The sequence below is a fragment of the Rhinolophus hipposideros genome (assembly GCF_964194185.1).
Source record: "Rhinolophus hipposideros genome assembly, chromosome: 3".
In the NCBI taxonomy this organism is placed as follows: Eukaryota; Metazoa; Chordata; class Mammalia; order Chiroptera; family Rhinolophidae; genus Rhinolophus; species Rhinolophus hipposideros.
Window position 1 is genome coordinate 47,900,362 of NC_138049.1, and position 60,948 is coordinate 47,961,309.

Here is a 60,948-nt window from a genome sequence, read left to right on the forward strand (position 1 = left end):
ATATTGAGAAATTTGGGGATAGTTAAGTATCATTTTGAGTGATATAAACTTTTAGGAAAATGTGCTACCTTGTTACCCTTCCTTTATTCTTCAAACCCTACTCAACAAGAACAGTTTTGTGAGCGAGTGTCTCAGTTAGCAGAGTCTCTCAATTCACTAGTGAAGGAATGCAGCAATTGACCCTTCAAGTGGACTCTCATTTCCAGGAGAGAAAAGAGATTCAATGCCTTTGCTGATTTTGGGTTTTCTCTTGTTGACTTTTTATCTTTATGTTAGTAGATACATTGCTGATCTCCTTCCTAGTGGCAAAATAGGAAGGTGGAGAAGCATGCCCACAACTAGGAAAAATTCCTGTTTGTAAAGTTTATAAAGATAAACTAATAATGAAGAAGGAGAAACTTGATCACAATAATTCAAAATGGGACTCAGACCAAGTTTCACATAATAAAAATCTTATCGGACACATTTTGGTGGTTCGTCAGTGTTTTTTGGATGCCTCCATTTTTGAAAATGATTCTTTTGGATATTTGTTGGCATCATGGAGCGCAGACATTAAATCTAGAAATAGAATGATGTTCCTTGTTTACATGTTGATGGGTTTATCTTCATCGATCATAATTCCTTGACTCTAAGATGTCTTTGATTATATTGTGTGTCATTATTGTCATTATTTCCTGTATGACTAAGACAGAAAAAATGCTCCCTATGGGATTCTGATGGGCTTACAGTGCTTTAGGGTGCACCCTAATTCCAGAGATGTTAATGTGTGAACAACATGTCTGATCTTAGAATCAATGAGATAGGGTATTTTTCTTAAACTGACAAAGATAGGGAAAATTGATATCCTGAAGAGCTTGTCCATCTATCTAAACCATTTAACAATGTAGTCAATAAATATATAAATTTATGCTTTAAAATTCTATTCACTAGGTATACTATTTTCAAGAACAATCAAGATTATTGATAGAATACTGTTAAAATTCAGAGAATTAACAAAGTGAACTTACATCTAAAAGGATGCTCCAAATTTCTCCTGTCATGTTTTTAAGAATTTCTACTATTTGACATTTTCTTCCCCGAGCAAAACAATCTGGTCCCTGCAGTGCTGCCCAGACCAGGGCATAGGTCTGGGCAGCACTGTCATCTTTTCCATCTCTTTCTGCAGCCTTTTGAGCAATGGCCTCTCGTTGCCACTGCTAGGTACCACTAATTTTCAGAAATGAACTTTATCACCTAATATCACCCCTGAGTTAAAGTCAAAAGTTCTGTCTCATTTGTCACATTCCTGAATATCCCAGGAAATCTGAGCTCATGGTTCTGCGATGATCTCTGGGTTGGGGTTGATCAACTACCTCTTGCTGCAGGATTTAGCCAACTTTACTTGAGAAGCTTATTAGTAGTATTTTTTAATGCTAAGAATATTCTGGTATGTGAGGTATCTGCTTGGAAGAAAGGACTTGTATATGGTGAGCAATTATCCAGAGTCCCGTCGTTTTTCCCATTGGTAATATTTTAGCATGTTTCCTTCTACTTTCTCACCATGTAAATTTTCACATAATTGAGATCATTTTTTTATGTGCAATTTGTGTGATGCTTGTTCCCTCGACCTCACGCTCTTAAGGGTATTTTTAAAGGCTTTTGTTTAGTTGATTGTTTTCTTCTGTAGGTAAATCCAGTATTCTTCTATTGCTTGTTATTTGGGCTATATCCATCTTATTTTTGCAATTCTAAATCATGTTAAAATGAACATTTCTGTGTGTAAGTCTCTGTCCACAATTTGATTGAGGGACATAACCACCTTTAATACAATTGATTTGTACTGTTAAATTTCTTGGGAAAAAAATTCATAACAATTTATAACCCAACGAAAGGGATAATAGTGAATATGAGAGAATGGCTGTGTTTATATAATACTATTATTACATAAGTTCAAAGTTGAACTGAGGAAACTGAGGCACAGATAAAGTTGTCTTGTTGCTGGTGACACTATGAACTGTGTTTGGAGCTGGGAATCTATTGTCCTCTCCACCTAGCCAGTATCTTCCCTACTTCACTATAGTCCCATGAAAATTCACTATCCTTGAAATTATATCAGGAGCCCAACAGCATCATAAAAGCTCCTAGTGGCGCCTGGCTCTCTCGTTTTTGGTCTTCTCCTCCAGGAAGGGTGGTATGGCCAAAATCACTAAACCAGATCCATGTTTGCTTTGCAAACCAAACAAACACTTGTGTTTTTGTTTTGCTTTGTGTCTGGACTAATTCTTAGCACCTCTTCTGCCTGTGAGCGATTTGTTACTTCCTTCTGTAAGACTGGCACCAGCAGAAATGCAGTCTCAGAGGATCCCCGGGAGAAAGCGAGGCCGACCCCCACTTCACTCAACACCTATGAAGATGGCAGTTCATAATCTTTATTCTGCTTCAGCTGGTTCTTTACCAGCGGTGAAGATCCCAAAGAAAAGAGGGCGGAAACCCGGGTACAAGGTATGGCTCCATCATCTCCTTTCTCCAAAGTGGTATTGGGCTGGGGCACGGGTGCTTGGGCAGCGCTCCACTGCACAACGTGACGAAAGCTTGGGTTGGGAGCTGGGTAAAGACAGAATCAATAAGTTTCTGTCAATGGAGCATGTGATGGACGAGGCCATCATTGTTACCACGTGGCCACACAAAGCCTGCTATCGCTGTCATGAGCATTTTTACAAGTGGAGAAAGCCAATTACACCAGATGGGGAAAGTTGTAAGGCAAGCAGATTTGAGGGTCAGAGCTAAACACACATGATTCAGTCTTGCATCTAAATTAATGTTTCAGACACTGAGCTCTCCCCTGACTATGCCTACTGGGTGGCTCTCGCAACCACTTTCCAGAACTCGTTCGTCACTTATTTTGGTAGAAGCAAATGATGTTCTCGAAACATTTGAATTAATAATGTGAGCAAGCTAGTGTCAGTGGACATAGAAGAGTTTTCGCAAATACAGCCTCAACAAGGGAGACTCATGGTGAAAATGCAGGGTGTTCATTCATAGTTTCCTGTTTATAAAAGGTGCTAATGTCAAGTTTGCTTATCAGGAGGTGTATCAGGCCAAATTTAAATCCTGTGACCCTTTTAAGGATCAATGATTTGGAGCGGCTGGGGGTGGAGAATAAATTCTCTGATGTAACTGCAATCACATAAAACAACCCAGGCCCAAGGATTAGCTTCCCGTCTAAGATGTTTTTGAAGACACTACTGGACTGAGCTTGTTCTCCACAAGCCTTTCGGGCATTAGCTAATGAGCTTCCGAAGTTTTCTTTCATTTACTTAGCTTGAAATAAAGAGCTTATGTTTCCACCTTGAGATCTGAATACTCAAACCAAAATGCAAATTGGCAATTAACTCCCATAGATTTAGGAAAATGTATGGAAATTATTTCAGGTCAGCAGAAAGACAAAGCTTCCGGAAGAGCTAGTAATAAATTCAGCCATTAGCTCTTTGGTTCTCCACAGTCCTTCCGACTGCTTGAAAATAAAAACAGTAGGTGGGGAAAAAGTGACTCAAAGTTATTTGGGAGGGGGGGTCATTGGTTTTTGTAAAAGAAACTTTTATTCAGCTATCTCCTGGGGTAATTTCTGTCACTGGTTGTTTTTCTAACAAAAAGAGCCTCCTTCTTCTTAAGGGCACACCAGCTTCAGAATTATGTTTGAAGCTGGCCCAGGGCAGGTCTCCCTACCCAGCTACCTGCACAGTTACTGGGATCTGGGAATTGCATCTGGAAGGTTGGAGCTGGGCAGACTTTCTGTTTATAGAGCCAGGGATCAAGTCCAGGATCTGAAGAAACACACTGAAAACTTTCCTCTTCTGTTTGGCCTTTCTCCTACTCCCCTGGGATCTGTGACCCAAGAATGAAAATTACTGACAGACACAGCATTTCTGAGGCCAGGAAAAATGGAAATTCACTCCACGGAATGAACCCAACTTTGCAATTTTCCTGTCTTCTAAAAAGGGCAGTTTTCAGTGCTCCTAATGCTCAGAGACACCTCAGGGCAGGAAGAAAGCTTTTGGGATGGTTAACTGAGGATCCAGGCCTTTCCCAAAGGAGGCAGGTCTCAGGCCTATGCCTCACAGGGGTCAACTGGTCACAGCAATCCCTTGAGTCTATCTCCCACATATTTGGGGAAATGTGTGGGAAGGATATCAGATGAGCAGCTCCCTGGACAACTCTCCAAGCCATGGGCTTAGTGTTGAAGACGAATAGCTTCAAACCAGGTGCTAGTCTGCATGAAGTTTCAGCCCACTCATGATAACATGCAAAAAATGAGAACCGTTTGAAAGTCTTCATAAAGCTAAAATGATTCCGCTTAAAGAATTATCCTTCATTCGAAATACCTGCTTCCTACTATTTTGGTGTTAAAGTGTAGTTTATTTCACTTTATTAAATGTTGTATATTGTCAGGGTTTGGCAAAATAAAATTAACAACCTATTAAGTTTCCCCAGTTTTGCTTTGACAATTTCTTTAACCCTGAAGCCCCACTTACCATTAACAAAACGGTTTTCATTGTGGAGAATTTAGCAAGAAAACTGTACAGTTTTATTCCATTTACCAAATGGCTACTAATTTGGCAATTCTAACAATCTGGGACACAGTTGGGGAGCTAGAAGTTGTTTAAAAAAAAAACAACAACAACCAAAAAAACCCCTGAATAAGCAAAGTAAGATATTTCTTGGTCTACCATTAAAGATCTTGTTTTTATTACTAAGAAAATGCTTTTGATACCTCCCTCAGAGTCTGTTTGCTTTTACTATAAACATATTTCTTACAAGCTCAATTATAGCAGTTTATTAACAGCCTTAGATTTGAAGGGGAGGATATTTGAGGGAAGGAGACTTCAAACAGAGCTGGACACCAAAAGGATAATAATAATCATTGTTATAATTCTATGATAATATATTGATAAATATAGAATAAAATATACAATAGTATCAATATTATTAAATAATAAATAACTATAATTTTGTCATATCAATAACATTATGATATACAGAGGGTGCCAAAAAAACGTTTTAAGAAAGAAAAAACTGTATTAAAATTACACCGATGGTAACCACTTTGAGCACCTCTTGTAATTGCAGAAGTCAAACGTGACTTGTATTCGTCTTTTGTTACTGGTATATATTGAGTATTACAATTTTAATAGTTTTTTTATCCTTCCTTAAAATATGTATACTTTTTTTTGGCACCCTCTGTATTTCTAGTAACAATATTATCCTAATAAAACGATAAGTGTTTGAGCCTTTGGCAGGCTCGACACCAGGAGATTCTGAGGACATCCGGTTACACTGACTATTTCACAGGTCTATGCTATTTGATGTTTGTCACCTCTAGCCTGGTGTTGTTCCAAGCTGCTTGGTCGATCACTGTGCCCGTGCACATGTGCAAACTCCGGTCTAAGGAGGGCACAAGCCTCTCCCTTAAGACCCGTTTATAGCTAACACAGGTGTGACATTTAACCCCTTCTCTGAGTCTTGAGAATAACATGAGTGAATTATAGGCAGAAAAGGAAGAGTTCATCTGGCAGTCAGACTTCAGTGCTCCGGAGTTCATAGGTCATGCCTCCTCCCTGGGCCCATCTGGCAATCCCTTTTTTCACCCCTGCTGGCAGCCACATTGCTGGGACATGCTCACTGCTGTGAGGGCATCATTTTATGGTTTACTGCCCCTTTCTCACCCGACTCCAAGGAAGCAAACACCTTTTAACATCATATTTTCTCTGAAGAGCTGTATTCTGACTGCCGTGAAAGAGCCTTCTTCATTATCAAACAGAATATTTACATCTCAGTTTGAAGCATCTGCTATTAGTTTAGGTCCTTCATTCAGAGTCTCTGCAAGGTCAACAGGTAGATTCCATGGCTAAAAAGACCATCAAAGTGTTTTTAAAGAGATTAAGAGAGAGGGTCTGCACCAAGGAGAAAACCTAGCTTCCATTCTGTAGACGCAGATGATTCAATGTCTCCACAGTATGGGATTTCCAGTTTCTGTGTCTTTATAATTGGGATTGTGATATAAGCAGGAAAAAAAAAAGTACTGTGTTTTTAAAATAGCCATTTGTTCCCAATATGTAATAGTAATAATTAATAATAGTAGCAATATTAGTCATATGTAACATTTATCGAGCATGTCTATGTTTCAGGATGTAGGCCAAAGCACTTTATGTGCTTGATAGTAAGTTTGATAGTAAGGGGAGTCAGAAAAACTTCAGGAATTACCCATTAATCAACCAAGCCCCACAGCCTGAGGTCACTTATCTCAGGCTAACACTCCTCTAGACGTTGCAATCTATTTGTATTCTTGTTCAGAATAGTAATAATGCTTCTCAATTCAAAAAAGAGTAAATTCTGTTGTGTCTGCTCTGTTTAAAGAATTAAGAAAAGTGTAACGTGTTCTAGAAAGAATATCACCCCTGAAATATTAAGAACAAATTGTTAAAATGTTCTAAACTGTTGGTAATTGTATTATTCAAGATACAAAGTCACCTGCTATAACAAAATCGAAATAACAGTGGCTTAAAGTAGACACTAATTTCTCTCTCCTGTTAAAGTCTGAGAGGGCTATCTGTGGCTGATACAGAAGTGATCCCCTGGTAAGTCCAGCACCCATCTGGCACTGCATGTAGTTTTTTTACAACATCATTGACTCTATTCCCCGTACTGAACTTTACATCCTGTGACTATTTTGTAACTACCAATCTGTACTTCATAATCCCTTCCCCTTTTCCACCCCAACCCCCCTCCCATCTAGTAATTTATTTTCATAGGGCACTTTTAATGCAAAGATCTTTCAACTAGGATCTCAGAATTAACTGAAGCACGTGTGGCTGAAGCAGACCTCAAGGCCAGAGGGTACCAGCCCCTCCTTCCTTTGGTGTTTAATCTCTTCCACAAATGTAGGGAGCAAAAGGTATGAGTAGACCCAGAAACAGGCTGATTCCTAGGAATGGAATTAGGTCATTGGCTACAAACTTGTTGTTGGAGCTGATTTGCAATTCCAACAAGCAGGTTTTGAGACTAAAGTCTGAGGCTGAGCACTGTGAGGTATTGAGTTTTCCCTGACGGTGCCCCTACAGCATCTCCTCAGAACCCCGAGGGAGTTTTGTATGAAGAATGAGTATGAGTCTAAAGGAGGAATGTGCCCTCAAGGAAAGCTATGAATAGTGACATGGACAAAGCAGTCCTTCTTAAAAAGGCCTGGGAAAGGAAAGGAAGGGAGGGAGAACATGATTTTTTAAAAAATCTGGTATGTTAGGTTCCTAGAGCTGCTGTAACAAAAAAGGACAAACTGGGTGGCTTAAACGATAGACATTTACTGTGTTACTGTGTTCTGGAGGCTAGAAATCCGAGATCAAAGTGTTGGCTGTGTTGATACCTTCTGAGAGTTGTGAGGGAAAACTCTGTCTCAGGCTTCTCGCCTCGCTTCTGGTTACCTCAGGCATTGCTTTGCTCTTAGATGGCACTCTCCCTGTGTGTTCACATGGTCTTTCCTTTGTATGGGTCTGTCCCATACCCTTTGTATGGGTCTATAAATTTCCATTTTTTATAAGGAGACCAGTCATATGGGATTAGGGCCCGCTCTAATGACTTCAGCTTAACTTGGTCATCTGCAAACACCTTATTTCCAAGTAAGATCACCCTCACAGGTACTGGGATTAAGACTTTAATAACTTTTGGGGGGACACATTTCAACCCATGCCATCCAGTATAGTAGTCCTTTTCTTTTGTCATTTAGGCCATTTGTGTTTAAAGAAATTATTGGTAAGTTTGGGTTTAAATCCATACCTTATATTGTGTATTCCATTTGTCCCATTAATTCTTTGTTTCTTTTACCTGTCTTTCCTGCCCTCTTTTGAAATGTTTTAATTTAATTGTTTTTCTACTCCTTGAAAGTTAAGCACTCTGTTTTCTATTATATCACTGATTGCTCGAGAAAGTGTAGCATGCTTACTTACTAGAGTTTTCTAAAGTTAACCTTGCTGTTATTTCTTCCCCAATAACACAAGGACCTTGGGACACTTTAACTCCATTCATCTCCCCATTTGTATATTATTCTTGTCACACATTTTAATTCTTTTTTATTTTTTTAATCCCTCAAGACATAATTATTTTTATTTCATGCAGTCATTTTTATTTAGATTCACTTACATATTACAACTTGTAAAAAATTCTTTATTCCTTTTTGCATATCAGAACTTCCCCCTGGGATCACTTTCCATTTGCCTGAAATACATATTTTAGAAGTCCTTCTACTGATGAATTCCCTTGGTTTTTGTTGTCTGGAAATTTCTTTATTTCGTCTTCATTTTTGGAAACATAGATTTTTGCTGGGTGTAGAATGCGTGGTTGTTAGTTATTTCCTCCCTTGGAATAACGTTAAAGATGTTATTCCATTTGTCTTCTGATGTCCATTGTAGAGAACTCAGCTCCCTGTCTCACTTATTTGAGTGTTCCCTGGGAGGTTTTGTATTTTTAAGCTACTTTTAAAACTTTTTTCTTTGTCTTTCGTGTTCTACAATTTTATTTCGTTGTGTCTACCTGTGGATTTCTTTTTTATTTATTCTATTTAGGATTTGTTGGGTTTCCTGAATTGTTGGATTAGAATCTCTCATCAGCTCTGGAAAATTCTCAGCCATTATCTTTTCAAATATAACCTCTGTTCCATTCTCTGTATCCTTTCTTTAACCTTTATTCCATTCTCTATATCCTTTCCTTATGAACCTCTAATGTTAAAACTATTCATATTTGTCATGTTTTTAAAACTCTCCTCCATAGTTTCATGGATGTCTCTGTGCTCCTTCTTGGATAATTTCTTCTAACATATCTTTATCTCACTAATTCCCTTTTTATCTATGTTTAATATGCTCTTAAATCTGTCCATTTAGTTTTTAATTTCAGTTATCATATTTTCCATCTATAGAAGTTAAATTTAGTTCTTTTTCAAATTTGCTATGCTTTTTAAAATTAGTTTTCTGTTTTCCAGAGATATTTTATAGCTTGTCCTTTATACCTTTATCTATAGTATCACAATTGTTTCTTATAATTTAAGTCTGATAATTGAAATTTCCTAAGTATTTGTGGGGTTTTATTGTTCATTCTTGCTTTGGTTTCTTGTTTTTCTTGTGTGTTTGGGTATTTTGGACCATGTTATTCATTGACTTTGAAAAATTATTTTTGTAACTTCTTTGAGGCCTTTCTTCAGATATGATTTGCATTTACTTTTCCAGGTACCAGGGGGCACTGCCAGGTTGAGTAACTTTTTAAACTAAATTCACAGTCTGAAGTTCTTTTGATTACCCAAATTCTGTGAATTTGGGCTGCAAATCTGTGTGAGGTCTGACTTGTAGCAATATCTTTTCAGAGATTTTACAAACCCCCTCCCTCAGTGTCACTGCAATTTTCCTTATAATTAGGAATGGGTAGAGGTAAGGCAGAACGAGTTTACTGCTGGCTCACCCCTTACTCTGAGGTTGTAGCCCTTTGGGTGAACCCTGGGCTCTGTAGAAATTCCCAAAGCCTTGATTTTACCGATATTTTGGCGTGATTATTCTTTACCTATTGTCAGCTCCTCTATACTTTTATTAATCTTACATTTGATCCACTATTTGTAGTTGTTTTCAATAGATCTAAATAACCTAGTCTCCTGTATTTCCAGATACAGAACTCCAAAGACATTTAGGAGGCCATATTTCTTCTAGTCAACATTCAAAATATGGCACTGACACTGGTTTTGCCTCAAATTCTTTAATGTTTTCAAAAGTAGTCTAATGTAAGGTACATGTACAGCATTATTTGTTGAAAAAGAACGTAGCAACCAACAACTCTGCCCCTTTTAATGGCTTTGGAAGATGAAGTCCAGAGGTGCTGAGGTAGTTGTTCGGAGTGAGCCACGTGAGCTGGCAGCAGAACCACGATTAGAACCCAGCCCTGTCTCTGAGTCCTGTGCATTGGACAGTGTGTGGTTGGTGATTGGAATCATCAGTTCTCAGTGTCCATTTCCCAGATGAGGAAATGAGGATGCTTCCCTTCTCTTCATGTCCTCGCCAGAAGTTCCATATGGAACTTTTCCTGTCCTATCCTGAAGGCTGACTGCTTGAGTATTAGAGCAGGAATGTTTTGAAACTTAGAGGCAAGCCAGTATTACTGCTCTCCAAAGTTATCAGAATTAGCAACAAGTAATATGCTAATGGTTTAAAACGAATGTACTAAAATACACTACCAAAACAAAGGTTATGTGCATAAATCTAGAAGTTACCCTTGATTTTGTGCTTTGTCTCACCTACCAGATGAATTCCAACTCCCAAATACACTCTGAATCCCACTGATTCTGCCTCCTCTCCTTCTGCCCTAGATCACTCACCAATGTCTCTCCCCTGGTCCGTGTGATAACCTCCTTACTAGTGTTCTTTCTCCACGTTGCCTCCCCCCATCCATTCTCTCTACAGTAGCCACACTTAATCTTTATAAAACAAAACCTGAGTTTGTCTTTCTCTGCTTAAAATTGTCTGTCTCCAACTCTTAGACTAAAATCCAAACTCCTTAATCTGACTGTACACATTTACAAGAGTAACAAAGTACCATAAACTGACTGTCTGAAAACAACACCTCTAGAGGCTTGCAGTCAGAAGTGAAGGTGTCAGCAGGGCCATGCTTCCTCTGACGTCTCCAGGGGACGATCCTTCCTTGTCTCTTCCGAGCTTCTAGTGGTTGCCGACCTTGGCTGTAGACACTTCACTCCAGTCTCTGCCTCCGTTGTCACATGGCTCTCTCCCTGTGTGTCATGATTATTTCCCAATTCTCCTCTTCTTGTAAGCACACTAGTCATTGGCATTAGGATCCATTATAACCTCATCTTAACTTGATTACATCTGCAATGACCCTATTTCCAAATCAAGTCACATTCACAGGTACTGAGGGTTAGGACTTGAATGTCCCTTTTTTGGGGGGAACACAATTCAGTCTACAACACTGACTTAGAAAGCCCTCACAATCGGACTCTGACCACCTGGTAAACCTCACCTTGCGTCATTCTGTTTCTTGTACACAGTGCCATCCACCCAGCCCTCCTGGTTCCTTAAAGAAGCCATGCTTCAGGAGGTTTACATTGGCACTCTGTCTGCCTGGAAAGTTCTTTCTCCCGTCACTGCAGGTTCCCTTTTGCCATTCAGATACTGATGTAAATGTCACTCCTTATAGGCCTACTCCGAGCACATGGTCAGGAGGCCTTTTCATCACATCACCCACCATATTTTACTATTCCGAGTAGTACTTATCACAACTTGACATTTTTGTTGTGTGTTTGTTATTTGTCTCCTCCTACTATGATATTAACTCATTGAGAACTGGGACCTTATCTTCCCCATTCACAGCTGCATCCCCAGCACCTAGAACAGTTCCTGGCACACAGTAGGTGCTCAATGTTATTTGTTGAATAAATGACTGCTTCACGGAATGAATTATTTTTTCTCTGTTTTAAATTTAGCTTTAATGATGTGACTTGGAAAGGGCAGCTCCTGCTTAAGCAATGCTTAGGGACCATTGCAAGATGTATTGGAAGCATGTTTCTCAGAGGGCATCAGCTGTGAGGTATGAGGAAGTGGGGGTGGGTTTGCAAAGCTTTGTGAAGATGTAATCCCAAGTGGTAAGTGTAGAAAATGCAGATGTATCCTAGAAAAGATGAGTGATTTTCTCCTCCTGCCATGGCTTTTCCAACAAGAAACTTGGAACTCATTTGCATTTCTGAAATGTCAAGTAGCAATAATAATACTAACAGCAATAATGATAATATACATTTATTGAGTTCTCACTTTGCATCAACCCTATGTTTAATGTTTACAGTGAATTCTTGTCACCTCTCTGTGAGGAGGTATTATTATCCTTACCTTACAGATCAGGAAAAGCAGGCTCCGAAAGAAAGCCCACATAACGAGACTTAGGACAGGGTTAATTGAGCGCTGACCTGAACTTTAATCCAAATGGAAAAGCTAGGGTGCTATTGTACGTGTCCACCACCACCCCAGACTTACTTTTACACTTTGCTTTGTTGTTGGTTGATCCTCTGCTGATATGCAGGCAGACTTTACACATCTTCTTACTCCGCCAACCACAAGCTCTATCCTCTGATTACCAACCTTTCGCTGTCAGTCTCTCAAACACCGTTTAGTTAGTACTTCTATTTCTGTCACACTTGCATATATTTAGAAAAATGTTTGAATTTTACATCACTGACTCCTTCTCCTTTCATGTCCCCTGTCTACACATCTCAGTTTGCAAACAGATGCCCTCCCAACTCTTTCCAGTGATTCTCTAACAAATGTCTTAGAGAAGGTCCTCCCCTGAAAGACAGCTGGAGCAAGAAACTCTCTAGGCCTTTATTTTGGATTTATAAACAAAAAAGCAAGAGGCACTGATACCAGAATCCCCAGCCCCCTTTGCTGGAGACTCCAGCTGGCAGGGCCTGGCTCTTTACTCCTCTGCTTCTTCCCACCAACGCTAACCCCACCAAGCACAGCCCCTCCAGCCACTGGCAACCACGCCGTGGAAAAGGAGTCACCAAACCTGTTTGATGGAGATTTTGAACTTCAGGTAAAGCTTCCAACTTTGCCAGCATCTGTACAGGGTTGTTGGCTTTGCAGGCCAAGGATTATCTTCTTTATGTCAGAGCTAGGAGTACTGGGCAGTGAATCTTCCAGTCTTATGCCTTTCTTTCCTCCTTCCTTTCCAGTTTACCCAGTTTCTTCGGCCAGATCCTGTTTTTAATAGTTTTAAAATAAACTATATTTTAGAATAATTTTAGATTTACAAAAGAGTTACAAAGATGGAACTAGAATTCTCATATACCCACACCCAGTTTTCCCTATTGTTAACATATATACACTACTATGGTACATTTGTCACAACTAGCCACCCAATAATACGTTATTTTTAAGTAATGTGCATAGTTGGTTCAGATTCATTAGTTTTTTCCTTTTCCATTCCACCATCCATTCAGGATGCCACGTTGCATTTACTCATTGTGTCTCCTTAGGCTCCTCTGGGCTGTGAAAGTTTCTCACACTTTCCTTGGCTTTGATGATGTTGGCAGTTTTGAAGAGTATTGGTCAAGTATTTTGTAAAATGTTCTGCAGTTTGGGTTTGGCTGATGTTTTTCTCATGATTAGACTGGAGTTTTGGGTTTTGGGGAAGAAGATCTCACAGGTAAGATGTCGTTCCCATTATGTAATATCAACAGTATATACTATTGACAGGGCTTTTCACTGTGGGTGGTGACCTTGATCACCTGGCTGAGGTGGTGTGTGACAATTTTTCTACTGTAAAGTTGCATTTCCCACCCCCATTTCCACACTGTCCTCTTTGGAAGGAAGTCACTACGTGCAGCTCACATTTAAAGAATGGGGAGTTATGCTCCACAATGAGATTATTTGGAATTTTTATGCATAGGAGATTTTTCTATTCTGTCCCATGTATTTACTTAGTACATCATACATGTATGTTAGTGTGGAGTCATGGATATTTATTGTACATTGTGAATTATAGCCCATTACTACATTCTTTGTTTGTTGCTTGTCTTGCTCCAGATTTGGCCACTGGAAGCTCCTTCGATTGATTCCTGTGTCCCTATGACCTACCCTCATCATTGTGTGCTTGTGTTGCATTAGTTCAGTATTTTCTTACTTACTGGTACAACCAGATTCTCCAGGCTTATCTTACCTACTGTCTGCCCTAATCCTATAATCAGCCATTTCTCCAAAGAGACCTAGTTCTTGTTATTGAAGAATGCTATTAGAAAGCAAGACAGGAGCATTCCGTTTTATTTTGTCCATTTGAAAACAAATAAACAATTTTTGTTTTTGAAAACCAAACAATGACAAAGCCACACATCTTGCCAGAGAGCAGCTGGGACAGGTCAGGGCATTATCCCACACACACGGGGAGAGGCACTGACAGACTCGGCCCCACATCATACCAAAGGATGTTCCTAGCAGTGGGCTCCTATCTATTTTAGGATCTTCCTAAAATCATGGGTGACCACCTTTTCTAGGTTAGGTTATTTTTGATTAGTTATAATAAACGGTGAGATAGAAATTTTAGAATGCCAAGTCAAAGGGTATTCCTGCTGATTAGTTATTCTCTTACCTAGAGGGTATTTTTTAAAAGTCATATACCACCCATAGCTGCATGAGATTTTTTTCTTTGTTCAAATGTCCCAGCAGTTGTTTTAGAGGTCGGATGAATACAGACAGTTTTCCCTGCAACCAGCTGACTTATTCCAATACCTTTAATTGCTTCCTCTGGGCAGAAAAGATGGCCACAGGTAACAGCCAGTTTTAATTATATCGCTTCATTGGAGGTGAGTTCAATGGACAGATCTTGCTGTAATAAATGTTAAAATAGTGGGCAAGCATTAGATATTAGGGTCGGTATAAGGTTTACATGAAGAGTAAACAGTGTCTGGTTATCTAAGACTTAGCTGCCACCACCATCATCATCATCATCATCATCACTGTCATCTTTCTAGGGAAGGACTACAAGGATCTTGGTGTGATTTGCTTAAAGACTACAGAGGGTAAAACGACCACTTGCCAATCCTGTTCTTCCCCACCATCTCGTTCTCTGAATGTAGCGGATCGGAGAGCTTTAAGCCCTTCAAGGAGGATTTAGCCAAGGCTTTCCCAGCGCCTCTGCCCACGGTCTTCAGGGCTTGTCACCACTGGCCTCTCCATCACAAGCAGTGCAGAGCAGGACATCAGTCCTAGCAAGATTATCAGGGGGACTTTTGGAGCATGACCTGGGAGAACAGGCAGGGTAGCTGCAGCCCTCGTCACACTTGGCAGATGAGAAAACCACGCCAAAGTCATGGTGACTGGGTCACAGCAGGTTTCTGATTCACTCCTACCACTGAGGTTTCTTTTAAATTATTTTTATAATATTTAGCCGTGTAGTGCTACTTGATGGGCCCTTTAATTTTTCAAATTCTAATCAGAATAAGATAAAATCTCTGTTGTTAATGATAGCTTTTGATTAATACAGGGTCTCTAGAAAGAACCTCAGGGCACCTATAGAGCCCTGGGTGGCCACTGCGCTCACTTTTGACGGATCACATTTTAAATTCATTTCAATGAATTTAAATTCATTTCCATATATCCCACAGTGCCCTCAATGCTGCTCAGCCTCACTCCATTGCCCGACTTCTCCCACCCTCCTAGTTCATTAACATACTCTCCTCTCCCCCACACTCAGCTTCAGCCTCACTGAGAAAGTAGAGGCCATTGGAAGGGACCTTCTGTAAGCTCTCATCTCCACATCCACCTATCCCAGATCCAGACCCTTATAGTCTACCTTCCTTCTTATTGCAAAAGATGAAAGGTCCATGTTCCTCTTTCAGGCCACGCCTGCCTGGCCCCACAATTTATTCTCTAAATCTCATGCCCTCTCACCTACTCAAAGTCCTGATGCCAGCAGGGGTCCATGTTCTCCCCTGTACCACCAATTTTCCTCTATCTACTGGGTGATTTCCATCAGCATTCAAACATATTTCTCCCATCTCAAAAATAAAAACGAACAAAAAAAAAATCTTTAAAAATTTTGATAAAAAACACACGGCATAAAATGTACCATCATAACCATTTCTAAGCGTACAGTTCAGTAGCATTGAGCATATCCATGTTCTTGTGCATCCGATCTCCAGAACCGCTTCACCCGGCAAAACTGACTCTAAACCCATTAAACAACTCTTCATTCCCCCTTCCCTCCAGCCCCTGGCAACCACCATTCTATTTTCTGTTTTAATGAATTTGACTACTCTAGGTGTCCTATTAGTGAAATCATAGAGTACTTGTCTTCTTGTGACTGGCTTATTTTACTTAGCATAATGTGCTTAAGTTTCATCCATGTGGTAGCATGTGACAGGAATTTTATTCCTTTTTAAGGCTGAATGATATTTCCTTGTATGTATACCACAGTTTGTCCATTCATCTGTCAATGGATCTTTGCAGTTGCTTTCACAATGACCGTTGTGAATAATGATGCTATGAGTATGAATATGCACATATCTCTTGGAGATCTCACTTCCACTTCTTTTGGCTATATACCCAGAAGTGAAATTGCTCAGTAATTCCAATTGAAAATTTTTGAGGACCAGCCATACTGCACTATTTTACATCCCCACCAACAGTGCACAAGTGTTCCAATTTTTCCAAAGCCTCACTAACACTTGCTATTTTTATTTTTGATAGTAGCCATCCTAATGGGTGTAGTATGGGTGGGATCTCATTGTGGGGCAAAAATCTTTTGATTCTACCTTTCCCTCTTGTTATGGCTGATTCTCTGTGCTCCTTTAAGACAAGACTCCTTGAAAGACTTGGCTTTACTTCCTGGTCCCAATGCCTCTCTTCCCATTATTTCTCAGGTTTATTCCAATCAGGTTCTCATCCCACCCACAGCACCACAACCTCTCTTGTTGAAAAGTCGCTACACCTAATGGCCACTTCTAGTCTTCCTTGACTGACATGGAAGGCACTTGACATGGTTAATCATTCTCTGCTCCACGAAACACGTTTTTCATTTGGCTCCCACAGTGCCACACTTTCCCAGTTGTCTTTCTACCCCACTGGATGCCTTGCCTGGTTTCTTTTTCTGGTTCCTCCTCATCTCTCCAACCTTTTTATGTTGAAGTCTTGCAGAGCTCAATGCTTAGATCCTTCTCCATCTACACTCAATTCTCTGATGACCTCATCCATTATCATGGCGTTAAATATCAACTCTGTATTGGTGATTCTCAAATGAAATCTCCATTTACTCTTTCCACCAGAACTCCATACTCTAGTAGACGCACCTGCCTACTTAATATCTCTACTTAGATCTAGGCATCTTGAACTTGACATGTACCAAACTAATCCCTGGTCTCCCCTAGTCCTCTTCACTCTCATCCTCCTCCCCACTACCTCCCAAAAAGAACCCTTAGTTCACCTGCAGCCTTCCTGGCCCAAACCTTTGGAATCACTTTTAACTTCGTTCTCTCTCACACACCATGTCCAGTGTGTCAGTAAGCCCTGCTGGTTTCGCCTTCAAAATCTATCCCAAACCTGTCCACTTCTCATCACTTCCACTGCTATCACCCTGATCCAACCTATCATCATCTCCTGTCTACTCTAGATTACTGGTTCTCCAACTTTCGCCCATTTTATCTCTTCTCAACACAACAGTTAGAAAGATTGTTAACATGTCAGTTTAGATCCTGTTCACAAGAGCTCAGAGAACTTAAGTGTCCTATAAAGCCCTGCTGGCTTTGTCTACCTCTCCCGTCTCACTCCGGCCTCCCTGCAGAACACAAACCCTCCAGGCAAGCTTCTGCCTCAGATCCTTTGCACTTGATATTCTCATTCACTGGGGTGTTCTTCCCATAGACACTGGTACAATTTTCTCCCTCACCTCCTTCAAATCTTTGTGTAATGTCACCCAAGAAGGGCCTTAACCACCCTATTTTAAAATGTCAATGTACTTCTCAATTGTACTTCCTATGCCTCTTTTTTTTTTGAATTTGTTAAACCCAAATTTAATACAATTTTATAGCTAATTATATTAAAATCTGTAATTCAAAATGTTACAAATCATTAGATATTCTTCACATTCTCTTATTAATTTTTTTATATAGTTTTATTTTATTTTATTTTATTTTTACATCCCTCACACCGTGAACCCCCCTCCCCCCATCCACCACCACCCCGACCTCACACTGAGCCATCACATTATACACATAAAATTATAGTTGGCATTCATTAATGTCCAGCCTCTGGTGTACAATGCCATGACCAGGCATCCACAGCCTCCCTGAGGTGGTCTCCCAAACAAGACACATGTCCATTGGACACCCAACAAAATCCCCAAACACTATTGAATAAGTTCCCCAAAGTAATTCTCAAAAAACCCTGAGGCCATCCTGTGGTCACCAGCCGCCCCCCACTCCCTTCACCCTTCCCCCCATCCCTAACCCCCTCCCCCCCGCCCATCTAACAACCCTCTTCCTATGCCTCTTTGCTCTTTATTTTCACCCTCAGCTCTTATCACCCTCTAACACGCTATATCATTGACTTATTTATTTTGTTTATTGTCTGTCTCTCCAATGACATAGGATGTCACTTACACAAGGCAAAGATTTTTGTCTGCTTTTTTCCCCTTATTATATCTCCAGCAGCCAGAAGGGTGGCTGGCTTAAAATAGGGGCTCCATATATATTTGTTGAATGAATAAATGAATGAATGTACAATGGTTACATAACTAGCAGTAGGAATACTATTTCTCCATAACTATTATTATTATTATTCTATCCTAAAAATCCGGGAGGCAAGTTAAAATGTGAATGGGAACTCCATCTATCTTAACAATAAAACGTATACCCTTGCTACTCCAAGTGTGGCCCATGGACAAGCAGCATCAGTACTACCTGGGAGCTTGTTAGAAACACAGAATCTCCAGGTCCCACCCCAGACATCCTGAAGCAGAATCTGCATTTTTAATGAAACTCCAGGTGATTAATTGCAACTTTAAGTTGAAAAGCACTAGCGTTGAGCAATAGTCCTCTGTGCATTGGAATCATCTGAACATCTTTAAAAACTCTTGATACCTGGGCCCCACTCCCAGGGATGACTTAATTGGTCTGGAGTGGGGTCCATGGATAGGTCAGGTCAGTAGTAAAGAGGTGAAGTGACTGACTTATTATTTTTGGGTGGAGAGCTAAGATCAGAAACTCGCCTGTCAAACCTTGGTTTTGGAGAATGACTTGTTGGTGTTGACCTCACCAGTCAGCATCTCCTCCTTAATCCATGACAGCAAATTTCAGTTCCTCATTTGTGGCTTCAAATGAGACCTTCCAGGTGGCTGCTTCTTACCAGTTGAGAATGCACTCCTGTCCTGTCCACACTCAGGCTACCTTCCAGCCTCTAATGCAGGAAACAAACACAGAGCAGTATGTCAGTCCTTGGGCGAAACAGCTCCTGCTCTCTTTTCCAGCAGGATGCAGATGTGAGCAGAAAGCTCAGCAGAGAGTGACGAGAGCTTCAGGTTCAGCCTCTGGGTGGCTGTCGGGAAAGCCCTGTGCATAGGATTCTAGGGAGCACAGGGGCTCGGGCTGGGAATTGTCCCCCATTCTGCATCCTGCACTCAGAGACTTCAACTATTCACACTTCTATGTGCTGTCACACCCCTTGGCTGACACAGTCATTTTCTGGGTGGCTGCCCTGTAAGGATGGGGCAAAGAGCTGACCTCTGTGTGTGACCCTAAAACATAAATCTTGAACATGGACTTGAATCTGAAGTTCAGCTACCACAGCCCCACAGTAGAAAGGTGTGGAAGCATGACAGAGTTGCCATGGTTAGCTGCCATCCAGGAAAGATTCTGAGAAGGTGTAGAGAGCATGGCCAGATTTGTCATTGACCAAATGGGCTCTCTCTTGCAGCTCAAGTCTCGGGTTCTCATGACTCCTTTAGCCCTCTCACCTCCACGGAGTACACCGGAGCCCGACCTCAGTTCCATCCCTCAGGACGCAGCCACCATACCCAGCTTGGCAGCCCCACAGGCTCTCACAGGTAGGTCAGGCAAATGAACTCCAAGACTGTGATGGCCTGCCCATCATCTAACAGTTACTTTGTGAATTAGAAAGCTGCCACCAAGGTAGCTCAAAAGAAGGATTTAGTATGTTAGCCAGATAGTAGACATTACGACCACATTCTCTGAGAACATGAATTTAAGTGTCTCCCAGTTTGGATTATTTGAAACTTGGTTTTCAATGCATCTTGAGTTCAGCTGGTTGTCTTGGGGTGGGACTACAAAGAGCGGTTGATGGCCCAGGTTTTTCTTTTTAGAGTGAGGTTTACTTAGCATCCATAGTGCGCCTGATCACCTTGAAGTTTCCATCCCTGTGTTTGTACTTCCAGATCTTCTAAGGAGCCTAATCTCCCTTAATCCCACCTGGCATCCTCCAATTCAATCAGGTAGTGCCCAGGCCAGTCTGTGTTACGGGGCAGCCACCAACCAACAGTTCCTTTGTAAGAGAAACAGCAGTCGGATAGCCTCTCTCTCTCTCTCTCTCTCTCTCTCTCTCTTTCTCTTTCTCTTTCTGTTTCTCTACACACACACACACACACACACACACAGAGAGAGTCCCCCCTCACCACAACTCCACTCCCCACTCCGGTCCCACTTAAATCCCTTCATTCTCCTCCCATTGCTCTCAGGTAAAGACCAAACTTGTTAATATGACCACCAAGGCCCCGCAGGCTTTGTCCCTTTGTGATTCAGCCCTTTGCTCTCCTCAGTCTCTAGGGGCCACCATATGATCTTAGCATATTCTCTTCCCTCTATCTAGCATGACCTTCCCTCTGGTCACCCTATTCCTCCCTTGTATCCCAGCTCAGGCATACATACCTCCCTCCAGAAATCCTTCACTGGCTTCCTGCCACGGTCCCCAGATGGGCTCCCCTAGTGCCTCCCCATGTTTCTCACTGCCACAGGCCCACATCAGTTCCTGTGACTCTCTGAGTAGGTCAGCCTCCCCCCCCCGCCACCCCCTGGGCCCTAAGCTCTGTGAAGCTCTGTGAAGCTCTGAAAATGGTTTTGTTCACCATTTTCTCTGTAAGGCCTTACACAGCGTCTGGCATGAAAGGCTCTTTTTCATTATATTTCTTTAATCATCTGGGATGAGTAGAAAAGAAGGCAGCCTGGCAGAGTGAGAAGAGCACAGACCTTGACATTAGAAAGACTTGAGTTCAAATCCCCGCCACACCACTAATTACAAACTGTATGAGCAGCCATCTCACCACTGGAAACTTCAGTTTCTTCCTTAGTGAAGAAGTAATGACGCCTTATTCCCAGGCTTGTCTTTAGAATTAAATAAGATAAAATATCCAAAGTGCCTGGACCATAATAGGTGGTCAATAAAAACAAACGTTCTTCACCTTTGGTATTACCACTCTATACTTCCAAAGTCCTCCTGGGTTCCTCTTTAAGTCCCTCTTCAACACTCCTTTGCATTACTGGTCTGCAAGGCAAGACACTCACAGTCTGGGGTCAGGGGGTGGGGTGGGAAAAACAAGAGGAGAATCATTAATGTACAGAAGAAAAAATGATACCTACTATTAACATTTGTTTGTATCTCATCCTTTAACATTTCGATTTCTTGGTCATGTTTTTAAGTGTACACAATACATGAATACACAAATGTGTATAATGTATACATAAATAAACACATTTTTGGGCATGTGCTCAAAATTTTTTCTGATGGCATATGTTACTTTAAAAGTGTGGAGACCATTGATGGGGCTCACCAAAATGGGCGGCTGACTGTTTTTCTCTGAAATTGTAAAATAGCATGTTCTTTAGAAGTTGAATACATAGTTTTTAGAGCAATCAACATCATCTTGATTTTTTTTTTTTATTCATCAAAAGTTAACAAAAAATGTGGAAAACATTATGTGTAGCTTGATAGCATCCTTGGAGGAGGAGGGAAGATTTTGTATGTGTACATGCCCAGCATGGAAATGTGTTTATAGACGTGGTCCACATGGGCCTCCATAACTGTCTACAATTCAGATAGGAGTACATCAGATTTCACCCACCTGTCCATCTGTCCTCAACCAAGAGGCCCTCTTGAGAGCAAGCCCCGGCCATTGGGATGTTTGGCAACCTTGCTTCTTTTTTTTACTTAGGAAGTGGGAAGAATCAGTCTCACTTTGGCCCTTTTTCAGCTCTCTCAAGGCCAGGGCCAAAGGGGCATGGTTGAGGCATCGCTGAGCCCCCTGGCCCAATGTGCATCGATGCTGAGGGCTTTGTGGGTCTCTGTTTCCACAGTCTGCCTCTACATCAACAAGCAAGCGGACGCAGGGCCCTACCTGGAGAGGAGGAAAGTGCAGCAGCTCCCTGAGCACTTTGGGCCCGAACGGCCGTCGGCGGTCCTGCAGCAGGCCGTGCAAGCATGCATCGACTGTGCCCACCAGCAGAAGCTGGTCTTCTCTCTGGTCAAGCAGGGCTACGGTGGCGAGATGGTGTCAGGTAAGGCTCTGGTACGTGTTGTAGGAGGAAGGCCATGGGAGTCTCTGAAGAGGAAAGCAGCCATTCTCAGGCTTGGGGGACAGTGGTGTGGCCAGGGTCTATCAGCCACCTGTGGGGCGCCAGGGCTCTTTATGAGACTGTGGGCTGAAGGCTCAAGGAGAAGATGCTTCCAGACCTGGACAAGAAGACTGGATATCTGAAACCTCACCCTTGACTCTTTTCTTTCTACCACCCCCCCCCCCCCGACTTCCACCCTTTAAGTAAATCCTATTGCTCTCACTTCAAAATATATCCAGAATCCAGCCACCTTTCACTATGCATAACAACCACTCTAGTTTTTTAAGAATATAAGTCAGATCATGCCCCTTTTCTGCCCTAAACCCTCAGTGGCTCCCATGTCATTCTGAGAAAAAGCTTTAGAAGGGCTTAGAGTCTCTTGTGTGACCCGGCCCTGACCACTTCTTTGATCTCTTGGTCACTTCTCTAGAGTCCCCCACTCTGCTCTGGCCATGGCGGCCAACTTGCTATTCTCCCTTTGCCCTCCAGCCATGCTTCTTCCCCACGGTCTGTGCACCTGCTATTCTCTCTTTCTGGAATGCTCTTCTGCAGCTGTCTCTGTGACTTGCTCCTGGATTTCCTTCAGGCTTCTCCTCAAAGGCCCTTTCCTCACCATCTTGTTTAAAATACCCGCTCTTAAGCCCTGGAGCATCAAGCCTTTGCAAGGTGTCTTGACTCTAAGGGGAGAGCCCTGTGTTTTCTCTGGCCCAGCCTTGTGGACATGGCCTCCATACCACCAAGGAAAAGGGGCCGTGCAGGTGACTCTGCTGGCTGGTTAAGAAAGGGTCAGGGGAGAGAGGTCTATAATGTGGCTGCTTCCTGAAGAACCCAAGTAGGGGCATTTTATTTAACTCCAGATCCCCGGGGTCTGGGGCTGGGAAGCATGTCCAACATAGCTTCCCCAGCTCTGATTGATTCCTTGCTCCTCTGGAGTTCCCTCTGAGCAGGAAGCTGGGTCTGACTTGCTGGTAATTGATTAAAATAGAACTTGGCAAGGTCCGGTGCATGTGTCTGACCCAGGATGACTTTTAAGCGACTTTAGCAGACACGAACAGAGAGAGAAGGAAGAAAAACTGCACCAAGAGAGGCCAAGAGGAGACCCCTGCTGTCAGGCCCTGCAAGAGCCTCTGGGCTGTTCTTCTCCTGGTTCCTGTCTGAGAGCCAGGTTCTCCATCCTTGGCTGCAGTCTAAGATCAAAGACCTTGTCCTTTTCCTTGCTAACCAGCTGGGCTCAAGACATAGACCTGGTGCTAAAAGAAAGCTATACCCTCTTGAGTGAATCCCATCTGACTGACTCTTTATGGTCTCCGCCCCCAAAGCAGGGAGAGCTGACCCCATTTTCTCTACTTTCCTGCTCAGCCTTTTTGTGGCCTCAGAGCCCTTAGCGCTGGGGAGGAGCTCCTGCAGTACCTCGCACCAACGCGAGTGTGGGCAGAGCCTCGCCAAGTGTCCCTTGGCTGAAGGATTCCCATGAAGGCCAGAGCTGAGCACTTGGTCTTATGTCCCTGAGAATGCAGTAGCACTGAGGGGACTCCTCATGTCACCACACTGAGGTCACAAAGTGGCAAGATGGTCTTTCGTGTTACTGATAGTGATTGGAAGCTCAGCAGGGATAAGTGACAGTCCCAAGGAGGGTTAGGGAAGGACTCAGGAGAAACAGCTAGACTCTCCCACTCTCCATCTAGAAGCTGATCCTTGGGGCACTGCTTTCCACACATTTCCATACACAGAGAATGGGAACATTGGTGCTGGCACCATGGGCTAAAGGAACCAACTGCCATGGCTGGGCCGTGGGCCACCCCAAGGGCTGAGAAGAGCGTATCACAACCCATCCCCCGCAAGCTTGCTGGGGTGTTCCTCCTTAGCCACCCTCTCCCACAGGGGTAGACTTTACGATCTCACACATTCCAAGTCCTCCTCCAGAAGATAGAATTTTCCCACTTGTGTGATCTCCCAGGCACCACCAGGAATGTATATGCACATTGACTTATGGGACAGGCCTGATACCCCAGACCCTCCTGCTATGGGTTCAGGTTCCAACACACCCAGTTTTTTAAAGTAGTGGAGGCAAGCAGAAGTACCCATGCTAAGAGGGAATGTCTATAGCATCTGAATGGCCAGGATAACTCCCTTGGTGAGAGCATCTTGGGAGCTCTTTGGCTGGTTTTATCAATCAGTGTCACCTGGAGTATGAAAATGACAGGCAAATCTACTTAGAGGCCTCATGAGCTGGAAAAACCACTCCAGGCCCTCTCCACAGTTTACTCATCTATCACATAAGGTAAAAACCTTTTGCCCACTGTCCTCAGAGGAGTCAGGAAGTCTAAATGAGGTGATGGATAGGAAAGCACTTATCACACTATAAAGAGCTACACAAAAGAAATGGATTTTTTTGATCAATTATTCAAATGGGTTTTTTTTGTTTGTTTATCTGGGTGTTTTGTTTGTTTGTTTGCTTTTAGTTCTGAAATCAAAACTAGCTCTCATTGTCTTTGCCCTTGCTGTCTGCCTGCCTTTGGGAGATATAATGTAAAAAACCAGGCTGCCCTCCAGGTGTTGACACCCAGTGTCGGAGGCCTAAGTGGGAGCAGAATGTCTTGTTTGGGATCTCCTTGTGTGTTCTTCATGCTGGAGTTGGTGTGCAAGCTTCTTGGGGTGAGAGAGGGCTGTGAGGCGAATTACAGAAAGGAACATGCTCTGGGCTGGGAGAACTAGTGTTTCTTCCAAATTCTGAAAACCCTACAGAAATCGAGTTTGATCTAGCCTCACTCTGGAGAGATAATTGTTCTTTTTTATAATGACTCCTTCCCCAGAAGGCTAGAATGAATCCTGAATTCTGTGATGGTAGGTAAGAGTTGGAGACCTCAGTACAAACTCAGGTTGTTTTGAATCTATCTGTCTATCTATCTATCTATCTATCTATCTATCTATCTATCTATCTATCATCTATCATCTATCTATCTATCTATCATCTATCTATCATCTATCTATCTATTATCTATCTATATCTATCTATCTTAGACATATCTAGATAGAGAAATAATTATAATGGGATAGTTTATATATACATACACTTCTTAGCTCTCTCTCCGACAGACCCCAGAACTGCTGACACCCCAGTAGCAATGAGCACATCCAGAGCTCAAATCTTGGTTTCTAAATATTGCTCTTCAATAAAAGGAATCAGGGCTCCTGGAGAAATGGCTGATATTAGGGCTGGGGCAGAGAAAATACAAGGTGAACCTGGACCATATTAAAGTGTCAGTAACCAAAGAATTACTAAAAAAAATAATAAAATAAAATAAAATAATAAATGGGGGCATGTCATCGGGATATAGGAGTCAACCTGAAATCTCCCAAAGATAAAAGCTGGCACAATTTGAGCAGCAAAATAAATACTATACTATTGGATAACCCACAGTAGACAATAAATATACCGAGTCTGTACTGCTATTAAGAAACAATCTAATAAACAAACAAACAAATAAATAAATGGAGGAGAAGGGACAATTCTTTCCTACCGAAGAGTTCCAAATACTACAGAGGCTCTCTCCTCTCCAGGTGGTAGAGCTGCCTCCCTCCATTATTCTTGGGTGTGGACAGAATCTTGTGACTTATTTCCAAGGAACTAAGAAAATGGAGAGTTTAGTGGAGAAGTGTGGCAAACGCCATGTTGGCCAAGGGATGAAGGTTAACACCCCCATGATGTCATGTGGATATCATGTATCCCTGACCTGATACGATGAGGAGGACACTTCACCTCTGTGGTCTTCCTTTTCCCCAAAACCCATCACTTCAGTCAAATCATAAGAAAAACATCAGACAAACCCAAATTGAGGGACATTTTACAAAATACCTGAGCATTACTCTTCAAAACTATCAAGGTCATGAAAACTAAGGAAAGACTGAGAAAGAGTCACAGACCAGAGGACACTAAGAAGATGACAACTACACCCAATGTGGTCTCCTAGTTGAGAGCCTGGAACACAAACAGGACATTCGTGGAAAACCAGGTGAAATCCAAATAAAGCCTTGTCAAAAACCAAACAAAACTGCACACACGAAAGCTCTTCCCCAGGGCTGATGGACTTGTGGCTTTGCCCAGCGCCCCGCTCTGAGCTGCTGTCTCTGTGGTTTTCCAGTCTCAGCATCCTTTGACGGGAAACAGCACCTGCGGAGTCTCCCTGTGGTTAACAGCGTGGGGTATGTCCTCCGCTTCCTCGCCAAGCTGTGCCGAAGCCTTCTGTGTGAGGACCTCTTCAGCCACCAGCCCTTCCCCAGGGGCTCCAGTACCTCCGAGGAAGCCCAGGAGAGCCAGGAAGGCAGGATGGAGCCAGGTAGGCTTTGTCCGTTTGTCCTCCCCGGGCCTGCTGCTGGTCCCAAGTGTCCCTGCCCTCCCAGGGTAGGTGAAGCCGCTGCTGAGGTCTTCAGAGCTCTCCTGCTGGAGGCCCATGCTGCCTCTCTGAGAGCCCTGGGAGCAGTCAGGACTGGCCCGGGACCAAGGATATCTAAACAGTTTTCCCCAGGCTTTAGTGGGAAGAGATCGTTCCATTATAGCTTTTAGGCCTATGTTATTAGAATTTAGACAATGAGACCACATTGTGTATGAGTGATTGTTCTTCACTCTCCTCTAATTAAGACTCTTGTACATTTATTCATCATTGTTGAGTAGTTGAAAGACTATAAAACTAAGGGACTAAGAAATCCTGAAAAAGCTAGGGCTACAGAACTGATTCCTTTGGTTCTTGCTGTGGACCTCAGATGCCTACTTATGTCAATAAAAGGTGTACCAGAGTGTCTATTATTACAGAAATTTGACCAGGCCATAAATCAAATATGTCTTCCAGTGAGAATTAGTATTTCTTTCTTATCACAGGATGGAAAGTAACCCAGGGGCTGAGTGCTTTTTGTCCCACCAGCCCCAAAATAGCTCAGCATGGGAAAGTGGCCAGTGGGAAGGGCAGCAAGTTCACATGGGCAAATGTGTCGTGGCATTGTCTGCCCTTGCAGATGCGGACAGGAGGTGCTCCTTCCCCACTTAGCACCCCTGAGTTATGGACTTGCAAACAGTTAACCATGACTCCATGTGTGGGTTCCAGGCTCCTAAGGATGAACAGAAATGTTGCCTTTTTTCTTTCTTTGGAAGTAGTTTTGATATATATAAAGAACACATGCATAAATAGTAAAGTTGGAATCTATGTCATTCTGCAAATCTTTGCTGAACCCAATTCTGTTCCAAGCACCATGTGAGACCTTGACTTGGGATAAGACAAGTTATTGTGGTATCGAACAAGCATTACAAATAATGAAAAACTGAGGCATGTGCTCAAGACAGCCTCAGAACATTTAACAAACGATACATATAGTAAGAGTGGCTATATCTTTAGCTTAGGAGGACAACAGGGAAGGATAAACTTAGATTCTTTTTCTTTTTTTTTTGCACACTTTTTTTTTTCAAATTTAATCTTCAATTACAGTTAACACAATATTATATTAGTTTCAGGTGTACAACATAGTGATTAGACATTTATATAACTTACAAAGTGATCACCCCAATAAGTCTAGTACCCATCTGATACCATATATAGTTATTACAATGTTATTGACTATATTTCCCTATGCTATACTTCACATCCCATGGCTATTTTTATAGAAATTTGTATTTCTTAATCCCTTTCATTTTTTTTCATCCATGTTTTCAACCTCCCTCCCATCTGATGACCATCAATTTGTTCTTTGCATCTATGTTTGTTTCTGTTTTGTTTATTCATTATTTTGTTCTTTTAGATTCCACATATAAGAGAAATCATATGGTATTTGTCTTTCTCTGTCTGACTTATTTCACTTAACGTAATACCCTCTAGGTTCATCCATGTTGTCGCAAATGGCAAAATTTCATCTCTTTTTTAAATGGCTGATTAATGTTTCATTGTACATATGTTCCACAACTTCTGTTTCCGTTTGTCTATTGATGAATACATAGGATGTTTCCATATCTTGGCTATTGTAAATAATGCTGCAATAAACATACGGGTGCATATATCTTTTTGAATTAGTGTTTTGGATTTCTTCAGATAAATACCCAGAAGTGGAATTATTGGGTCATATGGTCATTCTATTTTTAATATTTTGAGGAACCTCCACACTGTTTTCTATAGTGGCATTACCACTTTGTAATCCCACAAACAGTGCATGAGGGTTACCTTTTCTCCACATCCTCACCGACACTTGTTATTTGTTGCTTTATTGATAATAGTCATTCTGACTGGTGTGAAGCGTTATCTTGTGGTTTTAATTTGCATTTCCTTGATGTTGGATGATATTGAGTTCTCATATGTCTATTGGCCATCTGTATGTCTTCTTCGGGGAAATGTCTATTCAGGTCCTCTGCCCATTTTTTAATAAGATTGTTTGTTTGTTTGTTTTTCATAGTAAGTTGTATGAGTTCCTTCTGTATTTTGGATAATAACCCTTTATTAGATATATCATTGGCAAATATCTTCTCCCATTCAGTAGGATGTTTTTTCATTTTGTTGATGGTTTCCTTTACTGTGCAAAAACTTTATAGTTTGATGTAGTCCCATTTGTTTATTTTTAATTTTGATTCCCTTGCCTGAGGAGACATATCCAAAAAATATTGTTAAGAGTAGTGTGAGTTTACTGCCTATGTTTTTTTCATTTTAGGAGTTTTATGGTTTTAGTTCAGACTTAAGTCTTTAATCCATTTTGAGTTTATTTCTGTACATGGTGTAAGAAAATGGTCTAGTTTCTTTTTTTTTGCATGTATCTGTTCAGTTTTCAATACACCGTTTATTAAGTAGATTGTCTTTACCCCATTGTATGTTCTTGCCTCCTTTGTCATAGATTAATTGACCATACAGGCATGGGTTTATCTCTGGGCTCACATGGGATCTGTGTGTCTATTTTTATGCCAGTATCATGTTGTTCTGATTTCTATGGCTTTGTAGTATAGTTTGATATCAGGGAGTGTGATACCTCCAACTTTGTTCTTCTTTCTCAATATTGGTTTGGCTATTCGGGATCAACAGATTCCTATCACAGATTTTCTCAGATACTGTCAAGAACCTTGTGTACAATTTTACTTTAGTCTCTCTGAAACCTGTGGAACAGAAAGAAATTTAGCCTTTACAAAGAAGGGTACCTAATTAAATATGGCCTATATGAGCAGCTGTTATATAGACTTCTATGTTTTTCTTCATATCTCTATATGAATGAAGGGAAAAGTCTTCTCATCTCTCTGGGCCTCCGTTTTCTAAATGAGGGGTTGGAGTTGGTCCTACATCATGTTCCTTCTGGTTCTGACAGTATGAATCTGGCCTCTCCTGTAAAACTTAGTTGACTCAGAAATGTATTCTAAAACTAATGTATCTTTTAGTGAATCTTGCTTTGAGAATAGCAGAATTGTCTGATTTCACTTCTCAAACTCTTGAATTGTTGTTACACTGAACAACCAACGACCCACGGGTGTAATCACAAACCACGTCATCTGTGTCTCCCATTCTTCTTCAAATGTAACCTGTAGGACCACTTCTTCCCTCTCCACGGATGAAATTTAGGACAGATATTGTGGCTTTTCTGGCTCCTTTCAGGTAACAACACATTCGTTAGTCAGTAATTAATATGTCCAGGTCAGTGTGATAATCAAACTTTAAATTTCACTCAAAGATATAATTACTCCCCATTCCCAGCTCAGGCCTGCTTTGGCCAGTTGCCTGCAGCAGGAAAGGAGGGTACGGTTGGCTTTTGTCCATCCCCCACCCAACCTTGTGTATTTGCCTCCTCCCATATCTAGCTAATAATGATTTTGCATCCTTCATGGTCAGAGTGGGGGAAGGAGGAGAGGCAAGAGGCAGGAGAGTTTTTCCTTAACAAATCCTGCTGTGAGTTGTCATCATGCTCCCTGGTTCTGGCAGGTGTTTAAAGCTGATTCTTTGTCCTGTGAGCTCTTGCACGGGTCCTTTGGTGAATCTATCATCTGTCACCCGCACTTTTCCTTGACATGGACAAATGTAACTCTTCTCCAGCGGGTCATTTATAGTTCCTTCGACCACCTCAAGGCATCTGCAGGTAAATCTCTAACTTCTTTCTGTTGAGGTCCCCTTGTCCCCCAGACAGTCACAGGAAAGGATGTAAGATGACCTCACTTCAGATCTCTCTTCTGATGGCCTGCATCTGGTCCCTGAGAAACACTCACACATTCTTTACCCAAACAAAACGTGGGCATGCAGGCCAATCCCTACAAGTACCTCTCCTCTGCTCTGCCATCAGAGCAGCCAGCCTTGTACATTTCTCATGGGAATCAAACAATAATCCACTGTGTCTTGAAAGTTCCAGGGACAGATAGCTTATTCACGTAGCCATGTTGAAGCCCTTGGGAACATACTGGACAGTTCTAGCCATAATTCATCTTCTAGTCAACTTGTTTTTCAATCTCTACATTTTTTTTTTCTTTTGCTGGCTAGATGTGGGTGGTCATCCCAGATATAAAACTGGCTTTCTACCATCTCTTTTTCACAAGACCTGCACACTTCACAGTTGTCTGGGGTGTTTACTGTCTTGCAGCCTCAGCCAAAATGGAAACTACAACAGTTTCATTTTAACATCCTGTCCCAGGAGCCCCACTTCAGCTGTTCTTAAGTGATCACTGAGGAAATACTTGCCTTGGTTTCCATCTTTTTCTCTCCACTACCAAGCTCACCATGCTGAATGAAGTTCCAGTCTTTTCCCTGGAGCAGTGTAGCTTTCTCGCTTCTTCCTTTGACTGAGGCAGGCATTTCTCCCTGAAAGCCGGTTTCATTCCTTGTGGGCTTGGCTTTAAGTAATGACTCCACCTGTCTTCACAAGCCCTTCCCTAGCCCATGGCTGCTTTGAAAAACTGAATTGCTCCAAATTAACCAACCTCATGAAAATTGTTCCTCATGCCCTGGGTGTTGCACAATAGAGTGCTGTGTGTTTCTGTGGGGACAAAACCCCAAAAAACAGTTTCCAGGCTCTCGGCCTCACATAGAAAGGTGCTGGCTCGGGTAGTAAATGGCCATCAACTGTGATCAGATGCCAGCAGCTGTGGCTAGTTGGCCGTCAGCTGTAACCCGTAAGCCATTGGCCACTAATATAACGGCTGTGGCTATGCTAGCAAAAAGGAGAATGGGGGCTAGCAAGAAGATGGTGGCTGGCAAGCGTGGACTGCTGTTAGGCAGATTATGTAGATCCTGTTTCCTGTGTCTCCAGCCCAGCCGCCAGCGAGAATATATTGGTTTGACTCCCCTATCTATGGCTCCGTGGGCGTTCCTTTTTGGCCTTACCGTGTCCTGTGTTCTTGGGCGGAGAGTGGGAGCTGAGACCCTGCACGACAAATGGCGCAGCGAGCAGGGTCCCCTGCGTGACAGTTTCATGTATCCAGTAGCCCCAGGGAAGGTAGAGGAAGGAGCTATGGCATGGTATGCTCTGAGCAGCCCTCTTGCCATGGGGCTTTCCCACCAGTCTGCCGTGGGGCTTAAAATGACACCGTTATGGAGTTCTCCCTTAGAGTAAGACGTTGTCTTGTCGAAATTCCCTTAAAGGGTAGCACATCAAATTATTATTACTTTAGATGAGAAATGTATTTATCACCTGTTTTCCATTGTGACAAGAAAGGTGTGGGTATTTATAAAGGAGGAAGGAATGGAGGTCTTTGTTGAGTTTAGTCTGCATATCCATCCATAGGACCATGTCATTCCAAACAAGACTGTACAGTCTTGAGCTCATTTGAACCATATCTTGCTCTGCCCTGAGGTTGTGTCGTCAGAGTTGGAGTGTTCCAGGCTTGGTGCCACACCATTACAGGGTTTGTCAACATTCGTTAGAGCACTTCCAAAAGACAGTTAATCAGACGATAAGAAAATCCAAAGCCATGACACATAAGGAACTATTAAAGAAACAATGATGTTTGTGGCTGAAAAGTGGATGATTTGGGAAAGACATGATTTTCTGTCTGCTCCAGTATACTTGTATAGCAGCAGTTCATGTGGATTTGTTCTTTGTGGTCCTGAAGGTAAGTTTAATTAAATCTAAGTTCTTGTTGATCAAACTCTGGAGCAATGTTTATCACCTGAGAAAGGTAAAAGCTCTGCAGCCCTCACACACTTTTAAACAATGGATCCCAGGTGTTTAGAAGATAGATTAAAGTTTGATAAGCGTGGTTTGAAGGAATGCTCTCCCAGGTAGAGAACTTGGCAGCTGAATAACCAGGTGGAACTCTCAGAAGACAGCTCCCTCAGGACTCAGGTGGAGTTGACATTCAGAAGAAGAAAGGGCTACTGAGTGGTAGTGATTTCCCCATTATTAGTGACAAGTGTTGGTCATTATGGGGAACTCTGGCAACTCAGAGGAGTAGGAGCAAGATGTTCTCTCTGGTCCCTTCCAGGCTGACAGTCCGGCTGGAGGTGGCAGAGGATAGCCCTGGACAGCAGGAAGTCAGTGTGCCCCAGAAGCCCTAGTGAGGGGTCCTTCAGGAGTGAAGGTGAGGACACCACGCCAGAGATGCTCACAGAGCAGAGAGAGGGTTTCTTCCAAATCTCTTCCTCAGACCTGTGAAACATAAACTCTCTCGCCAAATGATCATTCTGTGTCCATGAAAAACCAGGCTTCAGACCTACTCAGCTGCCTGAATTCAGTCTGGAAGGTAGAATTCTTGGCTTGAGACCAGGAACTTCAGTCATTTTCTTCCAGTTCTGTGAGCTGACAGCCACATGTGGTTTTTGTTTTAGGAGGAAGAGCAGCTATCTGGGTGCTTTAGGAGAATGGAGGCAGAGAAACGGATTTGGTAACATTTGTGGTTCTGTCAGAAGTCATGTGATGAGCACGGGGAAATTTCTACCTTACCTTTGAATGTTGAAACAGAAGCGATCTATCTCAATTACAAATAAGCTTTAGCGGGAGCTTCTCAGTCATTAACGTGCTTAGGAATCACCTGGGCGCCTTGTTAAAAAGCAGATTCTGGCTCAGTAGGGCTGGAGTGGGGCCTGAGGGTCTGTGTGTCTAACAGGTGCCCAGGTGACATGGGTACTGTGGCTGGTTGGGGACCACACTGAGCGATAGGTGTGGGCTGACAGAGTCCTGCTCACATAGGGAAATTTATTTCAGGTTTTCAATAAAGTAAGTCTACCTGCGATCGGCTGATGCCTCCCCAGTACAAGTGTTGCCACTAAAGATGATCTATGCCCCTTAGAGCTGTCCATGAGCTGGAGAAGAAGGGAGGGCCGTGTGGGGGACAGAGGGTCAGGCAAGGTGGCACGTGTGCAAACCGAGGTGAAAAAGAAAAGGTCTGAAGGGCTGGGGAGGAGGATGAAAGAAAAGAAAGAATGATGGCAGGCAAACCTCTCAGTGTGGACTGGCCACCACCTGCATTGCAGCAGGGTCACTGTTACCCAAAACCCTTGTTTGTACACTCACAATGGCACTTAGTCCTGCTTTATATTGCCGGAATATAAGGGGTCTAGACCTCATCTAGATAAACTTGGGGATAGGGCCATGCAGTCCCCAGCAGAGTCTGAGACATAACAAGTCCACAGTAAATATTTACTGACTTGAATTCTATACAACACAACAGACCAAATTGTCTGCTCACCAAGAGTAGAGGAAATCTTCTTTGAAAACCACAAATGTGATAGCTGAACTCTTCTGCAAGATGTAATGTAGAGATTGGTTTCCTGCCTTTTGAAGGTTTGACATGATGGGAACAAATTGTTTTTGTTGAATAGCTTTTTTGATACTCAGATGGTAGGGGGTGGGAGATGAGGAAGGACATTTATTCTTGAGCTGTGATGTTTTCTTCCTTGGGTGGTGGTCTCTGAGCCAGGCCCCAGAAAACTACTGTTGTAACAGACACTCCCCATGTCTTCCATTATGGTTGAACCTCTACACTCAGCATTTAGACATCAAATCTGCTTCCTTGTTGAACTACACATTTGTCTAAATATCATAGCTCTACAGAGAATGACTATGCAGACAATATCTATCTTTCCAAAAGATTATTTATTCCTGAAAGGAAATAGAGTTTATCCAGTGGCATGACTTCTATGACATAGAAACATTCATTGAGCTCACCCTATCTGTGATGCACTGAGGCCCGCAGAGCTGAGGCCACTTGTTCAGAGTCACACAGAAAGGCAGCAGGAGGGAGGACACAGAGGCCAGGTCTTCTCCCTGGCCCTTTGCTCCTCCTCCTAAGCTGGTCTGTCCATCGGGCCCTAACTACTTGCTGGGTGGGGTATGCCTCCTGTTTCCCAGCTTAGAAAGCCTGACTACACAAGATGGATGTTCACAAGTGGCGTGTGGTATACGTGTGTCACTCCTTCTAGCAAAGAACAGAAGAACCCCCAACCTCCGTTTAGCAAAATCTAGGCAGAAACTACACTCCAAGGAAGCTGATTCTCTGTTCTCCCTCTGGGGTTCCTATGTTGGCCCCATGGAGTGTTTCCTCCTTGTCCCAATGTTCCGGACACATTGTTCCTGGATGACATACACGAGGCAGGCAGAGCTAGGAGAACTTTCTTTGCAAAACCTGAACAAGGTGGTCTATTCCGTCAGACATGTGGCATAGTTTGATCTGATATTTTAAATAATATATGAAATAGTAGAGGAATCAGAAGAAACAAAGGAAGGCTTGTTACTCCTTGCAGCTGCTTGTCTCCCAGTGCAGACCGAAATGGCAGTATCGCAGGGCTGGATGTGTCCTGTCACAGCCATGGGCCGTGTGAACAAAATAAGTAGTCATTCTCAAGCCAAGTGTTGGAAAGGGAGTCTTTGGGAAGGAGAACAAAGTATCAGTGTCAAGTTCAGGTCTTAAGAATCCTCGCAGAAAGTTTTGATGGGAAGGTTAAGAGTGTCCACAAGTTCTGCAGCAAGTACTAAGTCGCTCATATGTTTCCAGATAGACAGGTCCGTGAGAAACCCAGCCCCAGAGCGCCTAGCATGGAATACAGAATGTTTACCAGTACAGGATATCTAATCTGAGTTCTGCCTGTGTACTAATATGACTCACTTAGGAAAAACTATTTATTACATTTGTAATTATATCATTCATTAAATTATAACATCGGTACATATTTTAAAACATTGTGTGAAAGGGAAAATATAACCTCTAGAGAAAAGCCTAGCTTTTGAAATTTAAAGTAGATTTGTACATTGTTCCCTAATTTGTTGGATCCCTTTGCGTTATAAGGTTTAGGTTCTTTCAAGTCCTGCAGCTACTGAGGAATCACAAGATAGGTATTCAATAATTATTGGCTAAATGAATTAATGACTATTCCAATTAAGTTATTGGAACCTCCCAAGGTACTTTAAATAGGGGATAAATAGCATGATATTGAATCATGTTGACCAATTTAATAATATTTTAGTAGAAAATGTCTATATTGAAATGTAACAAAAAGAAATTAAGGTAACATTCTTCTTGTCCGAGATCACACATAAAATCATTTTGTGGATTAAAGATGCCAACGCTGAAGACTCGAGGCACAGAAGGATGATGAGAGTAAATGCCCATTAGGCTCTCAACTGTTTGGGAGAGCTCCTCCTCTGAGGGAGTGTGGAGGAGAAAAAGACCAGTAGAAAAAGAGACCATATGGACCCTTTCTTCCTACAGCATAGTCTCAGAAACTCTCTGAAAGACAGCCTTACCCCGTCTCATGCCCTCTCTTCAAATAAAAAAATCTACTGGAAATCTGCTCCTTTGTTCCATGAGTTTAACTGTCCTTTATGTGACACTCCCACCCATCAGTCCTCCATGAGTCACTCCTCAACTGGCCAGATGACACTGGGGACTCCCGGGTCAGCTTCGGACGGCCTCTGTGTCTCTGGCAGGACTGTCCGAAGATGGACGGATGAGGAGATGTACGGGATGGGCTATGCCGCTAAGGAGATCCAAGGACACGGTGACCAAGTTCTCTGACTTACACAGCAAAATTCAGAAAGCACAAGGACTGATGGAAACAAAGGACTGAGTATATGAGGTGTAGCCATTCCCAAACCTCCAGAGCCCACAGTAGCTATAATTGGAGAATCTACCCACCCCTTTGGGTTGTTCCCCTGGACTGATACCCCGAGCCCTGTGACGGGCTCTAAGGTAATATCTTCAGGTTTTCTATTCCACCATCTTTTGGCCATGCCTCAGAACAAGGGCTAAAATGGCAAACCATTCCAAGAGAAACTGAAGCAGCTTAGGAACCCAGTAGGCTTCTAAAATAAACTTCATGAATTCTCTCCCATTAGTGGGCAGTTTCTGGGCCTCATACATCAGCAGTAAACCCTTTGCTGAGAACAATCCCATCAATTTCCTGGCAGAGGATTGGACAGATATTCCATAGCAGATGCATCGTATCTATTGCTGAATTAATAATTACAACATCCAATCTGGATAGGCAGAGTTAAAAGAAATGAAACAAATCTCCTTTTCCCATCTATATTATTTATCTATTGCTGTGTGACAAATTGCTGCAAAACTTGGTGGCTTAAAATTTCATTTATTATCTCACAATTTCTGTAAATCAGGAGTTCAGATGCAGCTTAACTGGGTCCTCTGGCCCTGGATCTCCCACAAGGTTGCAAGTACCTCAAAGCTCAATAGGGAGGATCCACTTCCTTGTTCATTCAAGGGGTTGTTGGCAGGATTCGGTTTCTCACGAGATTTGGTTCCTTGCTATATAGGTCTCCCCCCAGAGCACTTCACAACATGGCAGCTTGCTTCAAGAACATGCTCTCACTGGAAAGTACGCGAGCCTCCCTAAGAGTCAGAATGCCCATGTAGAATTGAAACTTACAAGGTGTTCTCTATTCCAGAGACTCCAAAATTTTCCTGATTAAGGACCACTTGTAATTTCCCCAAAGTTCTATGAAAGACCCGAAAGGGAGGGGGCTCTTGGGGAAACAGAACATGACTATGGAATGTTCTACCCTCCCTCATCTTCACCCTCCCCCACCTCTTGGGACTTCTCATGAGCCTAGATGCAGAGGCTTGGCAAAGCGGCAAGTAGAGAGGATGGTTATAAAAAAGAAAAAAACCTGTTTTCTTCTTGAGATTGAAAGGGCATTCATTATTCCAACCCACTGACTTTGGGCGAAATTGTCTTTGGGCAAAATTTCCACAGGAGAAAATCAACCCGTAGGCTTAGAACAATGTCTTAGGCAAACCAGAAACATTGGGGAAGACTGAAGAAGTTCAGGTGTCAGGCATTAAAATTATAGTTGATTTCTGTGCATCTTATTAGGGGAGAAAAGATATAAATGTACTTAAATGGACCAGAGGGGAGTCATAAGGTCAATTCTGAGGGCTGAGTGATCTGAACTTAGAGAAAAGCTTAAAGAGAAAATCTATACTAGCCAGAGACCAAGTTAATGGAAAATTTAATTGAAGGGAACGAAATGCTAAGCTTCCTAGGTAGTGTGGCCCGGTGCCCTTTGAACCAGGAAGGCTGGGACAAGAGGCCACAGAGGGCCCTCAGGGAAAACATGAGCTTATCTGAGCAAGAACAAGGGGCGGGACTGCCTGAGAAAAGGAAATCTGCAAACCTCCACAAGAGCCTCAGTGAAAGGCGGCTCTAGGGCAGAGAGGTTTCTGACACCATGAAGTCCCTCAGAGGTCCTCTCTGCTCCCATAGCACTGAGCAGGTTTTGGGCACCCGGCAGTACCAGAAAGGAGCGTGTGTGAGGCTGCCTAGTGGCAGAGACACAGCAACCCAAGGTAGGGAAAAAATGCCCTGTGTCCCTGGCTCCTAGCAGGGGAGGGACAGCTCTGCTGGGACCTGCTATTGTTTCCTGGACCTTCTCCCTCCTGCCCCTTCCTCTTTCTGCTTCTATCCTTGCAGGTCTTTTTCTCTGCATCTGGAGCTTACTGGCTATGTCCCTCAGGTGGTGGCACCTGGGGAAGCATTGGGTAATAGTTATTCCACATCTATTCAATTGTGATGTTATTGAGCCAACTGTATTACTTTCTTTTCTAATCTGGGTTTCCAGGCTGGGGGTTTGTGGTATGGTTGTCTCTTTAAGGAGCCTTGTCAAGCATTTCACACATGGAGCCCTCTGGACACTGATCCAGTGGTTTGACTTTCTTGCCAGCCTGGGCAGGGTTGTGTGGTCTGTTGGTCTAGGTAGGCCTGCTGACGACTGATCCTGAGAAAGGCACAGGCTCCTAGCCTGGGGGAAGGTGGCAGTGATGATTGTAAAAAGGGTTCACTCTGTGCAATTTGGAGATTATGACTGATGTGGGGAGGAAAAGTGGGGAGCGGAGGATGAGTGTGTGTGTGTGAGTGCATGTGTGAGTGTGTGTGTCTGTGTGTGTGTCTGTGTGTGTGTGTGTGTGTGAGAGAGAGAGAGAGAGAGAGAGAGAGAGAGAGAGAGAGAGAGAGAGAGAGAGAAAGAGAGAAAGAGAACTGTTTAGTACTGGGAAAAAATAGTGTGTAAAGCTCTGGAATTTTGGAGTTATTATTGCATGAATAGGTATTATTTAGAGAACAATTTTGCAGATGGTGGTATTGTTGCTTTTCAGGGCATTTGGTTAGAGAATCCAAGTAAGTGCCAGTTTAGTTTTTTTGATAAAATAAATAGTCCAAGTTCACTGAACTTTGAGTAGTTAGGTCTTATGTCCTAAATGACAAGGGGTCAATGCCTGCCTGAACTGAAACCTGGTCAAGAGTGTCTGTGATTTTCTACACGTGGGTCCCTTTTTCCTCTCTGTGCCGCTCTCAATACTTTAGGTCCGTGTCTCTCTCTCTCTCTCTCTCTCTCTCTCTCTCTCTCTCTCTCTCTCTCTCTCTCTCTTTCTCCCTCTAGCTCTAGCTCTTATCTTTCTTTCTCCTGTCTGTCTGCCTCTTCCTGCTTTTCTTTGGAGGCTCTCTACAGTCCAGGTGCTCACACCTGACCCTCCAGAACTATAGCAGGAAGGTTTCACCAGGCATCTGGAAGGCTCTTTGGAGGCCTCTGCAGGGGTGAGGGAGGAGGGGGAGTCCACAACACTCCTGATTCTGGAGTTTGTTCCCCAAACGTGAGGCTTAGACACGGTTCAGCTTATAAAGTAAGCGGGTAACCCTTCAGGCTAGAGTGGGTTTTAACTGGTCTCGAGTGGTCTGTGGCCTCACTAATGGTCAGGCTTTATACACAGTGGCTGCGGAAAACCCTAGTCCACAGATAAGCAATTGTGGAAAAGGAACATCATGCTTCCTGAGAGTTTTCAAGCTACAAACCCTGAAAAGCTGGCAGGCTTCTCGGAATGTGCCGTTTGTACATTTGCCTTTCTATTTAAGCGTGTTCGTGTGATTATACAAAAGCAGATGATTCCTTTTTCTGGAGGAAACACCTCTTGTTTATCCCGCTTTGCTGAGCTGGGGGTCTCTACAGCGATTGAATGGCCTTACAAAGAGGCGGGGTGGGATCCCATTGTTTCGTGAGAGGTGAGAAGACCTCTCATTTCAGATGAGAAGAGATTTTCTAAGAATCCGGGGGGAAAGGACCTTGCAGCCCTTCAGCCCTGTGGTTTGCAGGAGTCTGTGCACAGGGGCTGGATATCTGCTGGGCATTGCGTCTGGACGATACCAGGTCTGCTGGCCCCATCTGGTGTTCACTCACCAGTTTGTCACAAAACCGCTTGCAAAGTGGAGTTCTCTTTCCAAGTGCAGATTTCGTTCTTCTTTTTTCCAACTTTATATAGCGACTTTAGGTAAAAACAATCCATGTGTCCCACTTTATTAAATTCTTAAGTTACTGGATTACCTGTAATTACCTTAAGTTCTGCATACCTGTAATTCAACTACCTGTATGTTGGATGACTTAATGGTTTTGAATAGTATAAAGGGTATCTAGCAGTCATCTTTTTAACTGAAGCAAGAGGAATTGGGTTAGATATAAGGAAGAACTTTCAGGTAATGAGATTTGTACCACAATGACCTAACTTGTGAGGGAGATTGTAAAATCTCTTTGGGGAAGCTTTTATTTCACATTTTTATAAAATTGTTAAAATGTAATTTCATTCCTAATTTTTAATGAACTAAACCTTAAAATGATTTTTATTTATATAAAGAAGTACATAGGAAGGGGACATGCTTTATCTGTATCATTAAATTCTAGGAACTTCTTCCAATTTTAATGCCAAAGATCACAAAGTAAACAACATTTTAAAGCATTGTTTTAATCAGCTATTACAATTAGGTCCCCCTTCAATGTTTTGGAAACATCCTGACTTCTGTAGAATTTATTACCCAGTTATTAGTGTCATTCACTTTGTTAATGCAGACACCGGTAATCCAAACTGCTCTTTTATTTGGTGTTTGGGAATTTTTATTTCACATCTGAATTTTAAGGGGGCACGGCAGGAAAAAAGAATCAATATGCGGCTTCAATACCAGGCTGAATTTCACACAGATGACTTTTTAGGAAAGAATATATTTAGAACTAAGGTTCTGGTCATTGAAAAATGTTATGCATCTTGGTTTGACACAACCTAGCTTGAAGGATACTGTTCTATTCCTTCCTTGGATTTTTCTTCTTGTCTATGTATTAAGGAATCTAACTAGTTCTATTTTTCTCTTGAGGTGTGCGCGCGCGCACACGCACACACACTCACATACACAGTGATTTTTTTCTATATTTGTTCATCATTTTCTTTTAAACTAGATTGTAAGTCGTTAAAGACAATATCAGGCTATGTCTTCTATGTCATTTGTAGAGTCGTGGAACTTATTACACACCCAATACATACCAACTGGACATTGCCTATTAAGAGGTATTTTGGGGGGCCAGAATATCTGGCTTTGTATTCTGGTCCTGCTACTTTTCCTTCTGTCATATCTGGGAATTGTTGTATAACTTCTCAGATATTCTATCCAGTTATTTGTAAAGTAAGGATTATAATAGCCTTTATCTCAGGTACTATTTGTGAAGATTAAATAATTTTGTATATCAGAAGTACTTATAACACTATCAGGAATATAGTCAGTGCTCAATAAATGTTAACTGTTATGATTCTTCTTATTATATATCATCTCTTTGGGAAAGGTTTTAAATAAGAGGCTCAGTTATTTAACTAATTTTCCTCTCTAGATACAACCCTGCCTGAAAAAAAGGGGTCAAGGCTAGCTTAATGCATTTCAGTGTTAATATACCAACTTCACAATTTTTGCTATGTCACAGTAACACCTATAGACGTGTTTACTCAAGATATTCTTTTAAATGAATTTATTTCTTTTAACTTTAGCCTTAAATCATCTTAAGCAATGATATTATATTAGTGAAATCATAGTTTGATGGGCTAATTACATTTTCTTGATATACACTAAAATATATGACTATAAAAAAATAATGCTCACCCATTTTTGTGTCTTCCAAAAAGATATATGTTCAAGTCCTAACCTTCAGTACCCGTGAATGAGACCTTTTTTGGTAATAGGGTCTCTGCAGATGTAATCAAGTTAAGATGAGATCATACTGGATTATGGGCCCTAATCCAATGACTGGAGTCCTTATAAGAAGAGGGAAATTTAGACACAATCACAGACACAAAGAAAGGACACCGTGTGATAGAGGAGGCAGACAGGGGCAGGATGTGTCTATGGCGAAGGAATACCAAGGATTGTCGGTAACCTTCCGAAGCTAGGAAGAGACAAGGAAGGATCGTCCCCTACAGCCTTCAAAGAGAACGTGGCCCTGCTGACACCTTGGTTTCAGACTTGTAGCCTCCAGAATTGTGAAAGAATACATTTCTGTTGTTTTAAGTCACCAACTTTGTTGTAATTTCTGCAGCCTTGGGAAACTAATACACCAAAGCACTAGCTAAAATCACCCCCTGTCCCAGTAGAGGGACATACGTAACATTTGGGGACACGTTGGGCTGCGTGTTCTGGGAAGGTCCTTTGCAGTCCTGTGGTTAATGATGGTGGCCTTCATTGTATCCGTCATTTTTACACTTGTGTGTGATGTAAGCGTCAGCCTCCCTATTTATAAAGGTGAGGAAAGGTTGCTTTAATAGGGTTTGAGCAGATGCAGCTCATCAATTCTGAACGGCACCCCGGTGTGAGCCCCTGACTGTTCTGTTCATGCCCAAGCTTCCTGAGAGCTCCAGGCTGTGCAAAGCCTCTCCTGGGGCTTGGTGATGTCTCCACGACTCCCGAATCACTGGCACATCTTTTTCTGGGTAGAGAGCTTGGTGCTCTCTCGAGTCAGTTTCACTTTCTGATGAATTCATTTGGATCATAGCCCAGAAGCTGGCTTTTACTACCTTTGATCTCATCCATGCTCGTCAGCAGTTTTTAAACCAATAACGTCCATGTTCCCTTGTTCCCCATTTCCACATGTCGTCATAGGAGAACAATCTTCCATCTGCATCTGTAGTTTCCAACTATAGTGCAGATTGGTGAGTTATCTGCATTTTCTACCTAGACTATCAGAATCACAGAGACATATTTAATTTGGACTTAAAATATTTAATAAACAGAATAAATGCTGTAGTTAAATCTTTTTTGCATTTTTTATCACGCATCTACATGAAGAATTTATATTTAGTCCTTTATAATCTGAATTTTAATGCCTCTTCTGCATAACAGCTGCCTCAGTGCTAAACTGACCCAAATGTCTACTCAATAAATATTTATTGAGTGCCGTCTGTATGCCAGACTCTGAGTAGCTTCTTTCTATATGCCAAAGTACCTGCCATTGGGGACACAAAAAGGATTAGTGTCCCAGACTAGGGCAACTTTCCAATAAAGGGAATGTAATGACAGCCTTACTGCTTACTGGCTTAGAATGGTGCTGGCCCATATAGGTGCTCAGTAAATATTAGTTTTCCTCCTCTTCACTCCATTCAGGATCTAGTATCTAGATCCATAATGTGGTCCTTTTTAGAATCTTCCTACTGATGTCTTCTGACCCAGAGGGAAGAGATGCAATAGAAGCCATTCCTGAAGACATCTTGCAGCACTCCACTAGCCACAAAGCACGAGACATAGAGCTTGCATAGCCTTAGGCTGCTCAGCTTACCTGTGTCCTAGTGGCCAAAGCACTGTTTTTCAGACTTGACTGTTCAACACTCTTGAGAACATGTTCTCACCTAACACTGGGTTTCTGCAACAACTTTTCAAAACAGCTTTATTGAGATACAATTCATATATCATACAACTCACCCATTTAAAGTGTACAATTCAATGGTTTTTAATATGTTCACAGGTATGTACAACTATCACCACAATTGTGGAACGTTTTCAGCTCCTCAAAACCTATATACCTTCTATCTGGTACCTTCTACCCCTTAATCCACCGTTAATCCATTTTTTTTCTCTACAGATTTGCGTATCCTGGACATTTCCTAAAATGGAATCACTTAATATATAGTCTTTTGTGGCTGCTGTCTTTCATTTAGCATAGTATTTCCAAGGCTCATTCGTGCTGTAGTAGTATCAGTCTTTCATTTCTTTTTATGCCTGAATAGTATTCCATTGTATAGGTATACCCCATTTTGTTTATCCATTCATCAGTTGATAGCCATTTGGATGGTTTCCACTTTTTGGCTATTATGAATAGTGCTTCTGTAAATATTCATGTACAAAATTTTGTGTGGACATGTTTCCATTTTTCTTGTATATACCTAGGAGTGGAATTGCTGGGTCATATGGTAACTCTATTTTTATTCATTTGAGGAAGAGCCAGACTGTTTTCCAAAGAGGATGCATCATTTTATATTCCCACCAGCAGTGTCTAGGGATTCCAATTTCTCTATAGCATCACCAACATTTATTATATGACTTTTTGATTATAGCTATTCTAGTGAATGTGAAACAGTACTTCATTGTGGTTTTAATTTGCATCTCCCAATGACTAGTGATGTGGAAATGTTTTCATGTACGTATTGGCCCTTTGTGTATCTTCAACAGCCTGTCAGATCAACCTTTAAAAGCATAGAAACTCCTGATTGACTTGGGGGGTGGGGCAAGCTGTTGGTGAAGTTGGCCGACTCTTCAGGTCCTCTACTCCCCCCTGCACTTTAGGTTGGCTCTTCATCTCACCTGCAGCGTTTGGGGAGGACCACAGGGCCATCCAGATTAGCATTTGTATCTCCAGTTTGTTAGCTTGGGTGGAAGGTTAGTGCTCTCGTGCGTTTGGGGACTAAAAGCCTGGGGAGGAAGCAGAATTGCATCTGTGTCATCACCCAGGCCAAGTTATTTCTCCTAACTCTGGGATATTGTGACTCCTGCTTGAACTCTCCCAAGAATCCCCGGCCAGGTGAGGGAGGCAATGATGGTGGGCAAGAGAAGAGGAGGCAGGGAGGTACAGACAAGCTGGCAGAGACTGGGAGGGGCAGAGCCATGGAGGGAGAAAGACCTGTGTGTACATTTTATTTCCAAGTCATCAATAACCAACATACTCACTTTTCCCTCTAAATACGGAGGGCCCGTCCCAATGTCTATTATAATATGCTTGGTTGGTGAGGCAGGTGTCTCCGTTGGCTGAGAGGTTGAGCTACTTGGGATGATGCCACAGGGTCCTTTCCTCCTCAGCTTGCATCCCCACAGAGACTGGCCCCCATGACGCTGGGGAAGGTTTGCCACCAGGTAGCCCATTGAACGGCTCTCTGATCTCTGCTTCTCTGCCCTGCCTTCTTGCTTAGCAAAAACAGTCACCCCTGAGGAGTGCCTGGTGAGCCCTGTGGGCATGAATCGCTACAGCGAGGACCCCTCTGCCTCCGCCTTTAGCCACAGGGGCTCCTTGCCTCCCACCTCCTCGCTGTACTGCAAGAGGCAGAACTCTGGAGACAGCCACCTTGGCAGAGGCCCAGCCAGCACCGCTGGTGGTCCCCGCACCAGCCCCATGGCCTCTGGAGGCCCTTCGGCACCTGGGCTGAGGCCCCCAGGCTCCAGCCCCAAGAGAAACGGGACCTCTCTTGAAGGAAACAGATGTGGTAACGTAATGCATGCACTGGCTTTCCTGTGATTTAACCTCCTCTGCCCACGCCCTGGGACCACGGCATATAAGGGAAGGAGGGAACGGTGGCTATTTGAACATGGGAACATAGGAAATGAGAAGTTTCCACAAGCCCCCTCATGGATGGTGTTGTTCCTGAAGACAGCTAACGTCAGCCTTTGACGATAAGCAAAGAAAATGGTGTATATTTAGAGCAGGCTAGGCTGTAGGAGTAAGTAGACTCTTCCAAAATGTCCAGTGGCTCAAATACAATAGACATTTACTTTTTGCTCAAGAGTCCAAGGTGGGTGTTCCTAGTTGGTGGGTCCACTGCCAGTTCAGGGAGCCTGCTGTGTCTATTCTGTGACTCTGCTATCCCCTAGGCCTCTGTGCCCCAGTCACCTAGTGGGTAGGAAGGGAAAGCACGCTCACTTCCCTAGAAGCCGGAGCTCACACTGAACTCCACCAGAGTCTGGGAGGTCTGGGCCAGCTCTGTGCCTGGAAAATGAAGAACGGTACATTGGTAGAATTTCCTCTTGCATAGTGGGTGACACCTGCAGGATACAAATACCTGGGGCAGAACCAGAGTTAAGCAAAATTCCCCCAGTGCTGGCTGGAATGCCACTTCTGTCTCACCCATTTTAGACAGTTTGTTGGGATGCAATGCATAAAAGTGCTGTCCTTCTAAGGGTAGCTTGGTGTCCATTCTGACTTTTGGGTTTTTTTTGGAAAAATCGTTTTCAAGCTTTAGTATTTTGTTAATGAGTAGAGGCTGTAGAGCATAGTGGCTAATCCCGTGGACTGCAGAGCTGGACGACCTGGGCTGGCATCCTGGATCGGCCACTTTCTGGGTGACCTTTTGCAAGTCTGAACTTCTCAGTTTCCTCACCTGTAAAGTTGGAATAATAATTACAGCACCTACTTTATAGGTTTGTTGGGAGAATTAAATACATTCATATGTGTATTTAGTACAAGGCCTAGGACATATTAAGAGCTCAGTAACTGTTAGAGTTACAGATCACGTGAACACACCCCTCAACAGGTCACAGCCTATCAACTCCACAGCTGAGAACTGCTGAAGAAAGGAGGCTCAGACCAAGGAAGAAGGGAGGTGTCACCTGGCCCCTCCAGAGCCTCCCAGAGGCTCTTTGAAAAGACACAGTTCTGTCCTGAGCCTTGGATCTCTCTACCAATAGCCCTGACAAGCCATAGCGATGAGCTGTTTTGTACAATCCAAGGTCCTCCGCACACTCTCCTCAAAGAGTCTCACCCAACCCAGATAAGCCTCGGCAGGCTGAGAATGGAGAGGTGAGCAGGGGCCCTCGACAGAGAGGCAGTTCTGAGGGGCCGGGCACAGATGCTGTCAGCTAGGGGGCTCTTGTCAAATGTAGGCACCCTGCAGACCACTCCCTGACATTGTCATGCAGAACCATCATCCAGGCAGAAGATTTGAGTGAGCAGAACCCATTTTTCAAAAGGGAGAGACATTGTTCCATCTGATTTCTAAGAACAAGGGAAGGGAACAAGATCTGAAACAAACCAGCATCTTAAACTAAACGAGGGGGCAGCATTTATTTCCTAGGTTTATCCCCAGAGTTAGCGTAACACCTGGCATATAGTAGGTGTTCAATAAACATTCGTTATCTCTTTGCCCCCTGCCCCCACAGTGCCTCATGCCCTCATGTTGTCCCTGGTTGCCAAAACCCTCATCCTGGTGTCCCTCTGCCTTTTACATTTCTCTTTCTCTCAACTTCTTCTCAACCCAATTCCCATTTGCTCAGGGTGGTGACTACAAGACACCATGCTAATTGAATTGACTCATAATTCTAAGAATGTTGCCGCTTTTTAAGAAGGAGGTGTTTATTCTCTCCCCCATTCAAGTTGGTGAAATCTCAGGCCCTATTTCTTAAGTGTAAGATTTCAAGCGGTAGAAGGAAGACACGATTTGGCTGGAGAGAACTTGTATCACTCTGAGAATTGTCTGCTCCATCCCAGTCCATCTGGTGTCCTGGATGAGGGGAATCCAGGACCCATCAGAGGGGTCTCCACATGTTCCCCTCCATCAGTCCCTTGCTGTCTCCTTCCAGTGGAGCCCTGGGATGTCCTTCCATCCTAGCTTCAACCACCTTCCCGTCCTTCATTGTTAGCTCTACCCCAGACCTGTTCTCCTGGAATTAGACCCTGATCCGCTGTCACAGTAATCTGCCAGCAGGAGGCCCAGACTCTTGCTTGGAACCATCTCTGGAAAAGCCCTCTCTGTTGGAGGTTTGGTTGCACCCTGGAGAGCCCCAATAGCTCAAGACCTCTGCCTCTCAGAATCTTGGATGAGATCAGAGAAACAGAGCCTTCTGCCCTCCACTCCAAGCAAACCATTAACTGTATCCTGAATATGGATTGTCTCTTTTACAACTTAGAAATATTAGTGAGGACCTAATGCCCTGAATTTCAGGCCTGATGCCCTGAAAATTAGAGTTGTTCATACTTACCATGGCCTCCTGCTGTCTTGATAAGCCACCCCTTAGGGCTGTGGGATGTCCAAAATCACAGAGCCACCCAGCCTCCTTGGAATAAAGCTGCTGCAGGATATAACAGTTGAAATTCATTATTGAGCCTTTGTGACATACTGAAGAAAAATGAAATTACTCACCCTTTATAGGTGCATGAACTCTTTAATACTCCAAAAATTCCTTTTAACCTATGTCTTCTTCAGGCTGCTAAATGAAACAACAGACACTGGAAAGAGTCAGCCAGCCACGCACATTCTCAGCATCAAGATGAAGGAAGGAGGTGGGGAGAGTAAGGGGACAGAGGGCAGTGCCAGCATCTCTGAAAGAGGTTTCCGTTTCTGCTTACATCTCATTTCCCAGAATTTAGTCACATGGCCACTAGCAGCAAGGAAAGCTGGGAAATATGGTTTCAATTCTAAGCAACCATGATGGCAGCTGGAAATCAGAGATTCTATTACAAAGGAAGAAATAGCAAAAAAAATACTGGGTAGTCAACTGGCAGTCTCAGCCACACCTTCCAATTAGATGTGTTCATTTTCTCCTATTTCCTCCTCTGGCCTTTTTATTTCCTCATCTCTAATACTTCCTCCCTCCTGTCCCATAGTAGGAACCACTCTCACTCATATTTGAATCTTCTGCAGCCCCAGGAAAGGACCCTCCTTGTTTGAGACATGTACTAAATAGCTGTTTATTGATCACCTACTATAGGCCAGATACTTTCTACACATTTCCTATCACTTATTATGTTATATATTATAATCTATTATTATAGTAGATAATATTAGAATCTATTAGATAATATTAGACTTAGTAGTAGGATCTATTATTATAGTAGGTGTATATTATCAGAGTAGGTATTATTATATTCAATTTACAGATAAAGAAAGTGAAGATCAAGAGATGGTCAGTCAAGTGTTAAGTCAGGATTTGACTTCAACTGGCTCCAAAGACCCTGGCTTTCAAAATGACTCCAGGGATTTTCAAACCATGCTCAGTGGGCTTCAAGGGGTCCCTCTGCCGTTCTAGGGGACGGGAGCTGACAGGACTCTTTAACCAGGGCCTCTTTCCATGTGCAGAGTAGGGTTCTACATATGCTTTGCTTGAAAAAATTTTGCCCAGCGAAACTCATTTGCAAACCATGGAGATAAGCCATGCTGAACTGAGTAGCAGTATATTAAGGAAGGAAAGAAAGTCACTGGCGTCCTTACCCATTTGTCACTTAGCTAGCTGCCAGTCTGGTGCCTGCTGTGGGCCTCTGGGAGGGCTAGTAAGTTTTTCCTCCCAAAAGAACTGCTCAGTATAGCTCTGAAATTGCATCCCAAGTGAAAGCAGTCGGTATTAAGGAACTATACCTCTTTTAGAGGGTTTGACCCAAGTCATAAGTCCTGGAAGGGACCTAGAAATCGATTTCTCCCCATGGTGCTAATCAGCATGGTTTAAAACCACAGAAGCCAGAAACTTCTCAGCCTTGTCTCTCATGTAAATACTTACCCTGGCCTCCTGCTCTCTTGATATATCGTACCTATCACCTCTGCCAGTGGATTCAGAGGAATGTATTCACAGGACACATTTCCCTGGTTTTTGCTGATACTCGGGTGAAAATATGAGAGCTTTCTCCTGTCACTCATCCAAGACATAATTACTAAGCGCTATAAAGAGTTTTCGGATAAGAAAAGCTTCCTGACTCTTGCATTTAACGGGACATGCTTAGAATTCCCAAACGGAGCTGGATCCAAGCTTCAGAATAAAGAAACAAAGTAAACCTGATGTTGTTGTTACCACCCAAATACTTTCATGGGTTGGAGTTTGCTTCCATAGGGTATGGCTTTGGGTGGTAGAGACAATTCAGTCAGAAAAAGAATGGGAACAGTGCTCTATGTGAGGGCAGTGGGCTGAGCAGAGGTGTGGGGGGGACTTATCCATTTGGGGGAAAGAAAAGAGTTTGTGCAGGGATGCTGAAGGAAATTGTTCTGGGAGATTTGGGGTCCATGTCAAGCAGAGTGGGCTTTAGTCTGTGGAAACCAGACATTTCTCAGGGAAATGAGCTGATGGCCACGAGGTTTAGTAAGATGAATCTATTGGCCATATGGAATGACATGCAATAATAAGAATAACCACTACCTTTTGATAAATTCTTACTGTTAATGATTTACATCATCCCCCGTAATCCTCACCACATGGTGTTTGACAGGCGAGGCAGCTGAGACGCAGAGCAACTTTGGTCAGTCCTAGCCAGCAGACACTCACTGAGCCCAATATGCCAGGGGCTCTTCTCAGGCATAAGGATGGAGCTGTGAGCAAGACAGATATGGGCTCTATTCTCCAACATGGTGTAAATTCCAGAGAGACAGATATTAACAATTGCACAAACTTAATTACAGTTGTGACTATTGCTCCACAATTGGATACAATGAGAGAATCAGCTAGGGAGGGAGTCACTGAGCCTATTCTGGGGAGTCAGGAAAGGCTTCCTGGAGAAGTGATAGTGGAACCAGCTGAAAGGGGAAGCAGAAGTTGGCTGGGCTGGGTAGTGAGGAGAAGGGACGGCTGGAAGCTTCCTGGCACAGATCAAATTGTTTGCCCAGAGGTTACAGTGTCTGTGGAGACAGAAAAGGAATTCAGCCCAGCTTTGCCTCCCTTCAGGCTTGCGGTGTCTCCTTCTCTCCAGAGGCGTCCCCTCTTTTCATACAGGCGTGTCAGCGGGTCTTGAAGGAATAAAAGAAAATTCTGATTAAAATCTCACGATTGGTCAGGCTCTCTCCTAGCTCCCATCTCCCTCACCTTATAGTGTCTCAAAAATTCTTGCAATAGAAATAATAAAAACCACACTGTTTCAAACTACCTGCTGTTGCCCAGATTGTGGGTTAGCCTGGGTACCTCACATACTCTGCATATGACTTTGATTCCAGGAAGGGTGCATTCTTTGGGGAGCAGGTCACCAGGAGGAGCTGAGAACACTACCCTCCCCTTGCCTTCACTCCTATGTCTCCCTCCCAACCCAGCTCCAGCTGCCGGAGAGGTTGAGAGGACCAAGGGGGATTTCCAGACAGCCTGAAGAAGGACATGGAGGGGTCCCTTTTGGACACTGATAGGCTTCCCTGCAAGAGGCTTCTTGTCAGGCTCCAGCACTAATACATATATTTACTCGAATCTTACAATACTCTTGAGAAACAAGATGAAGAAAGTGGGGGCCATAGAGAATGATCAGGACCACAAAGAGGCCAGAAGCCTGGCTGTTGACTCTTCAGTGGGCTTCACACATGGACACACTGACGAGGCTTTCGGAGTGTGAGCAGCTAACTCCCTCAGTGTGGCACAGGACAGCCTGTGGTGTGAAGGGACCATACTGTGTCATAGGTGGAAGGGACCGTAGCGAGCCTTCCTAACTCCCTTATTTCACACCCGGGAAGCACAAAGACGCTCACATAGCTGGTGGGGATTTCTGACCTCCAGCTCATTGCTCATTCCATTCTTCATATGACTTTATCATTAGCTAAAAAGTTTTCTCTGAATTACAAATGTGCAAAAGGATATTATGTATGTGCTTGTGGGTATGTGTGAGACAGAGAGAGACTCAGAGACCTCAGTACAAGTCCCGGTGCTGTGAAAACGTTGGGGATTGCTTTAAACCTGGCTCATAGTCATTCCGTTCCTGGGGAATGCAAGAAATGATAAAAACTATCTTTACAACTGGGTTTCACTTTTCACATGTCTCTGGCAGCTCCCAGGAAATGGACATGACCATACACAAAGTCCTCCACTTTGTGGCTGGAGAATGCCACCTTCATAAAGGCATTTGGCAAACACTCTGCATGCTCTGTGCTTTAGGAGCAAGATTTTTATCACATCCATCACATCTTACCAATGTCCAGTCACATCTGCCTGGCCTGACTGTCAGATACTGGGCTCATCTGTCTTCCTGACACCTTCACCGCAGGTGGAGGGGGGCTAGCGTATTTATTATCTCTGTGAGCAGAGATCACTGCAAAGGCTTTACAAACCTGCCACTGGAAAGTTCCATTTCTCTTCCTTCTAGAGCAAGTTTATGTGCTTTGGATCTTGAGCAACTCCCAAGGTGTGAGAGGCTTCCTGCTTGCTGCTGTCTGTCTTATATGACTAAAAGGCCCCCTCAGAGAGGCTTCCCGAGCTAGTCCTAGCGGCTGCTTTCCAACCTGAAAAAGTGAAAGATGCTCTCGGCAAGCACGAGGCATAGGAGTGGAACCCTTCCCTCCATGGCCATCACCTGGAACGCCTCCTCTGTAAAGACAAACCGCACCCTTGCTCACCCAACGTCTGGGCCTATTGGAAAGTTGTTCCCCCAACTGTGCTGGAAGGAACTTAGGCTCCCATGGATGAGGCTGTGAATCGGTCTGGTATTTTTCCTTCTTACCAAATACAGGAAATTAGACTTGACCTCTGCTCTCATCACTCTAAAATCATCCTTGGCACTGAAGACTTCCAGCCTTTATAATCAGAGCATCTATTGTCACCCTGATTAACGCAGAAGCTACAATGGGTGGGATACAGAAGCGAACGCGATTTCCATGAGGCTCGTCCCCATGTTGAGTGCAGATGTCTTTAAATGTAGCGAAATCATCTCTAATAAGCATGCACCAGCATTCAGAAGGCTCCAGGGGGCATGAACAGTTTCCTGGAAAAATGTCCCCAGCCAAACCACCGTAGGGGGCCCTTCCAGGTCCAACAAGGAAAAGTCAGGGAAAATCTCCAAGTAAATCCAATTCTCAACCAAACCATTATGTATTTAGGACAGAGTCGGAAATGTGATGCTGTACATTTCTCAGCACTGATGGAAAACTGTCCACTTCTCAAACACATTACAAAGAGGACAAGAGACAGCAGAAAACCACTGCACTGAGATTAAAGAAGGGAAAGGGAAGCGCAGGCTTCTCCACTTCTAATTTAGGATTATAATGTGGGCAAGCAGTTTTATTGTTCAGAGCTTAGACTTTTTTCTGGTCTGAGAATAAAATGAAGGATTACCCACACAAGGCTTTTGTATAAGTTATTAATACTGTTTCTGCAAAGTACGTTGATTTATTTTACAATGATTGAGGCCATATTTACAAATATATTTACTTAGAGCCACGGAGGAGGCAATGAATAAAGGCCCTGTAATGCGAGGATCCCGTTTTTCACCAAACACTTTGTCCAGGACCTGGTACAGAAGAGACGCTCAGTAGATGTTTATGGAATTAACGGGAGGTGGAGGGCACAGGCTAGGGAGAGATGAAAAAGATTATCCTCCAGAAAGTAAAATCTAACTGGAGGTTATAGACGAGTACATGCATAATGGTAATACAAGGCGGACTATGGAAAGCATCTTAAGAGAGCATCAAACAAAGGTTTGGGAGTTAAAAATGAAGGAAGGTGACGTCTAGATGGCAGGAAGGACACAGAAATAACTGCCTGGGAAGGGGTCTCCCTGGGCTTTGATGGCTGGTGGAACTTCTGTGGAAAGGAGGAAGGGTAAATGCCTTGTAGAGAGAAGCAAAAGTATCATGTAAAGGTGGAGACGAGAAAGGGAACATTCAGTCACAAGCAGTGTGCGGCCCCTCACAGCCTTTCTATGTCACAGGAGGCCACTCAGGCTACCACCTTGGACTCGAGGGCCTGTGAGAGTAGGCAGCAGAGGTAGGCACTGAGACCCTCATCCTGCTGTCTAACCGTCTCCCTCTCTGTGCTGACCCATCCAGCCTCAAGCCCTTCTCCAGATGGGCAGGACTCCAGGCGGCCAAGGAACAGGAACCCCTCCACCTGGACCGTAGAGGATGTGGTCTGGTTCGTGAAAGACGCCGACCCGCAGGCTCTGGGGCCTCATGTGGAGCTCTTCAGAAAGCATGTAAGCATGTGTTGGGCCTGCGGGGGGTGGGGGAGGGGACAGGCAGGGATAGGAGGGTTGGGGGAGGCATGGAAGGAGGGTGAGGTTCGGGGAGCTGTGAACTGTGGAGGGGGAGGGTGAGTGGGTCTGATCTAAGCTCTGGGAGCGCCACTCAAGGGAAGCCGGTTGGAACCACAGGCTTCTTCGAGCACAACCACCACTTGGTTTTGTTTTTTGAGGGATATTTGTCCCATCTGTTACATCATTTGGCTTTTAACAGGAGTGTCTGTTTTCCTGCTCATCCATCCGTTTGTCTGTGCATTCAACAAATATTTATAGCACACATACCCTATGCCAGGCCTATTCTTAAACTGTGTGAGGATTAAATGAGGAAATGCACACAACGTTTCAGAATGGTGCCTGGCTAGTAGATAGCCTCCAGTTAGCAGGCATTCTTATAATTATTTAGGCGATTCTAAAAATATATAAAGACAGTAAATGAAAAAAAAGATAAGAATTACCTGCCAAGCTTATTATATCAGTTTTTTATTGGTCCTGCAACCAGTTACCACAAACGTCGTGGTTTACAACAACACAAATGTATTACCTTACAGTGGGATGGGTCAGACGTCTGAGAGGGCTCTCACTGGGTGGGGGCCAAGGTGCTGGCAGGGTTTCTGGAGGCTCTGGGGAGAATTTGTTTCCTTGCCTTTTCCAACATCTCGGTCCACCTTTATTTCTTGGCACGTATCTCTCCCCCTCTTTATCCTCAAAACCTATAACATCAAATGGGGTCCTTCTCAGACTGCTGACTCTTTAGTTCTTTCTTTAGATTTCTTCTTCCACTTTTAAGGCCTCTCTGATTACATTGACCTCTCCCCCAAATAATCCGGTATACTCTCCCTATTATTACTAAATTCAGCGGATTAGCAGCCTTAATTTCGTCTGCAACCAGAATTCCCCTTTTCAGTTAACCTAACATATTCACAGGCTTGGAGGATTAGGACCTATTGGGGGAAGGAGAAGAAGCATTCTTCTGCCTACCTCAGTTACTGTTATTTTTCCTTCCCATCTTGTTTTATTTGGTGATTTTGTGTAGAAATCATACTCTCAGATCAGGGGAGGGTCCTCGTCTAACCTGACACTCACATTTTATTAGGGATATAATTGACCTCACCTAACAACGGGGCCTGAAGAGCAAGAACCATAGAGTGGGTTATGTTTAGACAGAGCTGGGTAGAAGGTGGCGGGCTGTCTTCCACAGTGGTAGGAGACAGTGGATGTCTAGGGGTGGGGTGAAGAAAGAACAGTTGGCAATAAGGCCCCTGGGAGGACCCACAGATGAGATTTGTCCACTCTGCCATTTCGCCCAAGACATGGAGAGTGAGTGACACAGAGTAGGTGCTTTATCAGTACTGAATGGCGACTGGCTAGACAGATGAGAGGAGCTGCTGACCCTCGCACAGTTATAGTATGAGTCCTGTAATCATGCCTCTTTTCCCCACCTGAGTGCCCCAAATTTCTACCCTTTGTCTCTAGTGACCTGAAAGTAACATTATAGGTGAATAAGGAAACCCAGTCTAACTAGGTTCATGAATTCAACATGTATTCTGGTGGGTTACCATTTTCAGAGACAAATGGGAGCAATGCCAGCACCTCAAGGGATTGGCATCCCCTTTGTGTTTCTTTGTGTTAAACCCTGGGATGAAGCATGTGCATTATTTAGTTTATGCCACACAGCATTATTTTTTTTTCAATCCTGCAATTTATTTTATTTTATTTTAATTTTTGGGGGTGACAATTGTTAATGAAATTACATAATTTCAGGTGTACAATTCCGTATTACATCATCTATAAATCCCATTGTGTGTTCACCACCCAGAGTCAGTTCTCCTTCCATCACCATATATTTGATCCCCCTTACCCTCATCTCCCACCCCCCACCCCCCCTTACCCTCTGGTAACCATTAAACTATTGTCCACACAGCATTATTGACTGGGCAAAAAACAAACAAAAACAAAAAAAACACTTGAAACCCCTCCCCCCACACACACACAGAGTGTAACTAGCAATCTGGTAGTCAGCCAAAGGTAGGTGAGCTTACCAAGAAAAGAAACAGGAGGTTAGGGTGATGGATAGAAGTCAGGGCCTTATACCAGCACCTAGAATGTAAAGGGAACCACTAGTTTCAGGGTCTAATGATGACATTTTGTCTTAGTCCTTTTAGGCTGCTATAACAAAGTACCATGGACTAGCTGGTTTATGAACAAAAGCAATTTATTTCTCAGATCTAGAGGCTAGATATCTGATATCAGGGTGCCAGCATGGTCTGCTTCTGGTGAGAGCCCCCTTCTCAGCTGCAGACTGCCATTTTTCATTGTATAAGGGCACTAATCCCATTCATGAGGGCCCTACCATCATGACCTAATTACCCCTCAAAGTCTCCACCTCCAAATACCATCATATGGGAGGTGAGGATTTCAACATATGAATTTGGTGGGAAGCACAAACATTCAGTTCTTGCACATTTCTTGCTCCTTTAGCCCTAGATTGGATGAGGAGATAAACATCATATGGGGGATATTAGGACCATAGCTGGGGTTATGTTTGATTCCTTCAATCAAGAGAGAGCAAGGATATGAAAGATCCAGTATATTAAAATGACCCAGAAGTGTTTTTGCTTTATCTTTTTAAGAAGACCTTGCCTTGGGATTAAGAGAACGTGTATCTAAGTAAATCCATATTCCATTACCTCATCTCCTGACCACACTTTAACCACAGCCCTTATTTGATTACTCTGACCATCTTCTGGGTTTTATTTTTCTCTGATCCTGTTCCACCAGGAGATTGATGGCAATGCTCTCTTGTTGCTGAAGAGTGACATGATCATGAAATACTTGGGCCTGAAACTGGGACCTGCACTGAAACTCTGCTACCATATCGACAAACTGAAGCAGGCCAAGTTCTGAAGGTTTTTAAAAGACAGAAGCAAAATCCAGACAGCAGATCTCAAGATCATCTTCTGCCTTACCAACATCCAGCCACCATCACAAAATAGATTCTCTTCATAAAAACAACAGCCACAAAGACTTGGTCTTTTTATAAAACTCGTGCATCTTTGCCTTTAAAAAAAAATTCAACATGGCCCCTTTGAATGGCTCCTTTGTGTTAATGATTTGCAAAAAATAACAACAAAAAAGCCTATTATTTTAAACATTCCTAATAAGTTGGTTGCCCTTAGAGTGGGTCCTATTCTTACAATGAGAGAGTGGGGAACTGAATGCTATCACCCAGGAAGAAGCCTGGAGTGTTCCATGGATGTGAGAAGAAGGACCTTTGTCTCTGCAGGTCTTGTGGGGATGCCCACCGTAGCACCACCTGTCTTTGACTCTGACCCTGGGACCTATCATTGTGAGCCTTGCTTGATTCAGCTCTGGAAGCTGTCTTTTGAGGACAAATGCCTCCTCACCTTGCACTATCTGGAAAACTTGAATTCTTTTGCTCTCTGAAAGAGAAGAAAAACTGTGTTGCCCCACTAGAGGGCAGACTGCTAATGAAATTTCAGGACCCTCACTGCTGTAGCCTGATAATTCCGTACTCAGTGGATGGGTTAGGGTTTCTGTGAACAAGATCTAGCCTTCACAGATATAGGGAATTTATTCCACAGTCCACACCACAGGTTGCAACTTGGGAAGACCTAATTACCTCCCAAAGGTAAATGGGTAGAAACCGTCTTCTAGAAGTTCTAGTTCCTATCTGATCATTATTACTGACTGAGATACACAAGCAGCAAAAGCAAGAATTTGAAAATACGTTCTTCCCAGATGGGGCTTTGGAGTTCCTTCCCTTCCAGAATCTTTGCTGAGGTGTCAATGTGTTGGCACACTGAAGAGTTTTAGTGACATTTAGCCATGGGTGTCTTGACAAAGAAGAAGTATGTGTCTCAGCAAAGCTTTGAAATGGGAGTGTTGATTTCTAGTTACATTGCTGGGTTATGTAGTTGTATCTGTGGCTAATTTTTCTAGTCTCAACAAATACACAGACATGCTATTATTGGGTTTAATTTAATTTACATATAAAAATAGGTTTTCCTTCCTCACCGTGGAGTAAGAGAAAAAAAATTGATTTTCTATCCCTTAGCAGCTGTGTCCAGGGAAGGCTGATGCATCACAATTTACTAGGCAGAAGGGCAACCTCGTCTCCATTCTTCTTTAATTCCTCTACTTTCTCTCTTTTTTCCTTCCTCCCTCACTGAACAGAAAATGTATCTTTAAAATGAATTCACCTTTACCATGGGCATATCCTCTTCCTTCAAAAAACATCCATAATGTTGGAGGTGAGGAGATGAATACTGGACTTTGGTATTTCTGGGAGGGTAGGGATCAAAAAGAATCTCAGGACCTCCCTTGGCCCAAATACAAGTTAGAAAAGGCACACCTACCTTGGGGATGCAGCCTGAGCAGGGGTCTCTGCTGGGGAGTGGAGGGGGGTGGGATTTCAGCCCCCACACCCCGCAACCAGGTGCTCTTGTGCAGGAAATGACCTGTACAAACTTGAGGGAAGCCCTGGGTAGATTTGCATATCGATCCTCTCTACATCCGTCAGAACTTAAATGAAGATCTTAAGAAATATTCCATGCCATGCTGCCAGGCCCACTTTGATGAGTGGTATTTAAGAAAGCACATCACAGCAAAATCGTTTTTAGACACACAAATGGTGGCTGGACTTAAAGTGTGACGGAGAAGGGAAGGAGGAGAACTTTCTAAACCTGCTCACTGAATTGAGCTTGAATTATCAGGTCGTGGGAGAGCTTGATGTCTGTTGGTTTCGGCACCTGACAAAACTACCCTGAGTCAGGCCTTGAGACCGAATCTTCAAGATTTTGAAGTGATAAATTGTCCTTCAAAGTTTGTTAACCGTAAATGCTCACTACTGGTCTGGAGTCAGGTACTGTCCCACAAAAAGCCACAGATAGTTTCTGTATTCAGAACTGCCAACGTGAAAACAGATCCAGAAACCCCACACCCATGTTTTTCAGCCAGTGTTCCTGCTTAACCCTCAAACTTGTGGTGCCTCTTCCATCAACATATGCCTCATTTAGAGACTTTTAAAATGTCCCAACCACCCTCGCTAGCGCCTCCCTCACTACAAAACCTTGAACACTGGTGTTCCCAAATTAAAATCATCCCAAGCAATGTCAAAGAGATGCTTTGAGTAGTTTTCAGAGGAGAGATATTCCCACCTCAAGTCTAGGAGAAACCTGGATCTGTGTTCACGTGTAACTGCTCCCACAGAGGTGATACCTCATTTTTCATTCAGCTTGAAGCAGCACAGATTGTTGAAGCCATGATATTTAAGGTTTGACTTAAAAAAAAAAATCTCATTACTCTTAAAACGAATGATGCTGTATCAGAGAATAACCTGGGGAAGAAATTCTTCCTTGCCTGTTTTTGCACTGGAATGCAATTAGCCAACCAAATTATTGTAGCAATACTGCAATTATAATTAATTTTCACCCCTTTCAAAAATCTTGTCAAATCAGGCAGCTAAATAGCTGAGCAAATGTAAAACGTGTCAGGCCATTTCCTCTAAACAGACTTGAAAGAGTCAGGCCATGTGTGTCACTCTCCTCAGAATGTACCATATCTTCTACAGATATGGTACTTGTTATTCCATTGCAGTGGCTTTGCTGCAGGTTGTGGTGAATAACGCTATCGTTTTGCATAATTCCAAATTAGAGAGAGAGAGAGAGAGAGAGAGAGAGAGAGAGAGAGAGAGAGAGAAAGAGAGAATTCATGTTCCAAACATTTTCAATTACCCTGATCTGTTAAACTTTTTTAAGACTCCAGAGGCAATTCCATTGCCTAAGGTATTTTAAATATTTTATAAAGCCCATTTTCCTTTTGTGAAGACCTCAGGTAAAAGATATGTGTGTGTGTGTGTGCGTGTTTCCTGACACTGTGGTTGGAAGAGCCTTAGGAAGTGGCTGGGAGTGTGTCAGCTGTTACATGTGCTTGGTTTACTAGGCCTCCCCAGCTTTGTTATAGAGGCAGAACCTGCTCGAGGCTGCTACTACTAGGTAGCCCCTCTAATGCCAGCACGGTACACCGTGGAGGCAGCTGGGGGACGGTTCTGGGGTTCTGAGTCTGCCACACCAGGCGATGACTGGATGTGCCAAGCAAAGGCACCATCTGAGTGAGGAGAGAGGCCAAGCAAGGGAGCCCAGCGGGACAGCAGCAGCCGTCTCGAGCACCTTGGTTAGTGCCCGCAAGAGGATACCTGGAGCTCCCATCGTTTCCCTTCAGCAGGGCTGCCAACGTTTTTTCCTGTCAGTAGGAAAAAGGAGTGAAGAGCTCCTCAGAACCAAATATATTAAAATGCATTGGGAAGGAACACTGAGCTAAGGTTGGTTTGCTTGAGAAGGAAACCAGTAAGGGAAGGAAGACAAACTATAAATTTCTTATGAAAACAATAAAAGAGTGCCTCTTCTAACAGTCCCAACCCTTTAAGCTGCAATAACCTATTTTTGTATGTATGTCCTGTATGGAATATTTCTTACTTTTTAGAAATTAAAACTATTTTTTAAATTATTTTTTGAGACTGTTATAGGAGAATTTTGTCATATCTCTGAAGATAGTTGGAAATGCCCAAAGGTGACTAAGGACTCGACTTTAGTCCTTGCCAAAAGGTCTTGAAAGATGGAAATAGTCTGCGTTTTTTCTAAAGAAATAGCCAGGTTTTCATATGTGTGAGCAGATGAGCGCTGTCTGATGTTTGCTCTGATGGAACACTTCTTCAACTCTTCGCCAGTGGGGTTAGACAGTGAGATTTGACTCACTTTTTTTTTTTTTTTTTAAATCTCAGATAACAAGGCATGGGATTGTGAAGGAGTAGACAATTTTTTAAAAACTGCAATCTTTTGTTACGGAGAAGGGTGAAACATCTGTCTGTGGGTGTGGTTTATTTTTTTGTTATAAACAAACTCCAAGAACTGAGTAGAGTTGCCGAGCTCTGCCGTTGTCTTGCCATGTGTCCTGTTCCTTGTGGCATGAGAAGACAATGCTGAGAACCCCAGAGGGGAATCCAGTAGATGGTCAGATGTACAGAAGTACAAACATTACAAGATGGTGACATCCATCTTGTGATGTCACGCCAGCAGCAACACCCCACGACACTCACACGTGATGCCACCTGAGCTTCGGCTCGACTCCTGGCTGTTCCACTAGGGGAAAGCATTGTGAGCCTCAGCTTACAAGGTGTCCCTCTCTCCAACACTTATCCTAATCGATGATGATTCCTTCACAGAAAATTGGAAGCTGGATTTTTGAAAATCTAGCATTTACTTGAAAGAGACTCGCTCTTATTTATTGCCACCAGTTAAATATTACAGAAACATGTCTGCTAACAATTTGCTTTGTGTAATTTGTTCTAATGCTAATAGGCAGCAGCTGGGACACTTCCTGTGGTAAATTCCTTTGTGGTTACAGTGGTATAATCACACATGGACTTCACCAAAATGTTGTACTTGAGGAGAAAGCTC

The 60,948-nt window shown here is 43.1% G+C and overlaps 1 protein-coding gene across 1 annotated transcript; it reads left to right on the top strand.

Moving 5' to 3' along the window:
- Positions 1 to 2,289: 2,289 nt before the first annotated feature.
- SCML4 (Scm polycomb group protein like 4) lies at positions 2,290 to 59,996 on the top strand. The gene is made up of 7 exons (XM_081036616.1): positions 2,290 to 2,481; positions 19,476 to 19,605; positions 21,866 to 22,066; positions 26,266 to 26,460; positions 44,769 to 45,059; positions 53,283 to 53,428; positions 56,252 to 59,996. The coding sequence occupies exons 1-7, from the start codon at positions 2,326 to 2,328 to the stop codon at positions 56,375 to 56,377; spliced, it is 1,245 nt and encodes a 414-aa protein (XP_080892742.1). The 5' UTR covers positions 2,290 to 2,325; the 3' UTR covers positions 56,378 to 59,996.
- Positions 59,997 to 60,948: the final 952 nt, after the last annotated feature.

Excerpts from the sequence above, each read along its gene's own strand:
- SCML4 (XM_081036616.1), top strand. The coding sequence starts at position 2,326 with ATGCAGTCTCAGAGGATCCCCGGGAGAAAGCGAGGCCGACCCCCACTT. Across the intron at positions 26,461-44,768 it reads GGAAGGCAGGATGGAGCCAG|CAAAAACAGTCACCCCTGAG; the intron begins GTAGGCTTTGTC and ends CTTCTTGCTTAG. Across the intron at positions 53,429-56,251 it reads TGGAGCTCTTCAGAAAGCAT|GAGATTGATGGCAATGCTCT; the intron begins GTAAGCATGTGT and ends CTGTTCCACCAG.